Raw genomic sequence first — 72,089 nt, forward strand, 5'->3', positions numbered from 1 at the left:
TCCCTGATAAGCTACAACAAATCCATTTTATTGTGTTGAACTATCCAGAAATGAAGCTTAGGCAGTATATATAGCTCCAACAATTCGACAACTAAAGTACAGAAGTAACTACAACAAAATGAAGATTTCAGTTCTTTCATTGAGTTTCTTCGTATTTTTAACACTTCAAGAAGTGTATCCAGCCCCTCAAAATTCATATTGCAGCGACTACAAGGCAATGTGTAGAAAACAAAAGTCTAATGACGATTGCTGCAAAAAGTATAGAGCCTGCGTCTGTGCAAATCGACCTGACTTTGATGATTGTGAGCATGCACTGGTAAAATGTAATAAGAATAGATCCAAAGAATCTAACAGATCTGGAAATAGAAGCGGAGATTGGGACACTCTCTATGGAAGTGAAGAAAGTTCAGGATATGATAGTCATCAAGATTCCGAAGATTGTTCCGATAATTCAGGTTCAGGTGAAAATATGTCTGACAATGATGCAACAGATACAGAACCAAAACCAATGGAAGGAGAAAACGGAACTGAAGTACCACCAGTAGACATACCAGCTCCTTATCCAGTTCCCAACCCATCCCCTGGGCCAGCTCCTGTACCAGATCCTGAATCAGCTCCTAATCCAGCCCCTGGACCTGCTCCCGGACCAGCTCCAGAACCAGCTCCTGAACCAGCCCCTGGACCTGCTCCCGGACCAGCTCCAGAACCAGCTCCTGAACCAGCTCCAGAACCAGCTCCTGCGCCAGCTCCTGAACCAGCTCCTGAGCCAGCTCCTGAACCAGCTCCTGAGCCAGGTCCTGAACCAGTTCCTGATCCAGCACCTGTACCAGGTCCTGATCCATCTCCCGTACCAGGTCCTGATCCATCTCCCGTACCAGGTCCTGATCCATCTCCCGTACCAGGTCCTGATCCATCTCCTGTACCAGCCCCTGATCCATCTCCCGTACCAGCCCCGGATCCAGTTCCCGTACCAGCTCCTGATCCAGCTCCAGAGCCAGCTCCTGATCCAGCTCCCGTAGCAGGTCCTGATCCATCTCCCATACCGGCCCCAGATCCAATTCCCGTACCAGGTCCTGATCCAGCTCCCGTACCAGCCTCAGATCCATCTCCCGTACCAGCACCAGATCCAGTTCCCGTACCAGCTCCTGATCCAGCTCCAGAGCCAGCTCCTGATCCAGCTTCCGTACCAGTCCCTGATCCATCTCCTGATCCATCTCCCGTACCAGCCCCGGATCCAGCTCCCGTACCAGCCCCTGACCCATCTCCCGTACCAGCTCCTGATCCATCTCCCGTACCAGCTCCTGATCCATCTCCCGTACCAGCCCCGGATCCAGCTCCAGAGCCAGCCTCAGATCCATCTCCCGTACCAGCACCAGATCCAGTTCCCGTACCAGCTCCTGATCCAGCTCCAGAGCCAGCTCCTGATCCAGCTTCCGTACCAGTCCCTGATCCATCTCCTGATCCATCTCCCGTACCAGCCCCGGATCCAGCTCCCGTACCAGCCCCTGACCCATCTCCCGTACCAGCTCCTGATCCAGCTCCAGAGCCAGCTCCTGATCCATCTCCCGTACCAGCCCCGGATCCAGCTCCAGAGCCAGCTCCTGATCCAGCTCCCGTAGCAGGTCCTGATCCATCTCCCATACCGGCCCCAGATCCAATTCCCGTACCAGGTCCTGATCCAGCTCCCGTACCAGCCCCAGATCCATCTCCCGTACCAGCCCCAGATCCAGTTCCCGTACCAGCTCCTGATCCAGCTCCAGAGCCAGCTCCTGATCCAGCTCCCGTACCAGTCCCTGATCCATCTCCTGATCCATCTCCCGTACCAGCCCCGGATCCAGCTCCCGTACCAGCCCCTGACCCATCTCCCGTACCAGCTCCTGATCCATCTCCCGTACCAGCCCCGGATCCAGTTCCCGTACCAGCTCCTGATCCAGCTCCAGAGCCAGCTCCTGATCCATCTCCCGTACCAGCCCCAGATCCAGCTCCCGTACCAGCCCCGGATCCAGCTCCCGTACCAGCCCCGGATCCAGCTCCCGTACCAGCCCCTGACCCATCTCCCGTACCAGCTCCTGATCCATCTCCCGTACCAGCCCCGGATCCAGTTCCCGTACCAGCTCCTGATCCAGCTCCAGAGCCAGCTCCTGATCCATCTCCCGTACCAGCCCCAGATCCAGCTCCCGTACCAGCCCCGGATCCAGCTCCCGTACCAGCCCCGGATCCAGCTCCCGTACCAGCCCCGGATCCAGCTCCCGTACCAGCCCCGGATCCAGCTCCCGTACCAGCCCCGGATCCAGCTCCCGTACCAGCCCCGGATCCAGCTCCCGCACCAGCTCCAGCTGGTGGTATAAATGACAACATGAACCAAGGAGGAGGAGGTAGCGGTGGTCTTTTAGGAGGTATTCTCGGATAGAAATTAATTTTGTTTAAATTACTTTAACGATGCTAAAACTATTGTAAAATGAGAACTTTTATGTGGATTTAATTTTAAAATTCTTTGGTCTTTAAAGTCATTTGAATTACTTCTCGATAACACATCTTATTGTTTAAAAAGAAAAGATAAGAAAAAAGCATAATTACAAACGTTATAAAAGTGCACAGAAATACGACAGAAAGTTATTTGTGGAAAGAACTTTAAAACAGAATGAAGCTTCTCTTCATCTTATTCAGCTTCTCAGTTTGTCTTACATCTTTCGGAATAAGCACCAAAGATCAAAGAGAAGTGTGTAAATCTGCAGAGGAATTTTGTGTTAAGGAAAATGCAACGGAAAAGTGTTGCAATAGCTTCAAATACTGCTCTTGTGCACATCATTCAAACGTCAGTGCATGTGAAAAGAATCTTGAATTGTGTGAAAAAGAAGTTGGAAATGTTGATACTTTGAGTGCTTCAATTGATACACCTTTGGGACAAATTCCATTGGATGCAGATGAAAGGATATTTCCATCAATTATTGGAAAATGGATTTTTGAATTTTCCATAGCAGTTATTAAAGAACTTTTGTATTATTTTGGGATTTTAGGTGAAAAACCTGATGAAATTGATGAAGTTGATTTGGACAAACATAAATTTTGAATGTCATGTAAATTCTTTAAATAAAATTAATGTATAAAAATAAATAAATTGTCTCGTATTTTGGGAATTAATTAGCAGCAAATAAAAATATTTCATTAAGAGAGGATTCTGCTTTGTAACTCCATATATTTGATGCACTTTGATTAACCTTTCACAATTTTTTCTGTGTGGGCGTGAGACTCGTGATGGTTGAATAATTCACCATTCAATTGAGCTAATGGCGAACAGTATTGGAATACAATACCGTCCAAAGTGATGCCAAACTGATATTTTTTGGCATTCACACACAAACCTCTGATGTTGCATGTTTGGATCATTTTGGCGGGGGGTTGTGCTCTAGGGAGGATTGAGAGCCTTCAACAGCGGATGTATTTGCTAGATAGCAGCATGGCAATATATTGATTTCCTCATGTATAGCAAAAGCATGTATTACACCAGAGGGAGAAGGGGCGAGGAAAGTGGGTGGAAAAGGGGGATAGAAAAGGAAGAAGGTTGGATTTTATGTGGCAAAGTGCAGACAATCTTCCACATCAGTTCAGGGGAATTTCAAAAAGCCACCCTCTTCGTGCAAGCACCTGAGGTACCCCCAATGCATTGCACTGAGGTGTCCATATCGAAGACATAATCTTACACGGAAAGCCCCCAGAGTGAAAGTTCTCTGGGAAAGTCCACCGTTCTACCGCACGAACAAGGGATGGGCGAGGAAATACATACCAGAGTATCACTGCAAATCACAACTCTAAAGGTGGGATTGCCTTGGACAGTGTTGAGTTGCATTTTCCATAAGAAAATTTATATGTATGTACTTAGATATCAAATTCCATGTCCAGTGTGGTTTAGAAATGATTCAATTCAGCACTTCTGAATCCCTTACATTTTGATTAGAGTACCTACCTATAAGTTTATGTATACATTTTGGAAATGTTCCAAGGAGGTATTTGAATTTGAAATTCATATCTCTGTCTTTGAACAGAAAGGGATGGGGGGAGGGTTGTCAGGTTGTGGTTTTGCTGAAATTTGTAATAAAACGAAAGAACTTCTCAAGCTAAGTTTGTGGTATAAATCACTAGTTTGTTGAAACAAGTGATTGAAATTATTTATAGATACAAACTTGCATTGAAATAATACAATGAGAAAGAAACTACAGTATGGGGATAAAGAAATTAGTTAAAATTAAATTTTTAATCTGAATTTTATTGAAAAAATTAAAAGTAAAAGACTAGAAAAATTCTAATTTTTTCATTTAAATTTTTTGCTTCAAAATTTCACTAGTCATCATGAAAATGAGTTAAGAAGCGTTAATTTCAATGAATTTTCTTCGCGAAAATTTTTTTAACAATGCGGAGGGTCTAAAATTTTTAACTTCCAACTTTGACTTTAATTTTCTCTTAAAAAAAAAGAAAAGCTTTTAATTCTTTTTCTATTTTATACTGATCTGTATTATTTTGAAAAATAACGAATAAAAAACAGAGTAAGAAAGTTTCAACAGGACGTCTTTGCCTAAAGAGTGTTCTTTGGGTCATACGTAGACATACGTGAAACATTTTATTTTCCCGAATTTTATACGAATTTAATGTTTTTCTCTAGTTAGAAATGCATTAAATTCACACAAAAGAGACCAAAGATTATGCTTTAACTGAGAAATGTGCTCAGAGAGCATTGAAAGCATTCATATCGCGTTAAAAAGAGCGCATGTTTCAATGTTTTCATGTTTCACGTGAACGCGGAAGGGTTAATTTCCCTGCATGTAACGAAGTTTTGTTCATAAATTATTGTAGGGCGTTGTTAAATAATTAAGAAAAAGTATCGTCATTTCCCTAAAAATCACTGAAAAATGAACAAAACTTTCATTTTTTAGATTTCATTTATATTATTGTTTTATTATTGTTATTATTTTATATTATTTTTTATTATTGTTTTCTTCTAAGAATATTTTTGTTTTGGTTAAATAGTTAAATTATGTTTTAAAATCATTTTATAATATTTAAATCCCAGGAAAATTCGTATATTTCCAAGCATTTGCATCCTTTGTAGCAAACAATGTTAAGTTCGGTACTTGTTGAACCACTCTGATTCTCTAATCCCTTCATTGCTTCACCGCGTCATATTACATTCCCTCCCGGAAAATCCCTTTTATCGTGGTTATTTTGAAGTGAAGGAAAAATGCCCTTTAGCTTTTAATTAAATTAGGCATCCCGCGTGTGCTTTGTCTTCCATTTTGCGAGTTCAAAAGCATTCGCAAAATCTTGTGGTCATGGCATCATTGCGCTCCGTTTTTGGTGGAGTTTGCTCCATTTTGCAGGATGTGTCGACGGATGGGATTCCTCATTTTCTATTTACGCCCGGGATGTTCTTGACGTTAGCATAATTTTGATATGATAATTAATGTTCAAAAGGAATTGCAATTGAGTTGATGAAAGTAACGTCATATTGCAATATGCAAAAGTTCTAACATTTAGAGATACATATACTCCTTCGGATTCTCTTGCATGCATTTCACCACAAACGATGTCACTTTAAAGTTCCCGCAACATCTGACATCCACGCTTTAGGGAGGGTAGGGGGGAGGGGAAGTTGTGGAAATTCAATATTGTTTTGACCCGAAAATATTGCCTGAAAATGCAAACAATGACGTCATCATTGTAGCTTTTGGTCCCTCTTCTGTTTTTTTAATGAATGATGACGCTTAAATTTTTTTTTCGAAATTCATTGATGAAACATCAGCGTGAATGCTTCATGTATGAATAAAATAAGGCAATATTGATGAAATTGTCTGCAGTGTTGGGGAAATCTTCTATTTTTTCAATTTTAAAAGAGAAAAACTGTTTAGCCATTTTTTATCATTCTCAGGCCATATATACAAGACTAAGCCTGTCGCAATAGTTTCCACAAATAACGTTTTATTCCTATGGAAAGCGGGTAAACTCCTTTAAAATTTGTTTATGTAAATTACAATATTTGCTTAATTCGTTAGTTTTTTTTCTCAAAAGTTCGAATCAAAGTCCCTGTAGAAGGATGAATTTAGCTTTGATGTGCGTCAGAAGAGAGAAAGAGAGAGAAAAAAACTGAATGTAATGGAAATACATCATTGAGCTAGAAAGCTTTTCGTATGAGAGATAAAGCCACACAGACCACTACTTAAGGGAGCTTTCCTATAACTAAAATTTATGGCAAAAGGTCATAAACTATGAATTGGGAATTGAATCCCAGGGAATTTCCCTTTTCTGCGAAAATTTTCCTTAGCCCCTAAGCATTGTAAATATTGACTTCAATTTTTTTCCTCTTTTTCCTGAACATACATGGGGCTTCCCGCCTCAGCATTTGTGCACCAACATCATCCATACAGACAAATAGTCTCTCCCTCTCATATGAATTTGAACACCACCAGACGAACTTTTAATTAGATCTGATAGTTAGTTTTTCTGCATTTAGAGGCCTTCAAGTAAACTTTTAATGGAAAACAACGCGGAGCTTTTTTTCTGCTGTTGTAGACCACCTTTCCAAACAATTTTCTCTCCCCTTTGTTTGGGAGCGAAAATTTATGGACACCAGAGTGTGAACACTAATTGAGATGTAAACTACTAATTACTCACATGCGGTGGACAAAAAATATTGCCAGTTCGCATGGTACAAAGGTGGCTTTATGGACTGAAAAGCTCATTAAATTTGCACATTTATTTTAACAATAAATACGATGGAGCTTTTTATGTGAATTAATCAGTATATATTTAGTTTTAATAATGGCTATTGTTTTTCAGGGGAATTTAAATATAGAAATACATTTTTTTATCCTTAATAGGAGAAAATTAAGGAAAGTGGGTCAACTAAAATTAAACTTATATCTTATGTTTGAATATTAGTTATTTTTTAATATATTGATGAGAATATTAAAATGAGTTTTTAAATGAATTTTTATGCAAAAAAACTAATAATTTCATTGCATTTTCCATAATTGGCTTGGCACTTTTGCTCATAAATTTTTTATGCATTGTAGGGAAGTGGGAAATTCTTTCAAAGATTTCCTGTTCTATTTCTATAAATAAATTATCTCTAAAGTCTGTTTCTCAGTGTTGACAATTTATCATTATTTTAAGACATTTCCAATAATATTTATGACTTCTCTCTGATATTTTGTGATTTAGATTGCCGTCTCTTTATTTTTTATTTATACAAAAATGAGTTATTAACAATGTCGGAGAATATTTTGAATGAATTTTTGAAGAATAAATTAAAGTATCAGCTCTAGGGTTTTGCAAAAATAAGAATCGACCGGTTGTATTAATTTTTCTTAAGTTTAAAAATAAATTTTCGTTAATTTCTATTGATTCGAAAAACATTTTGAACAATATGAAATTCAAGGACTTTTTTATTTTTATTTTTAATATTTTTAACGCCATTTAACGCAGACAGGATAAATGTTTTTGGCGACTAAACGCCCTTAAAGTTCGATATTAGGAAATTCTTTTCGAGTTCAAATTACATGATAAATTTCAAAGGAGAAAAGACGTTAAGAAGAGAATGTCAATCGTTTGAATAAACGTAAATTACTAAAAAAAAGAATCGTTGAACGTTAGAGTAAAAAGTTAAACATTAGAATAAATAATGATTTTCCTGGTTTTTTGTTGGTTAAATCCCCCATTTAACCGATGAAAAACCTTAGGGGCTCTCACCCAGAAAATAAAAACATTTTTCCAGAGCTTTCGGCTCTGTTCGGAGCCTTCTTCAGTGGCTACAGAGTGAAGGAATTTATTTACAAACATTTTCTACAAAAAACAAGACAATTTCCCCTCACTCAAGCGTGGGGAAATTTTCCCTATCTCTGGGCGCGTCACAATTTGGCAGAACGAGAAGGTATATATATATATATATATAAACTAACATTAAAAACAAGAAACTCTTCTTTTTAACGTTAGAATAAATGTCAATTGTCAGAAAAAAACGTAATTCGCAAAAATAAATGTACGACAAACGTTAAAATAAAAGTCAAACACATAATAAAAATCATCAAACGTTAGAAAAGGAAACGTTATACGTTATATAATTCAAAATACTTTCTATCTACGCGCAAATAGTGGCTTGAATCATTTTTTACAACCATAAATTCCATAACTGATAAATTCATTCTGACTTTATGGCGTAGTTTCATTAAATTTGTGCGCTTACGTTTGATACACATGACTCAAAAAATGCTGAAAACGAACAAAAAAGTTCCTTCACTTAAAATGCAAAAATTCTCTCTGGGAGAATATTAATTTCCTGTGCAAGTGACTCAGCGGTGGTTCTACTTTTTCCACATATTTTTTTTAAAATTTATTTTTCAGTTTGCCCCTTCTGTCCGCGATTAACATGAATTTATTGGTGTGGCACTCAGAGTTCTTGTCCCTTTTGGAAAAAAAAGTGCGACACTATCAAATTTCATAACTCCAGCATGGATTTCATAGCTATATACACGTAGTCTTATGGCCAAAAAATTTACAAAGCGAATTAAAGAGAATGAGGACAGTATGACCATCTGGTGCACACATTGGGAGCTATAAGCATATCATATGTGAATCATTTCCGAAATAGCAAATCAATTCGCGGGGGATATATTTTGTAAATTTTTAAAAGGAAAACCATTTGGCGCGGGAGATGGTGAAGAATATTCCTGAAGAATATTGTGTTAGCATTTACCTGCGTTCTCTCTTTGCTTAAAGAATTTAAGCGCAACGACATTGACTCGTGCGTCCCTCTTCGTGGTGCGGCGATTAATTAGAAGTTCAGTCAAAGGAACGTTAAATGGGGGAAAATACACAAAAAGGGTCTGCTCTGTCTCGAAATGCTCGTAAGTAATGCATTGTTTCCTCTATATACCAAACAATGGTGCACAAAGTGGTGCACTGGAATAAGAGAAATTTGTGTCAAACATCTTCTCAAAATTCGTTTTATTTCACATCAGAAATTCAGTTGATTTCCTCACTAAAGCAACAAACTATTTGTGATTAAAATACACGGAAAAATTGGATAAGTTCCAAGAGAGAGAATCGTTTGCTGCACTCCCCGCAAAATATTTTCTTTTCTCATTCCATCACTCTGCCATGCAAAAGACTTTTTTTTCTTGTTCCCATACACCAGAAATTCTCTAACGCTTTATTTATTTCAGCGTTTCTGCCACAACAGTTGAATGAGCCAAGAAATATTCTAAAGACGCTGACTCAAGATGGAAAACGGAGAAATAAAAAAGTTTATTGCCGTATTTTTGCGAAGAATTTCAGAGATTTCTTTACTAAAGTTATAAAGTTTTGTGTTGAATTAATTAACTTAAAATTGATGAAATGTACAATTATGTTTGAAAGAATTTCTAACAATGATTGACGCAAAATGCTTAAAATATTTGAAAATATTCAACACAAATTCCTATATGCAATTTAATGAAGTTCTTTATAAGAAAATGATCCGAAACATTTAAGGGATCTTGAGGATGTATACCCGATTATTAACGACCTTTAATTTTGAAGCAAAAAATAGAATTTTCTTGCATTTTCGTTAACCCTTGAGAGGCCATCGTGGGTTACACACAGACTCAAACTTTAAATTTTCAATTTTTGTGTATTTAAGGTTTCTACGGTTTACCTATTTATAGCGTGATAAAGCACAGAAATTATGTAAGAGTGAAGAAGAAGACATTTTTTTCATTAAGCGATTACATGAAACATAGAAAAAACATTGAAACATCTGATCTTTGTATTACGATATTACTTCTGCGGAAGCTCTCGGAAGAATTTTATTAGTCAAAATATCTTTTATGGCCTCTTTTACGTTATATCATCAACAACATTTTCCACGTTAAAGTCAATGTATATTCTAATAAACCTGTAGAGGTTTAGGGGAATTTTTCACGATCAGTAAAAACGTTTTCTCAAAAAAGTAATTTAAAGTAAAATTTAGAATTAGCCCCGGTTTCCATGATGTTTCACATTATGATCCTCGTGCGACTGATCGCAGGTTAATTTAAAAAAAATTACCCCTGTAAAAAAATTAATGTGTGTTGTTTCATGCCGTGCGCGAAAGGGTTAAATAAAATGTATTTAATCAAATTAGTTCATTTTTGTTTCTTCGAAAGATTTTTATTATCATAAATATTTTAATTTTTAACATTGTCTGCAATTTATTTTTATAAAGTTTTTTTTATTTTGTTAGTAATTCGTTTTGAACCATTCGAAACTAAGTAGTCGACTTGAATAATACAATAATTGTAGGGGAGAGCGGGGTTAAAAAAGTCACTTAAGGGTTTAGAAAAAGCTCAAAATATTATATTTCCCAAATAGATAAAGCGAAATGTTTAGCTCATTTCTTTAGGAAATTTACTGCCCTATAACTCTTTCTTAGATCATTTTGCTCTATCTAGCTAGGAAATATGATATTTTTGGCTTTTTCCAAACCCTTAAGTGACTTTATTAACCCCGCCCTCTCCTATATCTAAAAATATCATAAAATTAATAATTATTATTTAAGTTTAAAAAAAAAAAGCAGAAAACTACCTTTTTCATTGAATTGGAAGCAAAATTATATATAAAGAATGTTAAAACATCAACCATCAATTAATTTTTAAATTTTCCTAACAAAAAAGTTTAATTTAACGTAAAAATTTGTTTCTTTTATTTAATCTCACTGATGCCAGTATAGTTCAAGATCAACAAAGTATAGAGAGATGAATAGGGGAGACCCTGACACTTTGGCTCGAGTCAGCGACATACAACAATAAATAATGCAGACTTACTGGTCTGGGATAATGCATGCATATTTCCGGATGGGTGCCCCCTTGCCGTGAGTGTCTCGGGGGCGATATGGGTATGCTGGGGGTATGAAACTGCCGGGTTTTGCGCTCTGTTGCCCATCGCGGAGAGTTCGCCCTATATGAGTATTGTGGTACCATCTGTGGGTGTTCAGTGAGTGGGAACGACATGGGATGCCCGAAGTCAGTGGGCCCACTGAGCGTGACGCTGTCTTTTTGTGCCTACATAACCAAGAGGAAAGAGAGCTGTGTACCCCTCACGAGCATATTCCGCGTGTCGCTCTCACTGGAAGGCAAAGCTCCAATTTTCATTTTACCCCTCCTGATCGTTCCCATGCAGATGCGCAACGTGGCCCAGAGACGCTCAAAACATCTGGTCGACCTCAGTACACTCTCGACCGTCACATCGAGATGATATAGATGACCAAGTGTTGCCACGGTGCTGTTGTGAATTATTTGGGATACGCAACCTGACCTGACCCGCGCGCATAAGAATTTTCGCGTGACATCGCGTGTGTGCCAATTGCAAAAGAGACAGAGATTGTCTGCCAATCTTGTGGAAGTGAATTGCAAATCTCTTGTCCTAGATTGCCTTAGCATAGTACTGATTGTGTGGAAAATTCCGAAATTTTATTACACAAAATCCCATCTCGGGCATCGTCCAAGAATAACCAGCAAACATTGTCGGTGGACGTGTGTTTGGGTGATTGGACTAAAATAGACGTTGTGAGTGAATAAATCTACTACTGGGTGAATCACAAAGTTCCTGGATGGATAGATATATGGTGTGCGGTGTATTTGAGAACATGTCCACTCTGTAATGTCCCGCCATTTATCTTCGCCCCCATTTTTGGCCCCAAATCTTTTTTTTTTATGTAAGATTGTTGCTTCTCCCCTTTGAATGCCAATATCGATTGCTGAACTCTCTGTATGTTTGTCTCTCCATGGCACATAAGTTCACTGCCTCTTGACATTTTTTTTGCACCCACACCTTCCCCTAAAATCACCCATTGGAACCCTTTTTGGTTAAAAAAATAAATTCAAACTCCTTCACGAGGAAATTCAGGAGGGAATCGGGTGAAGGGGTGAGAAAATAATATCTAGTGTCGTACACAGAGTAGATACACACCTAGGGGGAATCCACGGTGAAAAATGGTGTCTCCAACAGACGCATTCATTTTCCCTCTGGGTTTTCCATCCATACTACCGTGCAAGGCATTTCCCTACCCCCCCATGTGTCGATGCAGATGGTGCACAATGTGCAAAAGGGTGGCAAAAACACGCGCAATATGAGACAACAACTACCCCGGAGGGTGCACTGTTAGAAATCGAATGGTGTCTCATGAAAAGTTCCTTTTGGGGGTATTATTTGATACAAATTTTGTCTATTTTAAATTTAATGCTTTCAATTTTATTATTAGGGACTGCTTTATTGATTTTTAAAACTCCTAAAAATAATTTAAAAATTTCTTAAAGTTACAAAAAGTCGGGATATTTGAAAGATAATCATTATAAGAATTTAACAAACTTCCTTTAGTTCAAAGTTGTCTTAGAGATAGCTCGGAGAAGTCCTTCAAATAATAAATTTATTGTACATACCGCTAAAATTTTTTTGGCATATCCGGGTTCCAGATGATGCTCTCGACATATCTCAAAGGCACACAATGACGAAAAAATCTTGTAAAGAATTTAAAAAAAAACTCAAGAAAAACCAAAGAAATTGATCTTATTTTTCAAAGAATATTATATATAAAAACTAACAAAATATTTAACTAAAAATAACATAAATTATAACATAGTTTATACGTTATTTTATGGAATTTGTAGTGAAAACTGAAGCATAAAATTTAAATGTTGCAATATCTATTCATGCCACATGTTCAAAAGATCAATGAGTAAGCATAGAATAAATACAAATGAGATTATCAGAATGAAAAGATCAACGATTTATTTTTATTAGCTGACTGCAAAGAAATAAAACGTCTGCGCAAATCTTTTAGGCAGGATATTTGCTATATTTGATATATAGCGTATGTATGCCAATGAAGAGATATTCTCAAATATTTATCCAAACTGTTCTAAAGAATAACATAAAAGAAGAAAGAGAATTTTTGAATGATTTTCAGGATAAAGAAAATTTTTATTGGACTGGCACTTTTTGATTGAAACAAGTATAACGAACATATTCGTGTTTTTTCTCTTTCTTTGAGAAATAAATTGATTTTAAGTTTCATTTAATAATAATTAGAGTACAAATATGATTGTTAGATTAGAATTCCCAAATTATTTTGTACCTGAAGAAAGAGATAAAAATCTCCGAATTCTTCACGTTAATTACAAAAACTGATGCACGATTACTTATTAAAAAGAAATTTAAAAAAATATCACAATCAATAAAAATCTCTCTTAAGATTGAAAAAAAATTAAAATTAACTTTATAAACTAAAAATACTATTTCAATACATTTTCTCAGAATGATTTCTAACAGTGTAACAAGGTATCTAGTCGATTTTTTAACCATCTCCCGGTTGTTAGTGAGCTCCTGGCACATTTTTGCCTCACAAATGGCATCATCATATTGTCTTTCAATTATTCTCACTCGCTTTTCCCACCTTGTTTTTTTTCTCCACACCTTTTCCCCCATTTCCCCATACCCTCTATCTGTCTATTCCGGAACATCCGATTTATCTTCTTCACGAAACACTGAATTTTAGTGATTAAAATCGCTGAGCGTGCTCAACACACCTCTTCAAGTGTGCTATATACAACCAAACGAAGAGCCTTTGATGAAATTTGCAGAATTATAGACAATTGGATTCCCCTCTCTTTTACGGAGGTACGAGTGTGTGATTTACAGAGAGGACCCGGAAAAGTGTTGAAGCGTAGTTTTATTGAGTTGTGTGTGCGGGACTTGGAAAGGGGGTTGGTGAATCAAATGGGATTAAAGTGATTGTGGTGGGTGCGAAAAAGTGTGCAGAGGTAAAATTGTTGGGAGCCCTTAAACAGCTTAAAGTATGTTTCGACCACACATCATCGTGATCCCCTTAATTCTGGCAACAGGTAATTATTTTATTGAAAGCACCATTTTGCAGGGAAACATCACACCCCTCTGTGCTTATGTAAAGCCCCCCCAAAGCTCATTTTCTCTGTGAATTGTTTCATGGGGATTTTTGGGGGGAATTTCAGATGGTGGTTGGGGATGTTTCCCAGTCAAAAAAGAGAAGGGAGATTCACATGGTAAACGTACATATTCATTCAGTATGGTGCTATGCAGGAATCTCATGTTAAGAGAAAATGATCATGACATTTTTTCCTGACATTTTTTGTCATTCCCTCTCACTCCCACTAATGTATTTCTGTATCTTTCGTCTTTCTCTGACGCATGCTTCCGACATTTTCATCATTCTTTTTTGTGCACTCAACATGTTTTTCATTTCGTATTATTTTCTCAGTATTTGGGGATATTTTTCCAAGAAAAAGTGAAAATGGGCTTTGTTGAAGTGTTCTCAGTGCCAGGAAAGCCGTGAAAAGTGGAAATTTATGGTCATTTAGCGGCCAAATATGTGAAAATGCGCGAAGTGAAAAATCAAAACACTCTTTCCCTGACCAATTTTTACGGGATATTTTTCTGTATTTTCACGACACAAATCACTTCCTGCAGGTTTTTTGGACTTTCCCACAGGTCATCTGCAACAAGGAAGGTCTGTGTGGGGGGGCAGGAAAATGCTTCCTGGGTGGTGGAATCCCACCTGAACGCGGAATAAATTGGTCCGGGAGTGAATGTTTTGCTGTAGAAACTGCACAGTTTTCACTTATTTGGCCAATAAATACCCCCGATTTTCCGCTTTTCACACTTTCACAGGCACTAAGAACACTTCCACAAGTCGCTTTTCACTTTTCCCGAGCTAAAATATCACAATTTACAGAGAAAATGGAAAGAGAAAACTAACAAACACATTGACTTCACAAGAGCTGGAAAAAGAAAGTCAGAAAAAAACATCTTCCTGCGACATTCTTTTTCAAGCTCTTGCGAAGTCAACACGTTTCTTAGTTTTCGTCTATTTTCTCTGTAAATTGTGATATTTTAGCTCGGGAAAAGTGAAAAGCGACTTGTGGAAGTGTTCTAAGTGCCTGTGAAAATGTGAAAAGTGGAAAATCGTGGGTATTTATCGGCCAAATAAGTGAAAACTGTGCAGTTTCTACAACAAAACATTCACTCCCGGACCAGTTTTTCTGTGTTCAGGAGTTTTTTGTACGATCCAGGAAGCAATTCCCTGACCTCAGGCAGACTTTACGTATGCAGATGACCTTTAGGAAGGTCCAAAAAACCTGCAGGAAGTGATTTGTGTCGTGAAAATACAGAAAAATATCCCGTAAAAATTGGTCAGGGAAAGAATGTTTTGATTTTTCACTTCGCGCATTTTCACATATTTGACCGCTAAATGACCATAAATTTCCACTTTTCATGGCTTTCCTGGCACTGAGAACACTTCAGCAAAGCCCATTTTCACTTTTTCTTGGAAAAATATCCCCAAATACTGAGAAAATAATACGAAATGAAAAACATGTTAGGGGACAAAAAAGAATGATGAAAATGTCGGAAGCATGCGTCAGAGAAAGACGAAAGATACAGAAATACATTAGTGGGAGTGAGAGGGAATGACAAAAAATGTCAGGAAAAAATGTCATGATCATTTTCTCTTAACATGAGATTCCTGCATAGCACCAGTATTCATTCTAAAGAAATCTGAATGAAAGCCAGCTAAAAGTGAAAATAGAAAAAGTATACTAATATCAAATTCAAAAACATTTTAATTTACTTTAATTTGAACGCTAACATAAGTAGGACGTTTCTTTTTCATGAACTTCATTTTGGATATAAAAAGAAAATTATAGGTAACCTTTATACCTTTTAAATACACCTTGATAGCAAAATTCAGAATATATAAAAAAAAATTATTGATTTTTTTCCAGTAAGTAGTAAATTACTTACAGAATCGATTTCCATGTTAATTTAAAGAAGAAAAAAATTCTTCGTCTTTTAGGGGCCACACGGAAGGGTCAATTAAACCAACATAACCATGGGAATTTGCATGAAAATTGGACTATTTGAAATATTCTAAATTGTTTGACACAGTTAATTACTTATCTCTGTCTCACTATTACTCATTCACAAAGGAAATTCTATCTCTATCGCAATTGTACTCTAGCTTTTCAGCTTAATTAACGCTCCAACACTGAAACCATTGAGACGAGATATCAGCATTCTAGCATTGAAATTGGCTATGATGAAGATTTGACTATCAATAGAAGCTCATCTCCAATCACAAATTAATCATATCACATTGCCAATAAAAGATTCCATATGCAGCAGCATTATCGGTTTTCTCCCCTTAAACCATATGGAGCTTTTTTGTATAAACCATTTGAACTGCAATGAATTATTAATTTTTAGCAAAAGCCCCAAAAATGCATTCGCGTGGCAAATGGGATTTTTTTTTTTCAAATATTAAATATTTGCCTTTTCCGAATAAAAGATGAATCTGTTGGCCACAATTTCCCCTCTCTCGTTCACCCCGCAGAAAAAAAACTCCACATCCCATTTATCATGTGCCAAACATTTCCCCCATAGTAGCAGCAAATTATTTATGATTTTCAATTTGTGACCCAAAATAAACTTTTCAGCCATGCGGAAGTTGTGGAACTTTTGGCAAATCCTTCGCGAAAACTTTTGCAGAAGTTTTTTTTTCATTCTCCCTTGAAATTTCCCTCCAAGTTGTGGGATGCAGGAAAGCAAGAATTTTCTTCAAGAGAGGAAAAAGTATTTTTTTTTAATGATTTTCCCTTAAGAAGTCTCACAGGAGATGACATTTGTATTGCCTGCAAGATGGTGATTTCTTCACTTTAAGAAGTTGCAACACTAATTAAATAATTTATTAGTCTGGTTAAATCCTGCAGTAGTGTTAGCAATACCAGGAGCTGTGTTTGGATGTATCAGCCCTCTTGAAGTTCATAAAATAAATAATTTTAAAGCTAAAAATTAGATGAAAAATTCAAAAAGACCGTATTGAAATGTTATCAAAACACGTCAAACATTGAAAACAAAATGAATGTTAAAAAAATAGTCTAACGTTAGAAAAATAAACGTCAATTTAAAAAAGAAATATCAAATGCCAAAAAAACGTCGAACGTTTAATAATTTTAAAACTTTGAAAAATCACAACATCCCAGAAGAAAATCTAAAAGCTTAAAAAAGAAAAGCCCTACGTGTTATAAAACAAGGATTAGATGTCACAGAATAAAACGAATAAACGTTAAACAAAAAATGTCAAACTTTTGAAAATTAAATTTTAGAAAAAAAAATCGCAAGACGTTAAAAAACTAATTTTAAAATTTAAAAAATCAGACGATAAAAATAGGCAAGTTAAAGAACAGAAACAGTAAGAAAAAAATGTAAAAAATTATAAATGTCAAACGTTTGAAATAAATGTTAAACGTTACAATTGCACAAAAAAGTAATCAAAATTTTGACATATGAAATAAGATTGTGGTTAACATTGCACGAAATTCAACAGAGAAAGGACATTATGCATGATTATTAAATAATGATAATCTTTAAAGAGAAATTTGGAAAATTTTTCTATAGATTTAAAAGGAAGCTTACAAAGGTAATAAAAAAAGAAGTGAAATTATACGCATTTAGACGATTTTCTTATTATGAGGAATTTTCATTATTAATTTTAATACAGTCATACCCCGCATAATCAAGTCGAGGTTATACTCTTCTTACGCATTAAAATTAATGGGTGAGAAGAGTATAACCTCGACTTGATTATGCGGGGTATGACTGTACTCACTGAAGTATTCAATAAAATATTCAATATTGAAATTGAAGTATTTTCAAAAAATTCATTTAGCAAAACTGAAAGATTTCTAAGAAATGAAATAGGAAAACGTTCCGAGGGCTACATTGCAAAAACGGCTAAGTCGGTTCGGAGCCCATACAAAGTTAGTCGGTTTTACAATGTAGCCCTAGGTTTGTTTTAAATATTGCAACATTTTATCTTTGTGCATTCTGTACGTACATAGTCCATCCATTGTAATATGTAATTCCTAGTATTCAGGATGAATGTAAATTTTAGTTAGAGCGCTTCTAGCTAAATCCGGATGAGGGATTCTGGGAAGTTCCGGTATCTGGAACCACCATTTGATGGACGTTTATTCATTCCTCAAAATGTGGTCTCAGTGCGGCACATAAAATCTCTTTTGCTAAATCAACAGACTCTCCCCACACTGCCCGAGATTAGGTCAGTGTTTATTTATTGATCATGTTGTCTTTTATGCTGTGTGTTACTCTTCCGCAATCCAGACATTTCCTCGGCACCAGATGGCCCAAAACTGTTTTAATTAACAATCAACATAGTGTATGTCCGGGAAGTCTCATAGTGCCCCCTCCCTCCCAATCAATGTCAACCTCATCTCTCCAGTGAGACACCCACCCAATATGGCGATGGCTTCGAATTTCAATTAGACGTTGGATAAAATTTTAAATATTTTAATATTCCCATTTCATTTTTTTTCCTATTACATTACAATGTCATTCTCATGGAGAAAACCTTTCAGTTTTGGGGATATTTTCGACAGAATTTCTCCTCTGTTGGAATTTTTTTCATACCAATGCTGACAGTTCCGGTATGCAGTTTCTGCTTGCAGCTCCAATTTCATTCACTCATCACCCCCACAACCCCCCATTCACCCCATATATTTTCTAAATGTAATTACATCATCATTCCAAGAGGTAGCAGAATTTTCTCGACAGAATCAACTTTTATGGCTTTTCATCTTGTCAGTTATAATGGTTGAGCCGCAATTTGGTGCGCTTTTCGTCTTGTGGAGCCCAATGATGTAATTTACAAACACCACATAGAGCTATTTTTATCGCATGAGACAGAAATAGTATATAGCAAAATTTTAATGTGGCGCTTTTCATACAATTTTCACATTACTTGGCTGATACAGCTCTATCATGGGGAATATTATGGATGAAAAATGAGGAATTTTTAGGGAAAATTGTTAACGTTTTAATGCTTCTATTTTATTTGATTTATGGTTAAATAGAGAGGATGATAGAAAAGGACGTTATGTACTCGTAAACGGGAAAAAGTTAAATTTTTAAATTCGGTATTCAATAATAGATATTCCTTTTAATTAAGGTAAATCATTTGTATGTGAATATTTCAAATTATTTCAAGACGAAAATCCATTAAAGGTGTTTGTTCGTTTCTGTATCCTCGATTGAGAAAATATTCGAGATCCCAACCAGAGAAAATATTCCCAATTTTCTCTGGTATTAGCTGTGAAAAGCCAGCAAAAAAATCTCAATAATGTGGGAAATTACTTATTTAAGGGGAAACATTTGTCTGACGAAAATTTTGATTTTGTGGTGAGTTAACCGAATTTTTACAAATAGCCCGAATATTTCCTTCAGATTACTGGAGTAGAATAACTTTTTCGGATTTTATTTAGTACTTGGACAGGCTGGAATTTAGTACTTATGGAAAGGTTAGAATTTAGTACTTTTATTGCTTAAATTAAGAATGTTCTTAAGCTATTTCTCCTTAATTTTATTCTTTTCGGACTAAAATCCGAAAAACTTTTTTTTCAGCTTGAATTTAATCCTTTTTTTAGACCAAAATTTAGTACTTTTTACGCTTTTTCTCCTTACTCTGTTTATTTTTAATGACTAAGAACGGAAAGGTGTTTATCTGCCGAATATTCTTATTAAGATAAACACCCGTTGAATCGAATACTTAAGTATAAATTTTTACATTAAATTTAATTCAATTCAATTTTCCTTATTTTCTTCAAAGTCTCAATTAACATTCTTTACGGTAAGATAAACTCTCTTAGTTTCTATAGAGATTTTCTAGCTAAAGAATATTTTCTATTTCTCACCTCAATTTGATTTAAATATAATTTCAATCAATTAATCAACTTGAAGATTTTCTCTAGATCATTTAGAGTTTTTCCTTAACAACCGATCTCTTTTCAACGTTTGAATATTTTTCTTTAGATATTTTCCAGTGAAAAGAAGTCCTTTAAGGGGAAAAGCTTTGTGCAAGCTTATCCATGATATTTTATAATGGGAACTGTTGTTGATGGTGGAAACGACCGAGAAATACAATGGTACTAGAAAATCTTTTGACTGACGGCGAAAATGTCTGAGGGAAAAAAGGCCCTTCCATAAGTCGATATTAATGAGGTTTTCCATAGAAATTCCCATCTACACCACTCTTGGTTCTTTTAATCAAGCAATTACCCTCAAAATTACACGGTAATTCATTGGGACATCAATTCAATGGACATTTTTTGTTTGACCCAACCACCCGTGCTTGTGTTGGGTTATTAAAAAGTATTGATTTTTCATTATACTCCAAATAATTACAAACACCCCCACGCTCACACCACCACAACATTCCAACGGGGAAACCTGCGAGGGAAGCCCGCATGTAGCTATATAGCACGGAGAGGCGGGTGGGAAATCGATAAAGAGAAATTCTCATTACATTGCTGTGTATATCGTAAATATTTCAAAATATGTCCCTTATCATTTGTGCTGGAGAAGAAACAAATAGGGCTTAAAATTTCGTGCTTGGGCGCGATCGAAAAAGATGGCGATGGCTATAAAAATCAAATTTTATAGTTATTATTCGATAAAATTGAGAAAGTTACGATGCGGAAGCTTTTTCCTCACAGCAAAACTTTACCCATCTTTTGCACTTCTCCACACAACACAACAACTTCCCCATCTATACGAACTTTTTCGATGATTGTGAGGGAAAAAATGGCAAGTTTTCGATTGGGAACAATGTTATTTTGAATTTATTTTGCAGTTCTATTTATATTTCATGTTGCTTGTGGTTCTTCTTCATGTGTATGTTTTTACCCAAACTTATGTGTTCAGCATTCAGTGCGAGAATATTTTTTTATTGAATTTTTTAGAGGTTTTCTCCATAAAATAGACACTTGTGTCAATAATGGGATTAATAATTTTTCGATATGTATATTTATGTGAAAATAGTAAGGCTGGTTTGGTGGATTTTCGAGAGATTTCGTTTCAAATGGGATGAATACGGCGTATTTAAATTTATTCATCAGTGCGTTTATAATATTAATTAAAAAAAAAAGATTTTTCAACCTCATTATAAATCAATAGCACCTAAATATTTTCCAATTATTAAAAAAATGAAAAAAGCCCTTATATGTATATTTAAAAAAGAAAAAAATAGATTTTTCCCAAATATTCCTCTCAAAATTCAAAAGTCTGTAATCAGTGGCGTAGTCAAGGAAAGTGCATGAGTATTAAGACATAAGAAAAGATAAGCATTTCGTTAAAAATTGCAAAAATTGAAAAAAAAAAAGATATTCAAACCGAAATTACGAACGTTGAAAATGAAAAGCAGATAAAATTGTCTAATATTGCAAATATTAGAATAAACGTCAAAGGTTCGATAATAAATGTCAAGGAATTGAATAAAAATGTCAAACACTAAAATAAGAACCTTATATCGTTGAAAATGAACCGTCAAGCGTTAGAATAAACACAATAACTTAGGAGAAAAATGCCAAAAATTTCAAAAGGAATATCAAACGTTGTACAACAAAATAAATTGTTGAGAATTCAATGTCAAAATTAAGAATAAACATTTGAAAAATGAACGACAAACGCTACACAAAAAATTTCATAAATTAAAAGAAAAAACGTAAAGTTTCAAAATAACTTGAATCGTTCAAAATTAAATGTTAGGAGTGAGAATAAACGTATAACGTTAGAAAATTATTGTTAAGCGATGAAATAAAAACGTCAAACGTTAGAACAAAAAATTAGTAAAAGAAACATAATAATTGTTAATAAAATTCAAATATAAAAATAAACGTAAAATGTTAGAAAGGAAATGTCAATCATCATTGAAACGTCAATCATTGAAAAGAAACATTAATAGTTTTAAAGTAAACGTTTAACGTTAAAATAAATTCAAAGACCTTACACAATAAACGTCAAACGTTAGTATTAAAAATTAAATATTATTTATTTAATGACCAATAAAATATTTAGACACCCCCTAGAATAGATTTCTGGCTACGCTCCTGCGTGAAATTTATTTTTACAAGACTAGCTGGGTGAGAAAAAGAGGGTGGGACATTATTGCAAATAGCAACACTAACGGTGAAAAAACTTTCAAACAATAATCATAACAATAAGCAATGGAAATTATCCATCAAATCCAATTTTATTAGTCGCTTTCTGTTGAATTGCAAAAATTGGCAGGATCTACGTGATGTCGTAACATTTTATTGAGTGAGATTTTCCAACGAATCACCCACACCTACAATTTTCTGAGAAGAATTTTATGATGAAAGGTTCCTCTTGTCCCATTTTCTTGTCTTATCTGCAAATATTGGGATATGTATATAGGATAGTCCTGCTGGGAGTTATTTGTGAAATATATGTATAAGATCTTGTTGGTTACGATGTTGGATGTATTTGTGAGCTTTTCATGTAAGAGGATATTGGGGTGAATAGAGGGTGGTGGAAAGATATGTGCAAGTGAAATTGTATATTGTTGCTGCAATCTCTGTGTCATCTACTTGAGAAATTTTCAGTGTACCTCCGTGTCTAACATGCAGAATGGTTTGATTTCGAATCTCTCAGCAAGATTTGGATGCCTGATGGTCATGTATTGTCTGGAGCTATTGTTGAAATGGATTTCACAAGGCCCAGCATTAGTTCAACTACCCCTAGTCAGCTGCACCCCTGCCCCTTTACTTCCGTCCCATTTCCATCAAGCAATGTTACTTGTTCCGGATGAAAAGCTTGTGGTCGTCGTCTCCCACCCGGAATCCCCATCTCTCCACCCCGGGCTGTATCTCTGGGATGCATGCAAAGTGTATGTGTGTCATCATTCGTGGAATCCACAAACAGAACATCATTCAGTTCTGCACGACCTGAGTGCATTAGTAATCACAGAAGCGATCAAGGAACACTGTGGGATGGGGTATAAATGCAAGTAGCATCAACTGAATGCATTATGTGTGGAATGAAAGCACCACACTATGAGTGTGCTGCAACATTTTTGCAGAAGCCCCATCCCCAATTGAAGGAGATCTACACACCAACCTTTCTCTCTCCCTCTAGAAGAATCCATGGCATCCACCCAGAGATATACATTCCATTTACAATTTCTCACATGGACTTCTTTTATGCAATCTCAGACGTGCTCTTGTGACTTCTTTTGCGTACAAAACCACCACCAAAACTAACCAATTTCAGGGATGAGAACACAAAGAATAGAGCTACTAAAGGGAAGGAGTTTTGCTTCTTCAGCAGAAATCACAACTCGTGGGAAGTTTTTCGTTATTGATAGTATACGGGAAGATGTGGTAATTTGGCCCTTTCAGGACATTTTGAGGTACATCAAACACATTTTGAATGACGATATTAGGAAAAAAATTCACTGTTTTGTAGGAAATTTACCGTCCTAAAACTCTTCTATTAAACATTTTTCTCTATCTCATAGGGAAATGGGTGATTTTTTCTATTCTTCTATGACCCTTGCAATACTGACCAAATTACCCAATTCCAATTTTCTGAATAAAATCATTTCCACCTGAAAAAAGTATTTGAGATATTGGAAAAAAGTTTATCGTGTTTAGAAGGGCTTAATCATCCTTAATAACATATAAACTAATTTTTAAATGTTGAAAAATATGCCGAAAATGAGAGTATCCTAAGAAAAATTTTGAGAAGATAATTTAAAATGACCTCAATTGAATAAAAGAAAATCTATTGGTTGGATTTTCTCTAACCTTGGTACGATTGATTATGTACGGTACATATGAGGAGTATAAACTTTATAAGAATAGATATTTTAACAACATTCTTATGCTTAAGAGATTGCCGTTAAAAACTTTGCAAAAATGCCCAAATTACCCCGTCTTCCCCTATTTTTTTTTCTACCACCTCCACCCAAATAGGTGTGGAACAGTAAGAATAAGTTGATACATCCCAATTTTAAATGTGAATTTTAACCATTTTCACTTTTCACAACTCGCTGACAAGAAATTTCGTTTACTATATACAAAAAAATGTATATAGTTTCTCCGTTCGCTAGTTTCCTTATCAAAATCAGTGGGAAAAGAAGAGAATTTTCATGGTTGAAAAATAAAAGATGAAATTTCAAATTAAAGTGCAAAACGAACCGTGGCAAAATGTGTGCAGACACAGCAAACAATTCTATTGAGACACATCATACGAGATATTGTTGTGCAGAATGTTGTGCAATTTAAAACATTATAGTTTGCACGATTTTCTTTGACATCCCGTACTCATTGGGGGGCTGCTACCATGTACTTTGCATGGATGATGGTTGTGCGACCACTTGGGAAATCATTGCAAATAATTTCTCTAGTATCGTCCCATGACGAGATAATATGAAATTGCATGGAAAGTCTCAAAGCAAGCAAGATAAATGATGATCCGTTTTTTCCTTGATTTGATTTCTTTCATCAAACCATAATCTAGATGTTCCCAGATATGTTCAGGATGTTTTTGTATAATTTTTCTGAGTCTGATTTGAGATTAGTCTAGAAAACGATCTAATTTCTTAAAATTTTGCTTAAAAAAGCTTTGAAACTCTTCCTTTAATCAAATCCTTTGGAATATTATGAAAACACTTTTTTTGTAATTTTATAGAATTCAATTGAAATTTATTCTTAATTTAAATCTAACATATTTGTGCTGTTGAAAATTAAATTTACAAGAGAAACTAATTTGAAAACAATATTTCAATCACATATTGAATTAATTTCGAAGTCATATTTGAAGCAACCTGAAGCATTGTTTGAACGGATTATTTTGCAGATGTTATATAGATTGAATTTCAGCATGAGAAGCAAATATTTAATCTTCCTTCCCCCCAACTCTGCATAGAGGAATAAATCCCCCAGAAACAAATATTAAAAGCGACAGAATTGATGAGAAAACTGACTCCACGAAGGAAAATATTTGATTTTCAGCACTGATCAGCGTCAGTCTGTGCAATCGAGAGTTGACGTACTGCACAATATTCCCCTTTCCCTTTGGAATTTCTATTTTTGTGTCAGAATTCTTTAACAGCTAAATAAATGAAAATGTTGTTATATGATAGCAAAAACCAGCTGTTAGAATTCAAATTAATGCCAATTACAGCAATGAGCGCTAATTATTAGGCAATAAATAAGTTAATTAAAATTCAATACAACATACAGATAAAGTTTTACCTTTGAACTTTTACTCCTAAAATTGTATATAGTATATGTAGATACCAATTATGAACCTATATATGTACGTTTTATTTATTCACTAAATTAACCACATTTCATCGCAAATAAATTAGGTCATTGGAAATCAAAATATGGCTTAAAAGCGGTCCAAAAGTCACACATATCTATATAATTTTTCGCCCCATAAAAGGGTTAGAGTTAGAAGTTTACACAGGGGTTAGTGATTAAAAAATATTTCTTTAAAATACCATAAAATGGTCTAAAGCAAAGATTAAGAATGAAAAATTCATATAAAATGTGATTGAAAAAATAAACATGCTTTTCAATGAGAATTAATTTTAATAGTATTTGATTTAAAAAAAATAATAATTTGATTAAATTGAGCCTTAACTAATCTCATTTAATAATATATTTTAATTCCCATTACACAATTCAATGAAAAATTTATTATTATACATATAAATTTTTCTCTAAATAATAATTTGAAATTACATTAAAAAAAACTCTTTGAAATTAATTAAAACATTTTTCCATTGATTTTTTTTCCAATTAATCACACTATAATGCAAAACAGATTTTAATATTGTGAAAATATTTTGTTTTTACAATGGAAAAATCAATCGAAGGGAACCGCTTGTGGGGTCCGATGCATTTTCCACTCGAAAAATTAAGCCAATTTGCTGTGGTTGACCAAAGACGTGCAACATCCGGTGTTGTGTGTCCACCAAAAATGACCCCAATGTGATTTTGGGAGTTCATCATGGTGCTGCGTCTGGACAATACATCCCCCTGGCGCCCTCAACGACCGCATCATTAAATTTTGTGCAAAGACTGATCATTTTCCCATGGGGAGAATGATTGGCAAAATATTATGGCGTTCTGGGCATTCTCATTCGTTAATTTTCATTAAAAATTTCAGAGTTGTTTGCGTGATGTATTTTTTTTGACTTCTGCCTCTAGTTCTAACAAGTTCAACAAAATAGAATTATTTTCACGTTATTAAATGGAAAATTGGGGTATGTTTTAAGGGGAATTTTACTTAAAAATTGTTTAAGAAAATCCATTCGTATAAAAATGCACAAAAAAACAGAAAATTGTTTAAATTGCAATTAAATCACAAAAATGCGATAAAGAGCATGAAAAAGTTCGGAAATTGCAGTGAAAACGACGACGTAGCCAGAAATCAATTCAATGGTTTCTTAAAAATTAATTATCTCTTGGAGGATCGAGATTTCTAACTTGAAAACTTTGACCCTAATTTTCTCTTGAAAAGAAGATGAAATTCATAGATGTAGAATCTATCACGAAAAGTTAAATAGATATTAATTCTATCACGATTTAAAAAAAGTTGATTTGACCAGCGATTTGACGTTTATTTTTTAGCGTAAGACATTTTTTTTCTAACTTTTAACGTTGCTTTTTCAACCAATTAAAACGTTTCTTCTCTAACGTGTGACGTCCCGTTTGAAACTTTAAACATTTTACGATTTTTCTTCCCTTTGACATTTTCTTTGTAATCTTTTGACGTTTCTTTTTTGCGTTTGACATTTTTATCGTTTGACATTTTTTTTCTCACGTTTGCTGTTGTTTTAGAACGTTTGAAAATCGCCCTTTAAATTTTTTCTCATAGCTCTCAACCTAGAAATAATTTCTTCTGACCTTTAACCCCTTTCTTTACAACTTTTTTTGCAAAATCGTAAAGATCGTTAAACTGAGATTGGCACAGCCATCAGCCTCTTGTAGGGCAGCCACTCTGTACACTGTCACGATCGTATTGAAATAGCGATTCACGAGCTGCATATCGTTGTTTCACACTTGAATAAATTTGCACAAAAACAAGCACCAATGTGTGGGGGTATGTGGCATTTGATTTTCCAGCAGTATTCTTCCCGCTGAATGCTCCATCAATCCCACAGAAACCCAGCAGAATTGCACGTTGGTGAAATCTCTACCAATTGCCATGGGTTGCCCTGTATGGTTCCGCATATGGCTAAATGCTCCACTGATTTCATTTGATTGCACTGAAAGCGATTCCTAGTACCTACCCCCAAAAAGGTTATCTTTGCACATTGATTTTGACTTTATTTTAAGCATAACTTTAAAGTTACCATATAAGAGGAATTTAATTAAAGTTGTTTGTTGAAGTGATTAAAATTTTCAATCAAGGATAACGCCAACGGTCGTAAAAATATATTTTTTATGTCCTGATGTATTAAAGAGATTAAACATAAAAATTCGTGGATGTAGAGAAGAAAATTAGTGAGCAGCATTAAAGGAACTTAATGTATTTTTCGGGAAAATTAAACAATCAAGATGTTCGCTTTTTTCCCAATAAAAAAAGTCTTTATCTCGTACCTTTACACTGTTAATATTTAAGTACATAACATCAAGTCCATTCCAGGAAATGAGTATTTGCCATGTGAAAACTCACCTGGGGAGTGTTTTTAGTATAAAATGCAATTTCTATTTTCCACCAACAAAAGCACCATGGATGGAAAAAAAAGGGAAAGTTTGTGCTTTGGCACACCCGACAATCGATTCTTGCTTGAGTCTGGCTTTTGGGAGTTTTGTGTACCAAATGAAATATTAAAAAGTTGAATATCTCTGGGAGTTTGCGGAACATTTCCCGGCCGTGGTAAACTCATTTCCGTCTCCACCAGCTCAGTTACATATTTTCACAAGGGAATTATCCAATTATGCAAATTTAAATACGCGCTGAAATGTACAGAAGTTTGTTTCCTTCCTCCACATTTCTTTTTCATGCCATCTCTCAGGGTCTTCCTTATTTCTACCCAAGAAGTATTTGAGGGAGTGAAGGAAAAAAATTGCGAGACGAACGATGTGAGGCAGAAATCGCTGAATTTTTATTATCTCCTCTCCCAAACACAAGGGTGGTGTAGTAAAAAGTTTTTGAATGTTTTTTAAAGGATGGAAGAGGGGGCGATTTCATTTGAAGTTGTAATGTAATCCTTAAGAAATTTTTATTCAAATTAGATTACATTAGAATTGATTTAAAAACATATTAAATTATTAGTTGGTATACCACATTATATATTATAATAATATATAGTAATTAATATTATATATATTATATTATTGGATTTAAATTATTACGAAAATTCAACGTTTATTTCTCAAATATATAAATAATAATTTCAATATCGCCGAAATTAGGAATATTCGAAATAATTATTTATTAAGGATTCTTATCTTAATTAAAAGGATTCTCTCATTTAAATGATTTATTTCACAATATTCTCGGATTATGTATTCAAATAATCGATTTAATCATTAGAAATTTAAAAAAATTGTCTAATTATAAAGAATCGGTTCTTTTATGCGACCAAGAAATCTTTAGAAATTTTAAGATTTTTTTACTGAAATTTCAACGATTTCAAGGATTTTTTGGTCGCAGAATACGACCCAATGTTATGAATATTTTTCAAATATCATGAATATTTTTAATTTCTTGATTTTATATTTTATTCTATATTTTTACCCTTAAATGGATTATTACTTAAAAGCATAAAAACAGTGTTTACCCACTTATTTTATTTAAAGGAATTTTTATATTTTTATTCAACAAAATTTAGCACAAACCCTCTATCCTGTTAAATTGTTTTAAAGAATTTCCAGAAAACTTTCATTCACACCGTGATATAATTCTTACACTTCTTCTGCGTACAATGGTGCGATGAACACGTGGAGCGATGGCCTAGAAGGCGCGAAAAGGGGGTGTAGAAAAGTTTGCATGCGGAGCGTGGAAGAAGATTCCGAATACGAAATTCTTTTATGTAAATTTTTTTCTCTAAACTATTTCTTTTTGCACGAGAAAACTTCCATTTCCACTTTGTGAATCCTCCATCCATTCTTGAGGGAGTTGTTGCCGGGTAGCACGCAGAGTGGGATGGGTGGCTTTTCTTCGATGGATCTGATGGGGCTTTTGGAGTTACTTTGGGTGTGCGCTTCACCCTTCTTGGAGAGAGACTTTCTCAATGGGTGCGAAATTCAATTTCAAAGTGCTACCGGCTATTTGGGGATCAAACACGTCGAAATTGAAATCAGGTTCGAAGTTTCATGGGTAGGTCAATACCTCACGGCAATTGCATGTCATTCAGCCACTTGAGGATCATTCAAGTTTTGCTTGTTTCCCTATTTTATGTACATATATGCGGGGGTGGGATATACATAAAAATTGACAAATGATGGCATCACCCTTCAACCCATCGAAAACTTTTCCACGCGCACCTAATTTTCCATCCAAAAAAAAGTAACTTCAACGAGAAGAATGTCTCAAGTGAATGGATTCTTCATCGTTATTCTTGGAAGAGATTTTCCTTGGATTTTTTGTTTATTATATACCATATTCCCTCGGTCAACATTAATTTCAAGAGAATCCTCTTTAAAAGTTTAATAATTGGGTTTTCACGCTCAAATAAACTTGACTTTTAGCAATGCGGATGAAATTAAATGGAGAGGGAACTTCTACTGCAACCAATTCATTAATATTATGTCAGAAAATTGAAACATTAAGAAACTCTATTTAATAGTTTAAATACTCTTCGTCGATTAATTTTGTAATCATATCATGAAAAGGCTCCTTTTAACTTTTTATCTTCATAACAAAAACTTCTTTAGGGCATTGAGTTAAATAGAATTAATTGAATCAATCAATAATTCAATTTGTGAAAATTTATTTGGTGGAAATTCTTCGAAGAAGCGATTTGAGAGGGAAATAAAAATGCAGCATTTTCTTTATTAATCAGCGAAGTTTTTTATAAATATAAACTTCATTTTAAAAATATTATATTTTAGCTTTAAAAGAAATCCTTGATATGGTAAAAGGAGTTTATTCATTTTGTGTGCTCCCAATATTTTAAATGATTATGCCAAAATTATAAAAGTAATTCAACAAAAGGTCTTTATGAGTCGAATATTTTAATTTTTTTGCCGCATGATCATAAAATCAATAATATTGCCGAATAATTCAAATATTTTCCAAGATCAAAGAGCCGAAAAATTTGTTTTCGGCTTGAATTTAGTCCATTATGAAATTGAGTACTACTATAGGTCTTAATTTAGTACCTTTCATTTTACTTTTATACTTTAATCTAAGTCTTTTATGCCTAAAAACCGAGATAAAATCTCGGCTTTAATTTAGAACAAATTCAATAGAATTTAGTACTCTTTTAGGCTCGAATTTAGTACTTTTAAATTTTTAACTTTAACTATCTGAATTTCCTTATGCGTAAAAATATATTAAAAAAAAACTTGTTTTCAGCTTGAATTTAGAACAATTTGAGCACAATTTAGTGTTCTTTAGGCTTGAATTTAGAACTTTTCAGGATTCTTGTTATTAATTTGAGCCTTTTTTGAACCTAGGAATGTTTATTTGCGGAATATTTTAATATTTTTGGCGAATTATCCGAATATTTTGAAAGATCAGAAAATTTTCATTAAGATATTCCCATTCAGATAAATCCCTTATGATGCCGGGAAAACTTATTAAAATGAATAATCTCCTTTTTCATCAAATGCTCAATTGGAAATTTGCAGCCATCTCTCATAATTCAGAAAATTAATTTAACTTAAAATTCATCGAGTAGCTCCTGGGCTCTCTAAACATTGATTGACCTACCCCAACACACCCTATACCTACCTATGTATGTATGTACACATAATGTTTGTACATTTCTACATTACAAAATCTCCATAAAATTGATTAAAATCGTTCAAATTAGTTGGTATACCACAATCGTGGCATACCAAGTATTGTAATCGTCGGAAAAACCGACCACCTCAGATCGGGCTCAAACTTGGTATGAGCACGTTTTAGACATCCCATATTACGAAAATGGTGGTGGAAAATTTTTGATCCGGCCGGCCTGCCGTCCGGCCTGCCGTCCGGCCTGCCGTCCGGGACTCTAAACTTTGCCTTATAGCTTGAGAACGGTAACAGATAGAGACTTCCGGTTTGAAGTTTTCTATAGAAATGTGGGTGTAAAATTTCATTTTTTCGCATTTTCGAAATCCAAGATGGCCGCCGTCCGCCATTTTGAAATAGCGTCAACCACTTCCTTTATAGCTAGAGATCTGAAATTTTAGTATGTTGTAGAGCTCAGTGAGACGTTTTCATCAACAATTCATACTTCAAAATCGGTCAAGCGGTTTAGCAAATATGGCGGCCTAAAGCAAAAAGTGTTTTTTCGATATATCTCGAGAACGGCTTGACCGATTTTGACCATCTTAGTATCAAATGAAAGGTATTGAGAAGCCCTACAACTATTTAGAACATTTCAAGTTTCTAAAACAACCGCAAGAGGCGCTAAAAACAAAAACAAAAATTGCCTAACTTTAAGGGGCAATATCTCCGAATCCCCATTAGGCAAATCTTTTAAATTTTGATATGTTGTAGCCTGACTTAATATCTTTCATCAGTCCAAAAATGAAGAAAATCTATGTCGCCGTTTAGAAGATATAGCCATTTGAAAAATTCTTAAATTTGAAAAGTTCTAAGAGCCATATCTCTTGAACGGATTGTCCGATTTTGCTCAATTTACTATCAAATTAAAGGTTTTGCAAAACTCTACAACTTTCTAGAGCATCAGAAACCTCTAGAACCATTCCTTCAGGACGAAAAGTGCAAAAAACTGTTTTTGTTGAACAAAAATCCGCCATTTTGTGTTCTGGAGGTGACCTTGAAATGTTTTGAAATATATGTCAGATTATAGCTTATTTCAATACCTTTCCAGAACTAGTTAAGAAATTTCTGTAGGTCTAATAGAACATAAGATATAAGCATTTTAATGTGTCAAATTGCTAAATTTTACAAAAAATTGACTTTGCCTACTCTAATACTACTCACAAATTAAATTACAACGCATAGACTGACCCATCCGCGTTGTGGTATACCAACTCTTATAACTGGACGCGTTATGATTGACTTTCTGATAGTCTGTTTTGATTCACTCCCAAAAAGGGAGCACCAAACGTTTACACGCGAATGATACACAAAAAAAAATCCTTTACATGGATGCTTTGTAGCATGCCTCATGGGGAAAGAGGATGGTTTCAATTTTAACTTCTGTTGATGTACAACAAACCTTCCTCCGCGTGCATTTTGATCGATATCCCCAATATTTGTTCAGGAACATCGGGGGAGGAAAAAAATTTAATATCACTGCAAGATTTCGTACATAGAGTGGGATTTGTGTTCAATTTTTGTTCATGCTCAATGGAGTACTGAAATTCAATAAAAAAAATCTGAGGGGTAGAAAATACTTCTATGTAGGTACCCTTTATGGGGGGAAGGAAATAAATGGGGTGCAGTATAGGAGAAAAAGCACAACAGGAAAATATTGAGGATGAATCTACAATCTAGTGGAGGGTTTAATACTTGCAGAATTGAATTTTCTTCGTGAAAATTTAATTAAAGTTCCCCTCAAAAACATGAGACGGGGAGTTTTCTGTGAGAAAAAAAAGCGACATTGAACTTTCGTTTTTGGGGTGAAAAGATGCGAAGCAAAGTTGAAGATTGTAGCATCAAAATGGATGAGTTATTCTGCAAGGAGAATTGATCCAAAAGGTTTCTTACAAAACTCCCCCACTTCATGCAGAAGAGGGTGGTGGGGTGCCCATTTGAAAATATGGCCTGAATTTATTCGTCAAAACTTGAATATGGGCTTTTCCACTCGAGGGATTTCGTATAGAAGAGTTGAGCTTTCGTTCTCTCCATGGGGTGCGTTCTTCCTGCTACAAGAGTCGCCTCAAAAAGGGTGATGTTTCGGGCACAAAAGGGGATTTATCTTCAGCTTGGCTGAACACATCCTCTCCTCTCTTTCTCCCATTTCACCAGCAAAAAAAGAACGAACCTCCTCCCTCTACCCCAGTACCCCAGTACTTCCGGGGTGTACCACCCGGGCATGCCATTGAATGTCGCCCCGTAGTTGCCGAAAAAAAGGGGCATCAAGCCAAGAAAACGAAACGATTTGGTCACGATAAAAGCCATGTAATTCCTGGGTTTGGGTGTGAGCTCGTCTCGCCCATAAATTCCCGTCGACTTCAACCCTCCCGACACATACAGAGCTTTGCTTGTAGCTCGGAAATTTTTACATCCGATTTCCCAGCATGTCCCTCCGTGCCGACATCCCTGCAATGCCGCCCACAATTTCCCACCCCGTATGTTGGGGAAGTCATACGTGGTGGTAACGCAAAGAGATTGAGATAGAAAGGAATTCGTAGTGATATGAAGAGGAAAAAAAACCTGGGAGAGAAATCAACAATTCACATGATAAGGGAATGATGGTTTGAATTTCTGCGTGATCAGGGTGGATGAGATGAATTTAACACATATCATTGAAAGAAGTTGAAAGGAAGATAGATTGAGGATAATAAAGAAGAAAGGAGTCTATTTATTTTTTTTTATTTGTGTTATCGCAACATTCAAAGATACAAATCTAAATGAAATATTGCTAAGTCAGGGGGGAGGGACAGTTTGGGTATTTGAACACCCTCTAAAAGTTCAGAAAGTATATTTATCTTTATAAGCCACAAGAAATTATTTATTTTCAAGCTTTCCAGCTTCTTAAAATTACTAAATGACACACGTTAGAAAAGAGATATCGAACATTAAAGAGAAAACCGTTAGAGAGGGAACATCGAAAGTTTAAAAAAACGATTTCAAGCATAAGAAATGAATTGAAAAACATTTAAATGTATCGTTGTTAGAATAAACTTTGAATGATAGAAAAAAGGAAAGTTAAACGTTTACAGCGAGGAACTATTAAACCATGTCAAAGTTTTGAAAATAAATGTAATACGTGAGAAAAGAAACGTCAATCATCAATAACGAAATGTCAAATTAAAATATGTCAAAAGCTACTAATTCAAATTCAACAATAATCGGTTAAAATGGTTCAATAATCTCAATGTCTATAAAAGTCGAATCCTAAAATGCTTTTTTTTAAATTTAATTTAAGGCTCTTTAGATTAAAGAATAAGAATGGTTTTCCTTAAACGTTAAAGAAAATCCTTCCAGACTTTTTTTCACGAATAAAAATTTAGGAGAGATGATTCAAATTAGAGTTTTTTTATTCAATTTATTTTTCATAAAATAATCTTCGTAATTTTATCTAGAAAATCAGAAAATCATCTTAATCAACTCTATTTCATTATAACACACACAACATACAGATGATTTACTATATAGCAAAGAAGTTGCACGTTTAAATGAGAACGTTAGGAATGGCGAATTTGTGCTTCAAGTTCCGGATTGGAGAGGAGAATGATGTAAGCTGGTGGCGCCATGGGGGAGGGGTGGGAGGATGACATCCCCAAGAGTAGTGAATGATTGAATTACCTTCGGAACAATGAGCCAGTTAACACGGAATAATTGTGTTTCACATTCATCGTGCAGAAATTACACCGTCGAACAGGAGTATTAAATTAAAATGCCGAAACGAGGGGGTGAAACGAGTTAGGGATAATGCTTTTCTACCCATATATATAGTTTTCCAACATTCAACATGCCACGGAGCATTGTAGATGGGACTGGGGGTTGTGGGTGGGACTGAAGTGACGATGGTGAACTTGATCTCATATTAAATCGAATTAATTGCTTAATTAAATTTCACCCTCAAAATTGTGGGTGTCTGCCTGCCGAGAGTAGGATGAGTTCAAAACTTGGTGCTACTTCTATTGGGGAACTTTCCAAACAAAACTCATTGGATCAGCATGAATTGAGACATGAGCAAGAACACGGGGGAACTTTAAGAAAATAATTTAAAATATTTAATATTCAAAAATGAATAAAGTCCTTTACAAAAAGTATATTTCTCTTTTTTGAAAGAAGAAAAGAACTACATAATTAACGGAAAAAATTATTTAATAGGTATAATACTTCTTTTTTCTCTAATTTTTAAGATCTAAATGGCTGTTAAAATGTATCGGACGTAATATAAGCTTCTCTCTGCATTCTATCCATACTTAATACATTTTTCTCACAGTGCATTGTATACGTACACCTTTCATGGTGGATATATTAAATTGTATCTCCTACACCCCCATTCAGCATAAAGAAGTATAAGCAAATACAACAACACAAAGCATTTAATTTTTATTTCAAATGAGACTTTTCCGCTTCTTTTAGCACAAGGAACGTCATAATAGTGTGTATGAAATGTCATATAATATGAAAAGAAAGCATGCACTAAGGGGTGACTGGGGTGCAAAAATAAACTTTTTGAGACAGCATTTTTGAAGGGGTGGCTCACAGAGTTCTTTTGTTACAAAGAACTCAATTTCGTGCACTTACAGCTGGATTTTTCCTTTGATTTTTCCACCCAAAGGATCGTTGATTTCGCGCCGCAAAAACAAAAACAAAGCTCAACGATTTCCAAACAGAAGAAAAGCTTAAAGTGTGAGTGAGATAGAATTTTTACTTTTGCATTGAAGTTTGAGCTTGGGATTGGGGGGGAGGGGGGGGGGGGTTGGAATAAGAAATGAACGAGCTATGGTGGATTTAGATGGAGTTTTAACGACACAGCAATTTAAATTCAAATGGATGTTATTTGAAAATTTAAATATCCAACGACTCCATGGTCGTTAGCACTTATAGAAATTCTAAAGGGAGTGTGGTGAAAGTTCTCGAATTAAACCAACTGCCTCCCACGCATATTGTATTTAAATAATAAACTTCACTCGCAATCCAATTTGTTCGCTTTGGTGCTTCACTCAAAGAATTTCCTTTTGCTCCACACTGTGTCGCATCATCCCCTCGCGAAGACGTGGGCTGATGGGACAAGGAGAAATTCTACAACTTATTATTACTCAGGGGGGGTAATATAAAAGTTTCTCCCCGCATTCCCTTCCGTTCTCTCTTAATATCCATAATGTCATTTGGATGAGATGCAAAAGATCCAAAGAGGGGTCTTGGGCTGGAATGGGGATCGGAGTGGGGACTGGGGGTGATGGCAAACACTTGAGGCATCCGGGAAATGGGAGGGAAAGCGTGTGCTTGTGAAAAGTTACACTGAAAATGTTCTTTAAAATATTCTTCAATTTTTTTTTCTGCTACTCTCTCCCGGTGTGCCCTCTATGCTACCACAAGAAGGAGACAAGAGGAAAAAAAAGCTCCTCTGCGACGGATAAAAACGCGTGCTATGTGGGGGTGGGAATATCGCGTATTCCACCCTGTGTGCTGAAAATGAGGGACAATTTCTCAGTCTTGTGCGTCTCATGGAACTGTCTCGTACTGCCTTTTTTATTATCATGATTCTAAATTAACTACAGCGCGACAGTAAATTACCCAGAAACCCCATTTACACACTGGCGTCGTTGGGTATGGTGTGAGGGTTGCTCCCTATATATTTTTCCACCCATCCCCCCCACACACACACAAATAGCGGACGGGCTGATGTTGAAACCTCCCCGGGAATACCATCATAAATCATAATTTTTGTACGACACTAACCCAGTTATTTTCGCCCCACGAAAACACAACCAAAGACTTTGTACGCGCCGGATCTTGTGCCGGGGCTGGGGAGGGGGCGGTATTGAAGAAAGGAGGGAAAACTAATTCTTTAACTTTCCTGTACACAACCACCCTGCATGCCTTATAGTTTTCTATCTTGGCCCTATTTAGCTGGGGCTTCTCATTGAGCCAAAGAAAGGGTAGCTCAATGAGGCAATTTTAGCAAATTTATTTTATATATAGCATTTTCATTTGTATGACAAATTGAACATCTTGGTGTTATTCTTGGATTAGTATCTTCACGCCAGGAATTTGTGCTTCTGAGGGGGAGGGATAGCGTTGCTCAAATACAGAAAATAAACTAATATGAATATTTGGAATTATTTTTTTTTTGGATTCTTTTCGCATTTATTGTTATCAAAGTGCAAAAGAAGGTTCATAAAAGAAATATAATTAGATAAAGGCGATTAAATAGTGAGATAAATATACATACTACGAATCCGGGATGGAAGAATTTTTTTAAATTTGTTTTTAATTTGGATATCTTGTTAAAAACATTGAAAACGGAATGAAAAAATGACTTGACATTTCTAACGTTTGATGATACGTTTTTAACGATTGACGGTTCTTTCTCTTAACATTTTACATTTGTTTTAACGTCTAATACTTCTTTTATAATCCTTGAATTCGTTGTAATATCTGACACCTCTTTTCCAACTTTTGGCATATTTTTTAAAGTTTAACGTATCTTTCTTTGACGTTTGACGGATCTTTTCTAACTTTTAATGTATTTTTAAACATTTATTTTAACCCAGTTTTAACGACTGATGTTTCTTTTCAAACACTTCCGTTCGACGAAACATCTAACGTTATATTCTTAAACTAAACTTAGACGTTCGTTTTAAAGATAAAAAAAAATGTCTTTTAAATTATTGTCGTTTTTTTCAAAGATTTAATGTTTTTAAAAAATTATAAAAATTATTTTCTAAATTAGCTGTGTTTCTTTCAGACATAGTTTTTTTTTCAATGCAATTTTTAGCACGAAAATAAGATTTTTTGATCTCTAAAAAGAAAAGCCAGAACATCTTAAAGGTTTATAAGACGTTTAAACTCTCACATCTTCTCTGGCTACGTCCCTGGGACCTTCTCAAAATATTCCGAATATTTTTATAACTATTTATTCCGAATATAACTTATAAGTTTTGGGCGGTTTTACATAGTTCAGTAGACCTAAAGACCTTAGAGTGAAGGGGTGGGATTAATAAAAAAAATAAATAAAATAAAATCTGTTTGTCATTAAGGAATTTCTTCTCTTACTTTTCCAGGAATTCTGGCTGTACAAATACACGAAGTGAAGGTCCCATCAACGTATATTCTCGATGAAGACAACGATGAACCCCTCATTCTCGATTGCATTTACGACATAGATCCCACTGAGACGGGGTTTGTCCTGAAATGGCTTCTAAATGAACGTCCTGTCTATCAGTGGATACCCAGCGTGGGGTCTTTTGCCCTGCCACTGCTCAAGAATCGCATTGATGCCTCGTACGAAGTGTCCCAGGAGACAAAACAGAAGCATCGTGCTCTTGCCATTGTGAAGCCTTCGTGGAACATCACGGGGAACTACACGTGCTCCGTCCAGACGTTCGAGTCGTCGGACAAAAAGTCAGCCCACCTACAAATTGTTGGTAAATATACAGCAAAAAGGGATATTCGATTGTTTGTTAGAGGGAGAGAATTAATTAGAGCGCTCTCATGTTATTTGCAGTGCCTGAGAAGAATTTTCATTTGAAGCATCACTGCTGTGACGAAGATGACACCGTTGACATCATCTGCAGCACATCGGGTATTTATCCAGAGCCAAAGCTCATCGTTCTGTAAGTATTTCAAGAGAATATGTGAAGAATGGGAGATGTGGGGGTGAATGTATGTACTTCAGATGTCTCAAATTGCTTGGAAAGGATGCACTTTCGCACTTAATTGAATACGGAAGGGACTATATATATACACACACCCCCACAGAGTATTCAATGAGTGAAGAGAAAGTCTCGCTTAAGGGAGAATTTAGAAGGGATGAGATTGTTTGACGACGTTCAAGAACTTTCTCAATGAGTTTGCTCTAAATTACTTTTGATGCTATTGCAGCAACTTAATATTCTGTAGCGAAGAAAGGTTAATTATTTTTAGTGTTGTGATATTGTGTACTTAAGATTGAGTTTATTACGTTAAATTTTCCAGCGCCATTTTAGGGAAATTAAGAAAATAATTTGCAATTAAATAATTAAATGAATCTTGTAAACCTTTTACGAAGATTGCGTTATAATTAAAGATACAATTATAAGGGAAATTTTTTAATTTTTTTTTATTTCAAAATATATGTATATATTTTTAATTATTAAGAAAAGTTAACTTATAAAAAAATAACTTATAAGAAGAAAGCAGTTTAATGATTTTTAGCATCTTCAGAGTCTTTCAATTCAACACTCGTGTCATTTTCATTAAGTTTATAACCCCACAAGAACTTCCAAGAGAACTTAAAAGCTTTAAAGATAAGCTTTTAATGTCATAAGTAGTACGATTAAATCTTTCTCTCTTTGAAGATTAAATGACGACGCCGTTGGCAATCAAGTGGCAAATCGCTCAAGGGCCGATGATGATGGTCACTATGAGGTTATCGTGAATGCCCGCGTACCACGACAGAAGATGGAATCACCAACAACAATCAAATGCATCCTCACAATCCCCGGAACTTCCTATTCACGCAAAAAGGAATCAATCTTCTATGGTAAGTAAAACCCTTCCTTTCCCGCCATTGGTGGGATTATTTCATTGCGTGTGAGAATATAGTGTTGTGAGGAGAGACCAACTAATCCCATCTTATATGCTTATGGGTTTCCGCTGTGCTCACACTACGCCCAAATCAATTCAAATTTAGCATCAGAAATTGCTAGGGATTTGTAGTTTGAAAGCTCTTTATCCCATCCCCCCTCTGAATTCGCAATGGGGGAGGTGGTTGTTGTGCCTGAATCCGATGGAAGTTCTGTATCATTTTCGGGAGTGTGTGATGTGAAAATGAGACAACAATGTGGTTGTGAAATCAAACTACAGGGGGCGGTTAACTAATGGAATTTTTGTATTATTTCAGACTTTTAAGTAGAAAGAATTATTTGTTTTAGAAAAGATTTGTTTAAAAATCATTTGTTTAACAATAATTTGTGGTAAGGAATATTAAGTCGTGTTACGGAATAAAAGAATTTTATTGAAATTATATGGAATAATTGTAAATTACTTAGAAATAAAATTACAATATTTTGATTACATATTCAGATATTATTCGTTGTAATCAAATGGTGTGATAAAATGCAATATTTTGTGTATTCATTGCGTTTTTATAACCTCCTCTAAATTGTAAAGATTCTACAGATATTCCGAATATTTAAGAATATTCTTTTATATACTTACAGGAAAACACCAGAAAATAAGCTTTAAAGAAATTATTTTCCTCACTAATAAATATTTTTAAAAAAAATCCCAATGAATTCCCTTCCCATTTTTTTTTATTCTGGAACTTATTTGCCTCCTAGAAAGATTCTAGTGTTAACTAACAAACAAACAATCCGGCCCACAACAAGGGGACTTTGAGATTGAAATATAAATTGACAGTGAACACAATATATGAGGGAGTATATATTTAAAGTTTATCCATGTGCTTTCACAGAGATTCCGTGGCTGTGAATTTGCCGATTGCGCGTATAGTGGGGATTGTGAAGTACTTCAATATATAATAATAGTTTATCATTTGCCACCCACGGCGGAGTGATTTGCAAGGCGTTGAGCATATTGAGTGTGGAAAAACAAACTCTAATCCCAGCCATTTGCCTGTTGTCACTTTTTGGGGAAATATATCAGTTGTTGCTTCACCCAGCAAACAATAATCCTATTTTGAATTATATGTAACACATTTTGTGTGCGAAAGAAAAACCTATGCGGAAATCCCTGGCAGATTCATCACGTCAATCCTTGCTTTTTAGCATACTTTTTTGAAGTTTTGCTGATAAAGGAACTTTAAACGTTAAATTTTTTTTCTTAGAATTATATTGTCATCCCAGATATTTTCTTTGCTCATATAAAATCAATCCTTTATGGGGGATAACCCAGATAGGTCCAAAATTCTTTTTTTAAATCAATTCTTAACCTATATATTAAAAATTTGATGTAAGAAGTTTTAAAACTCTTCCTTTAACCGAATCTATTTGATTTAGGTTAAACTTAAAACTTTTTTGTCTTTTTTATACACTCAAAGCCAACAAAGTAAAAGTTTTTAAGCGTAGTAAATGAGAAATTTGGATTAAATTAAGAAAATGTTTCTTCTAGAATAATTTGCGAACGTACCTACCAAAGAATCCTAGCAGAATGCATCAGAATTTTTTTTCTTTATTTAATATTTCGTTTTGCAAGAGGTGTTAAAATAAACATTAAAATTCAATCTAAATGATTTAAAATTAGATAAATGAGAAATATTGTATTTTAAAGACACATTTTCTCCATTCTGCAGAGTATTGAAAATTGAATTTTGCAATGAATGTGAGGAATGGTTGGAGAATCAAAGTCGAAAAAAAGACGAAATTCAATTTAATTCTCCTGACAGTGTTAGAGCATTGTGCAAAAAAAGCGAGAGAATAAAACGAAGAGAAACAAAATTGCATTTGCATTTGGTGGATTTTTGCAATTAAAATATCCCACTATAGGGGATAAAAAAATTTGTTAGGTATGCTTATTAGAAGAACGGAGAGAAAGTGTGAAAGAGAATTAATTTGAATTTAATGAGAAAATAGCTCTAGTTTAGCTCAGAGAAAATAATTTTTCAGCTCTTATTTGAATATTAGAGCATTGTATTGTATTGAATGGTGAGAAAACTTTTAATTTTATTTTTTGAATAATTAATTTAAATTTTTTCAAGAAATTAATAGACTTTCAGTGTTGCCAAGTCTAGATAAAATGTTATACATGCTCGTGGTAGAATGGTTAAAGTTTTTGATTCGTAATCATACTAACTTCGGTTCGAATACAGGCACTTTCCTCTTCAAAACTTTTTTTTTTTCTAAAACAAACAAAAACTTATTTATGTGATTTGATGATGTGAGTAAGTGGAAATCATTAGATTGTCTAATTTGAAGCTTGATTTATTAGCAACTTTAACAACCTCATACTCGCACTAACCCCATTCACATTTCAGACAGACTAACTTTTGTGCCAACAGCAATGCCTCTAGATGAAGAGACAAGTGCCACATTGAACCACGCAGGAACTTACGGTAAGGAAAGCTTCTTTAATCACACTAACTATTTTTTGGTTTTTCACAATTTACGTAAAATTTCTCATTAAAGTATCTTATTTTTTCAAGATTTTTTTCTTCAATGTTTTTTTTCTCTTTGTATTCCGAAGGAGGTGGTTCAGCAAATCGTGCGAGTATCATTGCAGGGATTATCCTTCCATTGCTGACACTTTTACTGCACTTGACGTAATATTGAAGGGTTTACACAGAGTGAGTGACTCAGTGATCAAAGAAAAGAGATTTAGAGGACATTTTATAAATGATTAAAAAACTAGTTAAATGCCTTAATTTATACTAACTTCGCTGCTCCTTGAGTGAGTTATGGGAGATAATTGACACCAAAAATGTGCTAGAAAATTTCAGACCTGAGAAAGACGGTGAAAACCTCCGAAATGTCGTTGAATTTTAAATCATCACTTGTTTCGAAATTTCTTAATAAATCAGTGCGATATATGTTCCATTCTTTGGTTATAAAAAAAAAAGATTTATTTTTATGTAGCTAAAATCAAAAAATTTCAAAGGGTTTATGGAAAAGATGGAAAATTTGAATTGTTTCAAAAACAAACAGATTTCCCTAAAAAGAGGAAATTTTTAATAAATTTCTGGAGAAGAGTTCTTGTCCTAATTCTATCCGATGCAATTCCTTATAGATTCTATTTTTTTTTTGAGTGAAATAATTTTGTCAATCATTAAAAAAAATTGAAATTGACGAAAAATAGAAAAACTAAAAGATTTTTAGAGAAGAACTTATTTTATATCTTCCGAAAGTCGAATTCTTGAGAATTATAAAATCTTTTTAAAATTTCTTTAACAAAATATTACTCAACGTCAGCTCAATCATTCTAATTTGCTAAATATCTGAAAGAATCCTGAACAGGATATCCACAAATGGCAAAAGAATTTTCCGGAATAGATATATTTAAAAAATAACGAATTTGTTGTTTAAAAATATTATTAAACACATTCTTGCTTAATATAAAATAATTTGCAAAATAACGAACTGGAAATTTTTTCTGTATGAAAAACTAAAGATTTTTTTAAATTTCGTCTTAGAAGGGTTAACTACATGGTGTCAATATCTCACGGGAGATTTGTAATATATAAAACAGAAGATTAAAAATTATAATCTCAAGTTTGTAAATCATTAGCTCTAATGAAGCAAAAAAGGATTGTAAAGGAATAATGTGTAAATATGCTGGTGTTTGTAGAAGATGGCAATGGACGATGGGGTACGAGGAGTTAATTTAATGACCAAGAAGTCACTGCAGCGTGTGCAAAAGCTGGACATAAAGTGTAATTAAATATTTCTTGTGCAAATGTTGGGGAAACATTCACCAAAGGCAATTTAATTAGGTGACTTTTTATTTCTCCCGTTTGGGGGGGCAAAACTTGCGCAATATTGCAAAGAGATAGCTGCAGAGTACACCCAGAACTTAATGACCAAATGGAAATTATTATATTGAATGCAATTTTGCATCGCCACCCACCCCGCCGAACCTCCCCAAATTTTTGCACGGTGCTGCAGTGCATTGCCAAAGAAGTGAAATGTGTGTTCTAATTTTGAATTTTGCAAAAACATGTGTTTTACGCACTGTGAAAGAAACTATATATATTTGCACATGTTGTCAAAATAATAAATAATTTTGTGAAATTTTCATGTACAAAGTCATTAACGATATAATTATAATTTTCTCTTTATAGATTCAATAAATAAATCACAGCACAAATATTATGCTTGAATTCATTTGGAAATTAATTTTCAGCGCCCCCATATACCCTCAGGAAACCCTTTTTGCAATATATACTGTCGCAATTTGCATGTTCTCCCCTTAATTAGGGTTGGGAGAAATTAAAGGAACAAACAAAAAGGTAAAGCTGGGAAGGAAGGGTAACTTTAAGTTTTGGAGGAAGAGAAAATTAGGCAATTTCCTCAATATATGGTTTTTCCTTTAACATTAGAAACTTCTAAACCTCTTGAGACCTTTTTTCGGGTCATTGAGATATTTTTGCTTATTTTCTAAATAACAAATAACCAAGGGAAAGATTATATTTATTTCTGACTTTCAATAAATTACATTTAAAAAATCCAATCTTTGCTAAAAGTCTCCATGAAATAAATGTGAATTTCTTGGAAAATCCTTTGAGATAAATGAGAAAGCTTCAGTGCACGCTATGCACTTTTGAAGGAATGAAAAATGCTTTTAGAGCCGTATACAATTTATATAAAATCCTACAAAAAAGGGCAAAGGGACATTAATCAGTGGGGACTTTTCTATTAAGCCGCAGTATCTCCAGCAGACGCCCCCAACTTTCACAACCACAACCCTTTTTTTCTCTTGTGACTTTCAAAGAAACACCGCAACTATATATATAATGTTAAGGAAAGAAATCCCCGAAGATGCAGTAAATGAGTTTTTGCAGCGTTGTTGATTCTTTGCCAATATCCATTCACTTTTCATGATACTAAAAAGAAGCAGCAGTGGTACGCAGGAGATTGAAAAGTTCACCACCCTTCTGGAGAAAGTCTCAAAGTGCAACTCTTAAGAGCTTTTCTCTTCATTTTCTCCACTCTTAATAAACTTGTTTGGCACCAAAAGAGATTTTCATTAACTTCCTCCATAGCTACAATATTACCTTTCGTGCTCTCCATTTAGCTTGGTTTCCAAGGGCTTTAGGGGATGATACAAAACAAAATTAATCGCCCCTGTATAGGAAAGAGAGAGAGAGAGGGAGAGAAAAGCTCATTGATTAAAGGAAAAGGTATTGTAAAAATATAGGCAATTATTTTTCAAAGAATTCTTTTTATCCTGATGATTCGAAGAAACAAAGATGGAATAAACAATTTTTTATCAAAATAAATTCTTATTTACCCCTTCCATGATTTTTTTTTCTATTTTAGATCTTTTTTCTTATTTTTTTTTTAATAATAATAATGATAATGTATTTTAGGAAAACGTTATAGGAATTATTAAGGAACAATAATAAATATGCTAAAAATATGTCGAAATAGCCATTGAGCCAAAAGAAAGATATTTTTGAGAGAAAAGAAGACACTCATGCGGATTAAGTAAAGACTATTACGGAGGAATCAAATCAAATTTCAAGTAAATTGGCATAAAACTATGGTAGACATTTTGGTGATGAGAAAAAAGGTCTGGTACGAAGGTAAAAAAAAACAGTGAGGGATGAAATGAAATTGGGAATGTTAAGTAACTTTGTATGGGAATGGGTGGGTGGCATTGGTTGAAGGATAAAGCGGCCAAGTAAGGGAATTGCAGAGCACAGGCCAATTATATCGCAGAGGGTTTTTTCATGAGGGGTGGAGGGTGTGTGTGTGCCATATGTGAGTTGGAAAATTCAAGAGATGTGTGCCTTCGGGGGTGCAGATTGGAATAAAATTGAATTTTATCCTGAAAAGATTTTTCCTCTATCCTCTTTTCTCTTTGATATTTTTCAATTTTCTCTCAAGCCACCCTTCCACCCACACCCCCCATTTATTTCACATCACCAAATATGCACCTAATGGAAACTCTCTAATGTATTCTAGGTTGAGTTGTCAAGATTTTAACTTGGATTTGCCTACTATTGGTCCAGGAGTTTAATCAGTAAATCAGTAAATCCACATCAAACAGCACACCCGGGTCCTTCTATTTCCATACATGCATGCCAATTCATTTGGAAATTTTCTTTTTTGAGCAGAGAACCCTCCACTATGGTTTGATTGAAGCAAAAGAACTTACGCAAAAGAGATACGAAGTGCAGTGAATTTATTCTGCGCACCAACCATGACCACCATGAACTTCATTTTCAATTCACATCACACAAAAATATGACTGAAGGTTGGTTGACAATTTCCGTCATGTCCACCCATATCCCCTCCGCCCACGTCCATACGGGCCTCTCTATAAGGTCAGAAAATATGACATAGTCCTCCCAACAAAACCACTCTTGGCTTAGTCTTCCGCATGTTACATAGAGTGCTGGCGACCGGAAGAAAGACGGCACAAACAGATGGACCATAGCTTTCAGCAAAACCCCCCCAAATGATAACTCAAAATATGTTCTCCTTCATTGAATCCCCATTCCACACACACCATAAATTGCCCAGACAATTTTGTCCCTCATGACTCGCCGTTTTTTTTTCTCTCCATCCACTTCCCCCACATTTCTGTGTCCTTGTTATCTTTAATGTCCCTCTAAATTTGGCAAAATTGTACGTAAAAGTTTGTTGTGTTTTCGTTGTAAGTTTAAGGATATAATCTATCGTCAGTAACACACCAAATTATATGGAAAAGTTTCGAGAAATTTTGTGGAAAATCAAATAATAACATCAAATGGATAATTAAACGTCAAACGTTGGAAAAGAAATGTCAAACGGATGAAAAGAATCGTCAAAAGGAAGGGAATCAATGTCTACTGCTGAAAAGAAAACATTAAATGTTTGAAAATAAAAGAAACGTCAAAGATGAAAAGAAACGTCAAACAAATGGAACAAATGAGAAAAATGTCACAGGGATGAAAATCAATTACAAACGTTAGAAAATAAACGTTAAACGGATGAAAAGAAAGGTCGAATGAATGAGAAAAAATGTCAAAGGGATAAAAAAATTCAAACATTAGAAAAAAAAAACGTTAAAGCGATGAAAAAAGTTAAAGGAAAAAAAACAACGATAGAAAAGAAACGTCAAACGTTAGAAAGGACACGTTATAAACATTATAAAATAATTGTCAAATTGAAGATAAAAATGTCAAACGTTAAAATATGAACAAAGGTAAGACAAGAAATGTCAAACATTAGAAAAGGAACGTCAAACGTTATAAAATAATTATCAAAGATAAGAAATGTCGAACGCTTAAAAAAACATAACTTTTAAAGTTCGAATTTTAACGTTAAAAAAGAAACGTCCCAAACAAAATATCAAAAGCTGTCGATACGAATGCAACAAAATAATCTTAATTCACACAAAAGCCTTTTAAAGACCTAGTCTTAATCATTCAATTTTAGGCGTTCTTCAAACTATCTAAGCCACTGCAATTTTGAAAATTTAATAATAATTTTGCTTGTCAATTTATTAGTTTCTCAGAAGTTTTCTATTTGGGGATGATGTGAAAAACACAAGTTTTCTGCTAAATAAATAATCAATTCCTGTGTATGTGACAAAATATGGGAATTATGCAACACATAAAGACCCTTCAACACTTCAGCAAAACTCCTTAAATTCAATTTACATTGAGGTGTGTCATTCTCATTGTATATTCCACCTATGCGCATAAATTAATAATGCATGTAAGTTGAAACTTGGAAAGGTAGTTAGTTTGCATCTCTAAATCCATAATTTTGGTTTGAATTAACTATAGATTTTATCAAGAAAACATTTAAGCTATCAAAAGATATATTTTTTTTTACTTTTGAAGTATTCTAAATTTTTAAAAAGTTCTCTGACTCCCTGAAAGGTTTCATTCTGGATAGTTTTTCTCGAGAAATGATGGAATATTTATCTATTTCCAAATAAACATTTTATATTTTAATGTTGCAGAATGTTGCAGATAAGGAAAGTTTTGTAATTTCCTCTATTTGTTTGTAGTTTTCGTTTATTAGAAATTCTCAGCGATACTTTAATGAACGAAAAAGTTAGCTTTTCCTCTCTGGCATGATGATCTTTAATGCAAAGGCACAAAATGACAGCAAAAGGTACGAAATAATTAAGTATGTATTTTCCTTCACTGAGAAAGAGGAGAATAAACTTTTTGGTGTGAATGGGAGGAATTTCAATTCCTTTTTTTGCATACAAAGAGTTTTGTGAAAGTTTTTGGATAAAATGTTGCAAAAGTTCCTAAAAGCGCCAAAAGCTCACCAAGCTAGAATGAAGAGAATGGCAGCATTTCTGGGGTAAAATGTAACGTGCGATTTCTCGTTTCAGCTGGAATAATTCAGGTGGAATTGCCCTTTTTGCAGAACACGGAAATCCGTTTCACAGTTTATTTTCTTGGCATGTAAGAAAATGACAAAATATTTTCTTATATTTTACACAGTCACGTCACATATTTTGTACAAATTCTTTATTTTTATTCTTTTATTTTCTCTCTTTCAAAAGGTTTTCTTTACCCCTATCAATGGACTTTGAACATTGTATTTTATTGTATAGGTAATAAAATTCTTATTATATAGAGTTTTTGAAATACTTTGTGTGTAAAAAATGAAAGTTAATGGTTTGATCTTTCTAAGTTCTTTAGAGATTTTTCCCTAAATTCTTTTCTCGAAGAAATTTTATTAAAAATTTATTTAAAAAACCTTCTACGATTCAAGGGATAGCCTATTCATTGATATTTGGGGATTTTTTCCATTCGAATCATCATTTTTGGCATTGAATGAAATTTGTAATCCTCGTGAATGCAACCCCGTATGTAAATTCCCAGAAGCCACATTGCGACCCCTTTTGTAATAAGCCCATTTTATTGTGCCCTCACCACCCGCAATATTACGACGACACAATCCATGACGCGTCGCTCAAAAGCTACTCTCGCGAAAGCTCATCCCGACATGTGTCATTTTTTCCCAATTTCCCCAACATCACCCGGGAACCTCGGAGTTATTGGGCACGGGTGTGCGAATAAACCCTAGGCTAAGAATTTTTTTCATCATATATGCCAAAAATCCGTCCACTTCATAAAAATGGAATTTGTGTTTTGATATTAATCTCTCGTCCCACATGTATGGGAATCTCCCACGTGTTGGATGCCACATACGCCCCCACATATGCTTTCGAAAATGACCTTTTTTTGCTAGTGGACTGAGCTCTAATGGGGATGGTGGGGGAGACAAATATTAATACAAATATATAGGTTCATTTTAGGGGATTTTGAACGGCCAAAAAAATGTTTTTCCTATCCATGTGAAGCTTAGAAGTTTTCTTTACTTGAATCTTGAAGAAGATTTAAGAGATTTAAGTTTTATTTATGTTGTTTAAATAAATATTATTCATCCTTCTTCAAAGAATAGTCCAAATATTATGAAAACTTGAGAGCTCTTTCGAGCAATATTTCAGTTAATGTTGAATTGAACTCAGATATAAGGTGAAATTTACTAGTCAGACAGTCTTTAGTTTTCTTAAGAAATACTTCAATTTTCCTAAGATTTCTTAAGTCAGGTTAAATCAGGGTTTTAGCCCGATTTTACCCTTTTAGCTCAATTTAGCCTAACTTGAGAAATCTTTAGAAAACAGAAAATTTCTTAAGATGTCTTATAAGTTTTCTTAAACGAAACTTAGAATTTCTTAAGTTGTCTAAGCAAAAGTTAAGAATTCTATAGATTTTTTTTTAATTTTAAAAGTTTTTTTTTATTTTCTTAAGATTTATTAGGTTTTCTTCAGAAAAACCACAGTTTCTTAAAAGTAACTTGCAATTTCTCAAGTCAGGCTGAATCAGACTAAATGCATATTTTCCGAAAGGCTTTTACAAATTTTGAAGCCCGAGGACATTAAGGAAAAATCTTCAAAAATATCCATTTAGCCCGATTCATCCTGAATTAAAACATCTAAATTTCGCTTAAGAAAACTTAAATCTTTAAAAAAAAATTAAAAATCTTAAATTTTGCTTAAGAGATTTAGAAAATCTTAAGAAAAGTTAAGAAATCTTAAGACTGTCTGACTAATGAATTTCACCCAAAGTTATTATTTCAAAATTGAGGAATCTTATTTTAAAATTGACTAAAAAAGTTAATTCTGAACCGAAATTCCTAAAATTTCACGTAAGAAGTTTTTGAACTTTTCCCTTTAACCGATTTTATTCGATTTTAGTAAAAAATGAACTTTTCATGTAATTTTTTAATTAATTCTAATTTAATAATTCTTTCTATACCTCCTACTTGAAGCTTTTTTTGAAGAAAGCTTATAAATTAGTAAATCCAGGAAAGGATTTTCAGTTTTTTCACCACAAAATTAAATATAATCAAAATGCATAAAATGTCATTAACTCCTTTTAATTTATCTCCTTCTGCCTCCTTTGCTAGCTTTTGCATGGCTTTTGCTGTTTTGTGGAGCGAGGGATGGGATAATAAATCATGTAAGAAATATGAAAGAGGGGTGTTTCATATGGAGGGATGAACAGCATCCTAATGAGTCAGTGCACTCACAGCTACTGCAGCAAATCCCTATGCAATTAACACTTAATCTCCCCCAAATGCTTTTGGCAATTTAATTTCATCCACTATACGCTTCAGCCCGGACATAGCAAACACCCAAGCACAGGGACCTCTCCTCTATACGGATGTCCTCCGCCCATTTGTACTTTATAGTGCTTAATATGAGACCCTGTGGTGATGGAAAAACACATATAGCAAATACACATTAAAGTGGCAAACTGCATCAGCCCCAAAACACTGCACTGTACTACAGTAATACCTTTTCGACCCGAAAAGCGGGATTACCCATCATGGAGTCTGCATGGGAATTTACTTTTCAGCATGCACATGCCATATGCAATGGGATTACAAATGATGACTAACCCTCTTCCAGAACTTGCAAATGGGACAGCAAATATGGTTGAGATTGACTTTTCTGCTTATACACTCTCGTAAACCATTTTTACTTCCCCATTTTACGCAGGAATGCAGAAAGTAAAATCCTATTATGTCCATTAAAGACTTTATGTTTAAAGGATTAAAATTACATGAAAAAATCTTTTTCATAGCTATGCAACCAAGAAATCAAAATGATTAAATTTATACAAATATTCCGAATATTTTCAACCAAAAAAAAATAATTTATAGAATAATTTTTAATTAAATTAATATATGTTGATTTAGAAAATCAAAAACACATTGTTTCGGTAAATGAGGAAAATATGTAGCATGAATTTATGCTAGATTAAAGTTTGGGTAATTTGTTGTGTTGTAGTGCAATAAGGTAATGTTTATGGTAAAGTTAGACAAATTCAGATGAAATTTGCAAACACGGAAGTTTATCCTTGATACAGTTAATTTTAGAAAAGAGGAAATTAATGCTCAACATTATTGCTGCAACATACTCACAATTACATTGCATAACTCGCAACAATATCGAGAAAATCTTACAACTGTATTTTCATCCTTTTCACAAGCTAGTTAGCTTTCAACTCCAAACACGATATTTGTGGTTTTGAACACTCAATGGAATTTGAGAGAGATTTCAAATGGCCATTGGAATATTCACATTTAAAGGATAGGGGAGAGCGGGGCTAAAAAAGTCACTTAGGGGTTTAGAAACAGCTCAAAATATCATATTTCCCGAAAAGATAAAGCGAAATGTATAGCTCATTTCTTTAGGAAATTTACTGCCCTACAACTCTTTCTCAGATCATTTTGTTCTATCTAGCAAGGGAATATAATATTTTGAGCTTTTTCCAAACCCTTAAGTGACTTTATTAGCCCCGCCCTCCCCTATTTATAAGTATAGGGCTTAGTATAAATGCTGGTGAAGTGGCTTAACGTATTAACATTTTCCAGCATTTATGCTTACAATTGATATATATTAAATAAGTATAGGTATCCAGGAAAATTCGCCTAATTTGACCCTTTTTGTACCATTTAAGTACAACACATATAATGAAATTTAGGAAAGTGAACACAACAAAGTAGTTGAAAGAAAAACAATATTTAAAAAAAAATATTTTGGCGCTACGTCCCATATAGGAACAGGGCCGGCCGCCCTATATGATGTTGTTGTTCTCCTTGCGGAGAAGTAGTGGGAGGCCTTGCTAGATACTACCACGTGTGGGCCATTTTACAGATAGGAGTGTATCAATCTCCTGATCCAACCGGTCAACGTGATCTAATTGCACGTTGGCGGATGGGGCGCGTTGCCGGGTTCTGTATTCGAACCGGCGACCTTTGGATGCGCATTCAAGCGCTCTATCCACTGCACCCCAGGCCCACAGTTGAAAGAAAAGAAGGGTGAAAATTGACAAATAGCTGCGAATTTTCATGTAATTTAGTTTCCCTGTATGAGAAACTCTCCCAGCTATGTAGCCAACCGCCAACATAGCATTTCAATTGAAACATAACTAAAACTTTCAATTCTATTTGCTCGTCTGTCGCAGGAAGTTTGTGTCACGGCCGCAAGTTCCCACTCGATTTTGAAGCCATTTCCCTACCCAGCTCCTTTTTCCATTGCACCACCCCACCCTATGTGGAATTAGAAGCTTAAATTTGTTTTCCGAACCCAATTCCTCTCCTGTTCCCCAACATACACCTTCAATGGAGCTTTTCTAGATGAGAGAAATGAAAATTTTGTTGGTACCACATTCCCTGTACACACCTCAATTTTGCGCACACTGTGTGACTTTGTGTAGAAAAGTACACAATGCAAGAGAATTTGGGGAATGTTTTGCCCAAGTTACGAGAAAGAGTTGTAAATTATATAGATTTCCTTTTTTTGTGATCTAGATAAAAAAAAAATATCGAGAAAATATATTTTTCTACATTTTTGGAACTTTTTGAGCTTTGGCAGAGAAGTAGAGGAGACTGTGGAAGAGTTGGTGATATACTTTTTTAATTTGTACAAAAAATCGTGCTTTTATCTTTACAAAAATCGAATGGATCGATTTGAAATAACGGTTTTAGAACCTCTTGAACAAAATTTCAAGAATTTCAGTTGTGTCAACTTCTAGATAGGATTGTTATGAAACAAATGTAATTTTATTTTAAATCATTAAATTCGGGCGTACACCCCTCTTACAAGAATGATTATAAAAGAAAATTTTAAAAGAAAAATTATAAACAAAAAGAAATCAGAAAAAATGCATTTTTATGTTATGGTTTCACAAAATGTCTCTTTTGAAAAGACAGAAAAGAGTTAATCAGGTTTTGTACGGGAAAACTTACCTTCGAGGAAGCAATCGCTACACGGAAATCTTGTAAAGAATCGGAAAATAAATGAATAATAGTTAAATAGACATCCCATTTTCTTATTTTTCACTAAGGAATTAGACGTGAAAACTCCTCAAACATTTCTCCAGAAATACATACAATGACGTCACCGCTGAGTTGTTTTAGGTTTTTTTAAATGCATGAAGCATATGCGTCCGATGTTTCCTATGGGAGACAACGAATCTTTATGTTTTGTGTATTGAAATGGAAAAAACACAATAGTGACGTCATCGTATGTATTTTTATTCAATTTTTGTAGAATTTTCCCAGCTGATCTTTCAAAAGAAAATTTAATAGTCCCTTTGGCTATATATTATTTTTTGGTGCCAATAGGCACCTTAAGGAGTTTCTCAAACCACATTTCGAAAGCTATTTCTACCTCATCAGGCCTCCAAAGTGTGTAAGAATTTATATTAGTTAATAAAATAATTATAATATTTGATTTATATAAATTTTCTAATTGAATTTATTAAGTGATCTGAGAAATATTTTAGCTGTGTTTCTTTCAGACACAGCTTTTGTGTACCGAGCAAAATCGAAAGTCGTCAGATCGGGCTCAAACTTGGGATGAGCACGAATTAGGGTCCCCACATTCCAAAAAACGTATGCGCCAAAAAATTTTTTTGTCCGGCCGGCCGTCCGTCCGGCCGTCCGGATTATAAACTTAAATTGCAAGAGAACGGTAATAGATAGAGACTTGCGGTAAACGGGAAAGTTTAAAAGTCGATTGGAAGACGTCCGATTATGACGTCAAATTTTACCCCCCACCCCCCCGTCCGCCATTTTGAATAACCTCAAAATTTTGTTTTCGCTATATCTCAGCCGCTATTATAGCTAGAGGGCTGAAATTTTGATATGTTGTAGGGGCCACCAAGAGCTTTCCAACGATACCTCATTTTCGAAAATCGGTCAAGCCGTTTAGCCAATATGGCCGCCACAATTTTTCATCGAAAATCGACCATAACTCGAAAACGGCTTGACCGATTTTGATCAACCCGGGGTCAAATGAAAGATCTCAACAAACCCTACAACTCTCTAGAACATCCGAAGTTTCAAAAGTGACCGCTAGGGGGCCAAAAATCAAAAACAAAATTTTCGATTAGTTTTCGATGAATATCTCGAAAACGGCGACATAAATTTTCTTCATTTTTTGATATGTTATAGCTGACCATATTATCTAGCTCCATGCCAAAAATGAAGAAAATCTATGGATCCGTTCTCGAGATATAGCCTTCCAAAGTTGACATGTCATATCTCGGGTTCCAAAGTCCGATCTTGATCAACTCAAGCGCAAATGAAAGGTTTCGAGAAACCCTACAAATGTCTAGAACATTGCAACTTCGAGAAATGAACGCAAGAGGCGCTAAAGTCAAAAACAAAGTTTTCGAAAATTTCGAACTCGAATTTTTCGAAAATGGCGACATAAATTTTTTTCATTTTTCGATATGTTATAGCTGACTTCAAGACCTTTCAAACAAAAAAAAATTTATGAAAATCTATGGATCCGTTCTCGAGATATGGCCTTCTAAAGATTTCTTAGGGTATGACTTTTCTACTTTTTTCCTGACTTTGCGCGTTTTTAAACTAATTCGCGTTCTAGTTTGCTCTCACAAAATTGGTAACACTGAAAGAAACACAGCTCTCGTAAGCTTGGTCAGCTTACCAGTACATTTATGACTTTGTCCTCAATTATTCCTCGAATGAGCAGTTTTCTTTTTTGGAAAATGTTTTATGAAATTCTCTACGAATTTTATACACTTTCACTGCAAAATTCAGAGAAAAAAAAATTTCTTCATCCTCTATCTAGATAAATTTCCCTAAAAATCAATCAGTTTTGTTGTGTTAGTTGGAAAAGTTTTATGGGCATGATTCGCTTGTGTTATAGTGAAAATACACAATACGTCGCTCAAAATAGGAATCCCCTGTGTTGGGTTGGAGAAATAAGGGTGGTGTGTATGTTTCTGTGTGAAAAAAGCTTTGTAAAAGTGCATGAGAATGGGATCAGGGGACGATTTATGAGATGACATCGAGGAACATTCGGGGAAGCTTCTACGCCACCCAGTGTGTGTGTTTGTTTTCGACAGACGCGAACAACATGTTGTATCTCTTGTTCAAGCGCCCGGGTCAGGGGGATGCAATTTTGCGCGACATGGTTGAGAAAGGGTGGAAAAAAAGTGAGTTTACGAATGTGAAAAGCATTCCATTTGATGTTATATACAAACACAACTGGCGTAGAGCGTGTGGCTTTTATGGGGCAATTTCCAAGTTAATTACCCTTCCCACATACGGTGACCCAACCCATGCCTAATTAAATACTATTTTAATTTGATTTACCTGGAGGCCGTATAAATGGGTGGGGGGGGAGGACCTTCCATGTGGAATGAGCCTAAACCGAAAGTCTCTTTCCGAATGTACACTAACACCATTTATATGATATATGTTGGAACATAACTGGAATTGAACGGGGGAGGAGTTCTATTTATGTATTTTATTCCATATAATCCTCCGGTAGTGATTTGTGAGTTTGAAAGGGAAAAAGCTACCTCGTCCTCACCTCTTTCTCTCTTTGGGTGGAGTGAGTTCTAATTACTTCATGCGCGAAAGCTTTTACTACTTAATGCATACGGCTGGGACATAATTTAAAGTTTTATTGCACCAACTCCCGTTCTGTGGAAACTAATTTTCCAACATACCAGCTGGGAGAGATGGCAGACCCCAGATGAGATAATCATCTCCTCTTTAGATTGAGTTTGAAAAGTGCAATGAATTTTTTTCACTCTCTTTTCACAACGTAAAATGAGAAAATGTGCAGGAAGTTGTAGAAAGTGAAAATATAAGGAAAAGCTCTAAAGATTCCTACAGTTTCCATCAATTTCATCTGACAGTGTATACATATACATTGAAAATAAATTGGATATTGCGAAGTTTTTTTTTTTTTTCAACATTTCCCCATCGTTGAAGGTTTGTTCATGAGTCCATGTGATGAGAATGGAAAAGATAGGTAATTTCCTTAAGGAATAAGGTAAGGTAATATGCACTCACAAATGCAATTGACAGCGATTGGAAAAACGCAGTGAATAAATTTAGAGTGTAGGGGAGACCGGGGTTAAAAAAAGTCACTTAAGGGTTTAGAAAAAGCTCAAAATATCATATTTCCCAAACAGATAAAGCGAAATGTATATAGCTCATTTCTTTACTAAATTTACTGCTCTATAACTCTTTCTCAGATCATTTTGTTCTATCTAGCTAGGAAATATGATATTTTAGGCTTTTTCCAAACCCTTAAGTGACTTTCTTAGCCCCAGTCTCCCCTACACAGAAGTTGTGTTTCTTTGGGGAATCACAGCTAAAAAAAAAGTGGGAGACAGTCCATGAGACAGGTATAAACTGAAATTCATTTTCCAACGCTGACTGGAGAAAATTAGATTTTTCTACATAAGTACATATTGCGCCAGAAAAAAAAACGATCTGTGTTTGAATTCTAATTATATCCGTACTATTCTAGAAGGAAATTGATTTTTTATCCTGTACCTCGCTATGTAAACAAATATTGGAATCCGCTCAAAGGATTACAAGGATTAAATTCAGGACTCTGGAAATATTTTATTATAGAGATATTTGATAAAAAGATATTTTTCTCTAATCATAAATTATTTTGAATTAAGAAGTTTAAATTAAGATGAAAAGAATTTTATAAAACAATTAAGAAAAAAAGTAGGGGGAAAACAGGATGAAGGAACAGTGGTAGTTATCTAGATAGTAAAACCATGAAAAAAATCAGCAAAAAATATATAAGTAAATGTTTGAATTGGTAGGACTCAAGAGGAGTTAAAATGTATGTACTATGCACCAACATTTCTAATTGTAAATTTAAATCTTTTGCTGAAACAACGCTCTTTTAATCGCGATATTAATTTTGTGGATTTTTTCAAATGGCTTTTCTCATTTAGAACGTCTTATTTTGCCTCTTTTGTGTGAATTTTATGCATTTTTATCTTGGAAAAACAATTAAATTCATAAAAATTTGGAAAAATACGATGTTTCACGTTTAGGTATACGTATGGCCCTAAAAAACGCGAAAGGGTTAAACTCATACAATATAGCTACATTTACTAGAAAAAGTGGTAAAGGATTTTATTCATTTTCTTCTAGAAATTTCCCCATAAGTCTGCAGCAAAACAAAATAATATAAATTCAGAACAATGGGAAATGTGTGAAAATGTGCTGTGAAAATTATTTAGGGCATGGGAAAATACTTTTTTTTTCATTCCAGTATTTTTAAGAATCGAAATTTTATCCAAAACTGTTTTTTAAGCTCACTTCTACCCTATGCGAATTATTTTCCAACTCTCTCGAAAAAAATGAAAAAAATAATTTTTTTCCAAGATTTTCCACTTTTCTTATATTGTTATCGTTAAGCTATATAGCTTAACAATATACTGTGAATCACCCTTAACGATGTACCATGACTGATGTACAATGTGCATTAAAAACTTTCAATGTATTTTTATGGAATGTTTTGTTTTTCCGGGAATTTTTTAATTGTTACTAGAAAGAGCTTTTTTTTTTAAATATCAACTACTAACTTTTTTGAACAACTTTTCTACGTTATTTTCTATAGCAACAAATCTGACGAATATTGTCGTAGGTACATAATTATTCTAGGAAATTGGAGCAAAGAAGATCAATTTTACTTCTGTTCACTAAAAGCTTCATATGAATCAACTCTTAACAAAATACCAGTAAGCAATACTAAGAAAGATTTCTGTATGAGTGAAAGTAGGAGTTAGGAGGATATGTTGTGGAGTATGAATTGAAGTATGTAGGTTTGAGGGAAAAACTTTGAACATTGTTTCAAGTGTTTTGGAGTGTTTGAAATATTTCTCTCATTCTAAAGTAGAACATTTCATCTCACCACATGAAACCTTCACCAGCAAATTCACCCTCATATTTTCTTACAGGACACAGTTATTTTAAGACACAGCGAAGGTAGGACCTTTTATTGTAAGTATGTATGTCTGTAGGTAGCGGACGTTATGGAAAAGTTGAATGGGGATGTTTCTCCATCAGCGCAACATATCTCTTTTTTCCCATCAAAAGAGCTTGTCCAGCAATATCAAATGCACCAAGTAGATGGGAGGTGGGCGGGGTATGATGCGACAGTACAGAGGGAGACAACAACAGAAAAAAAAGAGTGTTGAATGAAGGGTCAGTGCTCCACATATGGAGAGAGGGAGAGTGTTGGGGATCTCGTGTAACAAGCATAAAACTACGGGTGGTCACGCCATTGTTCCATTCAACCTCTCAGTGGTGTCGTCCTCGTGTTGACAATATCGTTGCCATTATTTACGCTTCAGTTGGCTACCATCCACCCCGAAGGGCCTCATTTCAACCCTCTCTCGCCCAGCCCCCAGGAGAGGTACTTAATGTGCCCCCAAAAGCCCCCAAATTGACTGTCCAAATCGTGAGGATTGGGTGTGTCACTCCATAAATTCTTCTATCTACTAATAGTTTTATACGCACACTGCTCCTCACCTATGTGTATAGAATTGAGAATACCATAGATTTATGATTCTTGAGTGATTTTTTCGTGAATATTCTGAATTTCTTTTCTTATTTCTGATAAACATTTTTTTCATAGAGTTGTTAAATTATTACATTTGCCTCTTAGAACTTTTTTTTTTTAGAAACAATAACAAAACCTTTAAATTGCCCTAAAACCATACTTATGTTACTTTTATTGATGAAGATCTAGGAAACCTTTAAAAATACATTAATGATAATTAAGTATCACACCCATCGATAGATTTTTATAGCAGAAAATGAAGAAAATTCAAATAAATAAAAAGAATTTTTTAAATCATAATTATAGTAAAAGTTCTAAGTTGTTTTCAACTCTAATCTCCAACCTGTTCATTCAGTAAATTTGTCCACACCTTCTGCCCTTCCGGAAAGTCGAGTCAAAAGGCAAAGCTACCAAACATTGAGAATCTCTAGCACGTATTTTCTTTTCCTTTTTTTTTCTCCCTCCAACCATTCTACAAATATCCTTTGCAAACAATCCACCAAAATACCCTCCAAAGTCCTCACCCTTTGGCTGTTGACTAAATTTCCGGTTTTTTTTTTGCAATATTTACACATTAAGGAAGTTTTGAAGAAAAAAATGTCCTAGAAATAGCATTTATTTTGGTATTTTTGAGAAAATGTTGATTTTCCAGGGAAAATTTTCTGAGATTCCATAGAACGTTAGTTCTTGGCATAATTAGGAATTATTTTGCATTCATTTAGCAGTTTAGACAAGAAGGGTTTTAAGTTTAGATGTTTTCATTTCATTTCAGTGAAATCTCATCCACACCGCAATTATCCCCAAAATGGGGGAATATTATATTTTGAGAACAAGAACAAATACATTATGTGAAATTTCCTAAAGCAAATTTAAGTTTCCGGCATATAATTTGGTGATAAAAGAAAGAATATTTCTTTTAATTTAAATTCTTTGTTGAGAAATTCACAATTTCCGTATATTTGTTGAGGACAAAGAAAAAAAAGAGACAAAGATAAAAGCATGAAAGTTGATTAAAAAGAATTGCAATATTTCTGTGTGGCTTAGGGGCAATAAAAAGAAATTATCCTAATTGCATTGTAGTGCGGAGTAATTAAATTTCTCAATCATTTCTACGCTATGGGCTGTAAAGCTTTTAATACTATACATGTTAATTGTGAAAAGAAAGGTTTCAAATTTTGCAAAGCTTTTTTTTTTAAACATAAATTCGCAAGTACTTGAAAAGAAAAGCAAAACTTTGTACAATTGACGTTGACGAGGTGAGAATGAGCAATGGGCCCATCCTTCAGACAGTTGAATGAGAAAATTTATTTATCCATCCAAAAAGACATTTTCCACCTCACAAGATCTGCTCTATGTACACATATTTACCTTCGAAGAGCGAATGAAGACAATCCAATTTACAAACTAAACACATAAAAGGAGTTTCTAATTTAATTAATTACCTCACCCAAGAAGCGAATTAACTACAAGTAACTAACACAACGTTGAGATTGACGAGAGAAATTGTCGTTTTCACAGAAAATTTCCCCATCATGTAGTAATTTTATGTACATTTCCGATGGAATGAACATTGGTGCTATATATTTGCCAAAACACATCATGAATTGAAAAGTAAACATAATGCTGTGTTTTATAATAAATAAATATTTGAGTAAAATATTGATAGTTTTGAAATGTGTGTATTTAACCATATTTTGCATACAGTTTCAAAATGAATTGGGGCGCTTGCGGAGGGAAAATTCACGATGAAAAACATAAAGAGAACGCTAGAAAAGTCACTTTATTATAGAAAAGAACCAAAAGTTTGTTTCATTTCTCATTAATTAATAAATCTTTAACTTTTACACACTCCTTATTACATCCTTAAAGCTCTTATAAGCCTCCATTATGTGTAATGAACAAAATTAAAGACTCCTTACATTTTGAGAAGTGTTGAATTACAAAGTGTGTGTGTGGGTGTGTGTTTAGTTCAATAGATGGTGAGATGTGATTCGGAAGTGGTGATTAGCTAATTAAGACAAAGTATTATGTTTCACCGATGCATTAGCTACATTTAGTTAATTTCTCACCCAATACCACGGTAACCAACAATAACAACTCCAATGATCCAAATGAGCATTATAAATGAGCCTTTGTATGTAATCACATAATTAACACCCCAAACTCACCACAATCAATATTACATAGATAGCATTTAAATATAGATGCGGTGGAGAACAGATTTGCGAATGAGATATTCGGAGTTTATGTAGTTGTATAGATCCCTTACAAAGTTGCCCAACATATACCTAATTTGAATATTGCAAGCGGGAAGTGCTCTTTTGGTTTGAACATAAATCATCTCCAAATGAGGCATTTAAGTTTCCATAAACACGCAAATTTTCAAAATGTGGCACTTTCTGGTAATTTAGATTATGTAATTGTCTGGAATTTGGTGTTGTTGATAATTTTGAGATTAAACTATATATAAAACTGCTATGTAGCATAGTAGATAGAAACATATTTATCACCCTTATGCTTCACAGAGCTTTCCTCCGCTTTCCTTTAATCATACAAAGGGATTTTTCCTTTTTTAATATTCTCCGGAAAATTTAATTTAAATCTCATTTTGATTTTAAAGAGAGGACCCCCCTTCTTGTAGAAAGAGCCAATCAACCATGATAGATGATTGCTGAAGAGCGATATCTCAGTGTGGGGAGGGGGAGCGGGGCAATCGAAATGAATGTCCGTGAAATTATACAGCGCCATGGTGAAAAAAACACAATTATTTTCCATTCTAATAAATTTCCCATTGATCCAAATCCCAATGAAATAAATAGGTTTTTCCACTGTGATGGAGGAAAGGGACTACGTGGAAGATAATTCTTCACTTCTTTGCTTCTTATTGGGTGTGGGTGGAATGGAAAAAAAACGCCATGTAATAAAAGTAATGCGTTGGATTTCACCCTAATCTCACAAGTTAGTGTCAATCACTGCGATAAATTAACTCATAAACAATTCCTCGGGATATCATCTCCATTCCATTTCCCAACTCATGAGGTGGAAGTGAGTGATTGAGCCCCTCGGAGAGAGACTTTTACCCACATCACGCAGTACTATATATACATACATATAATAATATGGCACAAAAATAGAAATTAATGGATATGACGAAATTCTTGCAAAAGTTCTTTGTTTGTCCTCTCGCTTGAAATTCTCTATTTATTAAAAAAAATGCACAAAACAATAAAATTAAAAAATCCAGAGGTATTTTACCTAGTTCAAATTATTATGTTAACCCCATATGTGTTTTTAGATAAAAACTTTTTTGTGAAAATTGAAAGCAATTAATTTTTTTATTAATAGGGTAAAAGAGCATTTCTCAAGCTATTTCCATCTACTCACCCGTGCGGATACTGTACCGTAAAATGGGGTAAATTTGCGCAGATAGTTAAAAATTATTCAAGATACACAGTGCTGAGAAAAATTATAGAATTCCTAACGCTTGGAGGACTTTGTTGGACCCCACGGACAATTTTATTTTCTTTTTTAAAAATCATCATATACCTAATGAAATCTATTTAACCTATTTGCAGAAAACTTCAATTACCTCGAAGAATGCCTTAAAAAAATTTGCAAAGATCGCAAAAACAACAATTCCTTTATGAGAAAAAAGGTTTCTAAATCTGAGGTTAGAATTATTGAATTCTCGAAGTATAGAAAGTTCCACTAACTTCAATCTTATATATCAGAATCTGTGTATGTTTAATTTTTATAATTTCAAGATATTGAAAGCCACACCCTTTGTCTTTTCAAAACTTCCAGGATAATCGAAATTGGCCAAAAGATTGATTTTTTTACGGTTTATCACGTACTCCCCATGCAAAAGTAACATTTTCACTTCAACCTTTAATCGAAATTGTAACGGATGCATTGATTTTCAGAAATCTTCCGACATAAATGAATGGCATTTGGAATCTATGTAATTTTTATTTAATTGGTTACCCACAACCAGAGATATTCACGATTGAAATTAAACGTTCTATTATTTTTGTCGGCACTGTAGCTATGTAATGAAATTCAATGAAATTTATTATGGCATTAAACACCTTAAACAAATCTTAAAGTTAATCAGGTAGTTAAATGATTTTAAAAATATTTTTTTTGTAAATATAATTATACACTGCAGGTCCACATCTAAGAATAATTGGGATGTGGACCTCTACTGTAATATACATGAATTGTTTGGAATCCCACTGTTTTTATTTACATCTTGCCCCTCTGTACGGTATAGAAAATTTGAGCACCTTCTGTCTCCCCTAAAAATGTGATTGTTCAACAGTCTCAATCTATTTCTAGGGCCATGCGAAAAGCACAAAGGGTAAGGGGTTAAGAGGGAATTTCACGTGGCATGTGACGAACTTTTCGTTAGGGCACACGAGTCCGAGGGGAGTAATAAAAATAAATTAGAAAAAAAGTAGAGATCACCGTTGGGGAATGGACGCGTACAAATAATCACCATGTGCAAACTTTTGTCTCTCACATATTTTTCATGTTAGGGGTGGACCCTCCAATGCTGAAGGGGTGAGTCCCAAAAAGTCGCCAACGGCATTTTATATGGCGAGATATTATTCAAATTATTATAAAATTGCCACCATCCTATTTACAAAGTTTATCCACACACACACGGGGAGGTTTTCCCCGCACAGCTACCACCCCCATACATATGTACATGATTATGTGCATATAATTCCCCGCAAAATAGCCAACATGAAGACAAACTGCATGGAGAATATTATCGTCATATTTGCGTGTAATAATTTATGAGGAGCATTGTGTATTATTTACGCCTCTACCTCGCTTAATTCCATCGGGAGGCAACCCCCATTGCTCTTCTGCGCCCATATAGTCATTCTCATTTACATTGACAAGAGCAAACCACCCACCTCGCGCACTCAAACGACATAAAATTTACATTCCACCATTATTATGCTTTCATGCATTTTATGTTAGCAACCCGCTGAGTTGAACAAACTTAAGATTTCAGATTTTATTCTATTCTACGTTGTACCTGCGGATGTATTTATGTAGGTATGTGAATACCTGTAATCAAGGGGTAGTTATCTGGATAAATATTATTTGTGTATCATTCCATCCGATTTTATTGCATTTTGCACTATTTTCTGTGATTTTCTTCACAAATAAGTCGAATAATATGTTTCAAAAGACGAATATTTGAATGATTTTCTTCCAGATAAGCACCCCTTGTTTAAATCAGTTCTACCTAAGATTAGGAGAGTTTATCAAATAAGAGGAGAAAAGATTTATTTTTACCTCAAATCAGGCCTAAATTATTGATTAATTTATATTTGAAAATACAACAGAACCTTGTTGAAATTGTATTTTTCCTGGAAAAGCTTGACACGTGTAGGTGAATGATGTAAACAATTGTTATTGTTATGAATTCATGATTTTCCAATATTATCTGAAGAATTTTTTATCGACATAATATTAAAGTTAGATTGCCTAATCAATACTTTGTTGAAAAGCTAATTGCATAGTTAGAGATCAAAATTGCACTACGTAATAACAAATGAGAATATTCATTTAAGGAACAATTGTGCAGTAAATGTTATGCAATTAGTGTTAGAAATTAATTAATTTCTCTCCTGGGGTATGTCTGCAATGTGAGAAATTCACCCTCACACACTGCACCCCCAGTAGAATGTTAAATTTGCATTAGGTGAGAAACCAAGGGTGAAACTATCAATAAATTATCGACACCTCCGTTAAGTCCCACCAGACAGAGAAGAATTCATCAATTAGTTTTATCACAAATAACTTCTTGCATTTAATCTTCCTTCGCCTTTTGGGAAACTTCACCTGCCTGGGATGTTCTTCGGTGGTGGTTGCTCGGAAAGAGGGTAGGGAAGGGGGGCTTAGATCACTTTCAACAGTACGGTAGGTATTGTATGTTTTATTCAGAAGGTGAATTTTATTTAAAACGAAAAGGTATGGGGGGTATTCCGTTGTTGAGGAAAAAACGAGCAATGATCTTTTATTTCAAGGAATAAATTTTAAACTAAATTCAAAACTCTATAAATTTAAAAGAAAAAAATCCTTTCACTTTAGTTGGGAACTTTCCTCGCAAAAAGAATAAGAAAACTAATTACTCTACTTTCCCTAAAATAAACCCTATTTTCCTTTCTAAGTTTCTGCACAGAAAAAAGAACGAAAGAGTTTTCTAGTTGAATAACTAATGAGAAAAATGATGTGTATACATAAAAAAAGTAAATTACAGGTGAGACCAGCTCAAATAATAGACAATAAACCATCCTATATAAGGGCTGAATTTCCCCATGAAAATTCCATAGCAAGTGAAAGGGTTTTAAAAAATTTAAATCCCTCATGTTTCCTACGTACGCTCCCCTTGGGATTTTCCCATGATTATTGATTTCCTGACACTTTCTCATTCCCCTCGCTGTAAAAGTACACCGTGGTAATTTAAATATAAGTTTCCAAGAACGGATTAGATGTGGATAAACAAATCAAAGCTCTGTGTCAATTCACACTAAGACAGTTTAACCCTTTAACGTTTTTTGGGTCATACCCTGACCCAAAACGAAAATGATTTTTTTTAGAGATACTTCTAGTTAATATTTTTGGTTGTTTTCTTTGTCAGCTAAAGGATCAATCTTTCAAGACATATTTTTTGATTTTTTTGATTTGTCCAATTAATTCCTTTATAGTCGATTTTTTTTGCATCAAATTTGGGAAAAAATGCTAGATTTTCAGTACTTTGAAAATCAGCATATTTTTTTCTATTTTTTATAATTTCCGATAGTCATAATCTTAAGATTTCGCCGGATATGTCACGTGACATATCAAAAATCATTGGAGAGCAAATGCTAACCTACTCACCTTCTAGAAATTTGAAGCGGGACTTGTGAAATCCTTTTGGGAACATGGCGAAGAAGGCGCGGCAATGATCCTGGATGGAGGACGTTGCTACCAGCCGATGGTCCGTATCACGGAAAGTTCAAAAGCTCAACAACATTGAAGAGCAAAAACTTAAGGAGAAGACAGTCCGTTGCTCTGAAATTGGGATTGCTGTCGACGAATCTACTGACTGTACAGATCGCAGTCAGATAATGATTTTTCTAAGAGGTTTTGAAAATGAAACAGATTTCTTTGAAGAGCTGCTAGATGTGGTGGAACTGAAAACCCGAGCAACGGGCAAACTGATATTTGAGGCAGTTTTCACCTCACTTAAAAAAAATTGGGGCAGAGGAAAAGGTTTCGAGCGTCGCGACGGATGGGGCAAACACCATGACGGGAATCAACCAGGGATTTCTTGGATATATGTTGAGAGAATATCCCGACATTTATGCAGTTTATTGCATAATCCACGAGGAGGTTTTGGCTGCAAGTGCTGTAGGATGGGACCATACCCAGGACATTGTGACACGGTTCATCAACTTCATCAGAGGAGGGAAAAACAGTTGGAATCAAAGGATTCTGGCCCCATCACAGCCCACATCGTTGGACACAAATTTTTCGACAACCACCGAAGAGGACTAACAAGATATTAAATCTAGTAAAGTACCCACCCATCCGCTCACTATATTCCTTTTATTTAATTGAATTAAAATTTGATTGAATTCTTACGATAAAAACTTGCATTTTACTCACTCCGCAGCCGTCATAATAAGATTAGAATATTCGGTCTACAATGAAAATTTAAGTATTTTCTGCATTTACCCAGATAAGCAAAGCGAGGGCTGCATTGTAAAACCGGCTAAGTCAGTTCGGAGCTCATACCGACTTAGCCGGTTTTACAATGCAGCCCTCGAAAGGAGTATGTTAAAATTTTCACAAATAATGACTTATAAATTGATATCCAATGGGCCTTATTCAGCGACCAAGAAACCCTTGAAATTCACTTGAAATCCTTAAATTTCAGTACAAAATTCAAAGATTTCAAGGTTTTCTTGGTCATTGAATAAGGCCCATTCGCTCCGGAATTTTTATTAAGTTTGTGTGGCTCTTAGACAAATTCGCGACTATTTTCCACCTACCTCACTGTAGATCCGTTTTTGTATCCTATTTACCCTATTTTCCTACCTTCCTGTGAACTGTAAACGATATCACTTAAATAAAAAATCTCATTATAATTACTTATACCTACAAATGTATGATGCGCTGAATGATGTCCTTCCTTCTCGGTCCTGTGGTGCTACGATGCATTGTCCTGGTATTCTTCGTCTATCTGAAAAGAGAAGAAAAAAATACCTAGTAAAAAATCATAAATATAATACATAACCTACCAATAAAAGTACGTTTATACAGTGGACGAAATTTAGATAGGTCCGGCCTATTATTGCTTGATTTTGGTCAGATGCTTGGGAAATCTAATCCAAAATCAACCAAAAAGTATAGCCTACATCCTTTTACAATAGAATATGTTCAAATTATCCACAGGATTTTGATCCTGGGGAAGTTTTGGGCAAAAATCTGAAAAATGGCCCAAAATGAAGCGAAGTTCAAATAGGTCCATTTGAGTTTTTAAAGCCATATGAGTTTAAAAAAAAAGCACTGTGTAATTCTAATGTCCTTCACATAGACAAGTGTGGAAGTACATTTTTTGTATAACAAATGCAATTAATCAAGGATGCAGAAAGAGAGTGATATCATAATTAAGAGTGAGAGCATAATTAGGCCCAATGAGTTGGAAAATAGCAGGTTAAATTAAATGAAAGCGAGTTAAAATGTTAGGTTATTTTTACGCGTCATGTAACAAATATAATTGATTTTATCGTAAAAGTTTACCCGATAGGTCTATTGTCAAATTAACATTATTTTAATGAGTAAAATGACAATTTATTACCTACCTATAGAATTAAGAGTTTTCTAAAATATCTTATCAAAGAACAATTCTATAGTTTCTTGTATACTACGGAATTATAGAATCTTTTTTTTATTTTCTGAGATAGTTTCTGCTTTCTCATGTTCTAATTGGAAATTTCCATGTACATACTATAGAACATATTTCAAAATTCCACTGAAATTTCATTAATGTAGGTATCACAAAAAAAAACTTTGGATTGTTTTATTTCATTTTGCACAATATATTTTCAACCCTTTTCCATTAAAAGCTCTTTACAATCACTCTGTTGACGTTTTTTTTATTTGAAGAATTTTCATCAAAGCAAAAGTTGACAATGTTCATTTGGCAAAAATGCACACCTTTGACGCAGCAGAGCTTTTTTTCCTGTATACCCCTTTAAAAAAAACTCTTCAAAGAACCACGCAAATTTTGAACACTTTTACTAAGAGCGTGAAAATGGGATCAACACTTTTCTTTTCATTTTGTATGAGCTTCACAGGGAAACTATTAAAAGCATATCGGTAGATTGCTCGTGCATTTAAGCGCATATGATAAAAGTAATATGGAAGCTTTTAACAGTCTACCTTTTGCTTTGCTTTCTCTAAGGTAATTCCTTTATTTTTTTTTCCCTTGGGAGCAGGGAGGGATTGGGAAATTCTGTTAGTCAAGATGGGTGAGTAAATAAGAAAAGTGCGATTACAAAAGAAGTCTTGAGGAGTGGCACGTGGTGAGAATTGCAAAAGGGACCATTGAGGGGGGGGTGCCTAATGAAATTTTCCATCGCCCCAGAGGATTCTCGGGAAGTTTTCCTTGGTCTTTTGTGGTGAAAATTCTTCCTTGTGGATGTCAAAACAAACTAAATAGCAGAAGAGAATTTTCCAAACTAAAGCATCCGAAAATAGTAATTTAATTTGAAGGACTATTAGCTCTACCTCTCACTCTTTGAGAGCTCGCTGCCAACATCTTGAGCGAGTATCTAACCCTTTAAGGCGTAAGTGCCGTTAAATTGTAATTAAATGTTTGGAGTGTGTATTTATCCCCTTAACTCCCCCTCCCCACCCGCAAAACTCCACGCCGATATTGGCTTTAATTGGAAAATTCTATTATCAGTACCACAAATTTGATCATTCTAAATTATTGCCATTACCTCCCATTGTCTTGTGCTCACGGAGCAAAACACCTAATTGAGCAATTACAGAGATTTCTACATGCGATTTTCGCAATCGAGAAAGTTGTTCCTAAAACCAAAATCGATAAGAGCCACCTTACACCCCTTCCTGAAATGAGCTATCGCCGTGGAAAATTGCTGTGGCGCACCAAAACGGAAACAACACACGGGGAATTCACGCCTCGAAGGTGTTTGGCCAGGAATCGTTCCACCGAAAAATGCCATCGAAGGGAAAAACATGTGTGATTTATGTGAGGAGAGAAATCTGCATGGAAATTGAATATGAATTTTCCACCAAAATTGTCCCATAAACCAAAAATGGACTCAAGTTTTTTTGCACTAACTTAGCTTTTTTCACACAACATCTGCTTCACATATTTCTTCTCTAAGAGAGTGTATGTGGAGTATTTTATAAGAAAATTTTAGAGAAAGTAAAGAAAATCTCCAAAAATATCTCACTGTGATGAATTTTCATAGAAAAAATTTTAATATTTTATCCAAAAAGCAATTAAAGGGTTTGATAGGGTAGAGTGTGGATAATTTCTCTTAAATTTAAAATTATTGTAGGAAGGAAGAATTCGTTGGCCGCCAGTCAAGATAATTCACTCCTTTAAATTATTCACCGTTAAAAATATTTCAATGAAAAAGAGCAGGAGTTAATTATTCATTCAAAAAAATCGTTGAATACTTTAGGATTTTTTTAAATCCCTTCCTTTTACCCTAATGTAGTGGACGTGTTAATTATTCCTTCTTTTACGGCGAGGTATTACGAATAAAAATTATTCGTCTGACCCTCTGTACAGTCAGAAGTCACATGAACAATTATTGATGGCTGTGCCAGAAGAACCTCACCTTAAGACATTTTCTAACAGCATATTCTTGAATTCAATTTTTTATTCATCATGTGACGATTAGGGTTGAACTGCTACGAATTTCTAGTAAAAAAAAATAGAAATTAATCAGTTACTATAGAGAAAGTTTAGCAAAATAAATCAATTCAAAGAAGAAAAATGAACCAATTATTTAGAAAATTATGAAGAATTAATAAATAAAAGAAAAAAACTTAGAAGAATAAATTGAATCGCTAGTCATTTACTTTAAAAATTTTAGCGGAATTTTTCAGTCAAAAGTGCAAAGGTAATTTAATCAAAATCAAATTAATGAAAACAATGAAATACAACAAAAGGAGTTCATTCATCGATCTATGAAAAACTTCCTCATTAACTAGGGCACGGACTTTCGATCTGAACATCGAAGCTTCAGTGATTCGAAGCATCGAAGCGTATTCGAAGCACTGCAAAAGAACTGCTTCGTTTTTAAAATGCTTCGATTATTCGAATAATCGAATAAGATTCGAAGCTTCGAATAATTTTTAGATATTCGAAGCTTCTAAGCTTTTTGAAATATTCGAAGCTTCGAAGCATTTTAGGTATTCGAAGCGGATGGACAACAGGTTTTATAAAATGCACAATTCGAATACCTAAAATGCTTCGAAGCTTCGAATATCTAAAAATTATTCGAAGCTTCGAATCTTATTCGATTATTCGAATAATCGAAGCATTTTAAAAACGAAGCAGTTCTTTTGCAGTGCTTCGATTTTTTCTCAACACTTCGAAGCATCGAAAAGTTCGATTTTTCGGAGCCCTATCATTAACATGTAAGAGAATCATCCTCCGTACACACCGTCATAGTGAGGAAAATAAATATTATTATTGTAGAGAAATAAAAAAAGAAAGCTTAAGAAATCTCTAAAGAAACTTCGTTTTTTTCTACTGCAATCATACCTATAGAAAGAAAATCCAACAAAGGCTAATAAAAAATGCAAAAATATTCGTCGCTATTGTATATTGCTGCCCCTTTTTAGCTGTGATTCTTTGCGGTTTCAGTGGTAACTGGGGAGTATCTTCAGCAATTTTTTATTCTTTTTTAATTCCTTTAACGATAATGCGGGTCAAAATTGTCTACTGAATGAAGAAATTTTTCATAGACCGATGAATAAACTCCTTCGGTAGAAGCAAAATAAATTGATCAAAAGAACTAAAATTGATCAGACATTGAGAAAATTTAGCAGAATGAATCAATCAAAAGAGCAAAAGTTACTCTATTGAGAATTATAGTAGAAAAAAATCGTTGAAAACATTTTGATCAATATTTAATTAATCTGTCAATTAAACCAAATAGACACATAAGGGTTAATAAAAAAAACAACATTTGAAATCGTTGCCAAAGCACGTCGTAGAAGTTTCGTTAAAATTTCACTTTCAAAACTTTTTTGCTTCTATTATAATTTAATTTTACAAAAATTAATTTTTTCAACCCCATTAAGGCGTCATCACCATACAGAACATATTTTAAGGTGCAATTTCTATGGAACGTGCTGTGAAATTGGGGTTCCCATACATATAACTTTTCTTTATTACGAAACTTGTCCTTTTTGCTGTGCATATTTAAATTTTCCAAATAGTTTAAGTGAAAACTTTTCAGCTGAAATGGCTTTTTCTGGTATCTTATAAAATGCTAACTTCTTGTACAAAGCGTACAAAGCAAATCTGCAATTTTTTCTCTCTCTGTGACTGGAAGGAAAATCTGCTTGCAGGACATCCGTTTCAAAAAAAAATTCAAATTAACCCTCTTGTGTGACAACACACAAAAAATCTATGCTGTCTGCAGAAAATATTTTATTGTTTTCTTCATGTTTTATTTGTTACTTTCCCATTTTGGATTTCGTATATTTCAGCATTTTATGTTCTTTTGTGGAATTTCAATATGATTTATGCATGTGAAATGTGTTTGAGGGGGGAGCTGTCTAAAATTGATTTTTGGTACAAAATGAAAATTTTCAATTTGTCCCCAAAACACGGGTGCACTTGTGTTGGGCTTCTCTAAATAATTTATTCTATTGCGCGGGAAAATGGATTTGAATACTAAAATTGTGTTAGGGGGCAGGGGGATCAATTTGGCTGTATATCTGCCCTGTCAGGGATTTTCCACCATTCACAATTCTATACTAACAGAATGACACAAACATGTGAACTTCTCTTGTTTCAAATGCATGTTCACATTTTTCAAAAATCCCCCATTTGTCGCTCATTTCAACATATTGACGGCATGTGGAAGGGAATTTATTGGGCACTGTCTAATATGTTTGATGGAATTCCCTTGAGGAATGTCGTATCATACGTGAATTTGTGATTAACTCTGTGTATCGTACAGTTGAATGGTGAACTGTTGAACTTACCCAACTCCTGATAAAGGCATGAAGATTATTGAAAAGCCCGAGGAAATGAGAATTAATAAGAGAACATGTTTTTGTTCATAATTTTGCATAATTTTTTCTATATTCCTTAAACTCACAATATAACATTAAAGTTTCTCATGAGGATAAAAAATAATTTAAAAAAAAAACATAAATAGAATAACTTTTTCTTTAAGCTTTCGATTTAAAAAGAATTCTCCCAAGAAGACTTTAGGACGAAGTGTTTTGCATCAGCAAGAGTCGTTTGTGAATTTTCTATTCTCTTGCGATAATGATGTTATTCCCTCGTCGTTGGAAAGAAAAAAATTACCATTTCTTCCGAAAGAAAATTTGTCGGTACAACTGAGTGATGGGAATAA

At 34.4% G+C, this 72,089-nt stretch overlaps 2 protein-coding genes across 8 annotated transcripts; both read left to right on the forward strand.

The window, feature by feature from the left end:
* Nucleotides 1-217: 217 nt before the first annotated feature.
* On the forward strand, nt 218-2,410 carry LOC129794476 (basic proline-rich protein-like). Its single transcript, XM_055835227.1, has one exon. It carries the CDS (start codon nt 218-220, stop codon nt 2,408-2,410), a length of 2,193 nt encoding a protein of 730 aa, XP_055691202.1.
* Nucleotides 2,411-11,229: 8,819 nt separating this feature from the next.
* On the forward strand, nt 11,230-43,698 carry LOC129795895 (uncharacterized). Of its 7 annotated transcripts, none has more exons than XM_055837434.1 (7): nt 11,247-11,661; nt 13,559-13,904; nt 37,962-38,324; nt 38,405-38,513; nt 39,237-39,421; nt 41,873-41,950; nt 42,082-43,698. In XM_055837434.1, the coding sequence occupies exons 2-7, from the start codon at nt 13,859-13,861 to the stop codon at nt 42,159-42,161; spliced, it is 861 nt and encodes a 286-aa protein (XP_055693409.1). In that variant the 5' UTR covers nt 11,247-11,661; nt 13,559-13,858; the 3' UTR covers nt 42,162-43,698. The 7 variants fall into 7 exon arrangements, with proteins under 7 accessions (XP_055693414.1, XP_055693411.1, XP_055693412.1 ...); XM_055837435.1 differs by having other exon boundaries at nt 11,247-11,631; XM_055837433.1 differs by having other exon boundaries at nt 11,247-11,594.
* Nucleotides 43,699-72,089: the final 28,391 nt, after the last annotated feature.

The sequence above is a fragment of the Lutzomyia longipalpis genome, chromosome 4 (genome assembly GCF_024334085.1).
Source record: "Lutzomyia longipalpis isolate SR_M1_2022 chromosome 4, ASM2433408v1".
Classification (NCBI taxonomy): Eukaryota; Metazoa; Arthropoda; class Insecta; order Diptera; family Psychodidae; genus Lutzomyia; species Lutzomyia longipalpis.

Coding starts and splice junctions, on each gene's coding strand:
- LOC129794476 (XM_055835227.1), top strand. CDS start 218: ATGTGTAGAAAACAAAAGTCTAATGACGATTGCTGCAAAAAGTATAGA.
- LOC129795895 (XM_055837434.1), top strand. CDS start 13,859: ATGTTTCGACCACACATCATCGTGATCCCCTTAATTCTGGCAACAG. Junction 13,905..37,961: donor CCCCTTAATTCTGGCAACAG/GTAATTATTTTA, acceptor TTACTTTTCCAG/GAATTCTGGCTGTACAAATA. Junction 38,325..38,404: donor AGCCCACCTACAAATTGTTG/GTAAATATACAG, acceptor TGTTATTTGCAG/TGCCTGAGAAGAATTTTCAT.